At 41.4% G+C, this 72,089-nt stretch overlaps 1 protein-coding gene across 1 annotated transcript; it reads left to right on the top strand.

Annotated features, from left to right (window-relative positions):
* The first annotated feature begins 53,724 nt into the window (after positions 1 to 53,724).
* ZKSCAN2 (zinc finger with KRAB and SCAN domains 2) lies at positions 53,725 to 66,962 on the top strand. The gene is made up of 7 exons (XM_060033086.1): positions 53,725 to 54,129; positions 55,159 to 55,345; positions 57,023 to 57,114; positions 57,446 to 57,572; positions 60,480 to 61,163; positions 63,080 to 63,571; positions 65,857 to 66,962. The coding sequence occupies exons 1-7, from the start codon at positions 53,725 to 53,727 to the stop codon at positions 66,777 to 66,779; spliced, it is 2,910 nt and encodes a 969-aa protein (XP_059889069.1). The 3' UTR covers positions 66,780 to 66,962.
* The last annotated feature ends 5,127 nt before the right edge of the window (positions 66,963 to 72,089 follow it).

Below are 72,089 nucleotides of genomic sequence, written 5' to 3'. Positions count from 1 at the left end.
CCTTTGCCTTTTTATAACCACCTTCACCTCCCTCCCACCCTCTACCACCCTACCCCCATCCTATTCCTAACCCATGCTAATCCCTAATCTGTCTGTAAAGGGAATGATACTGTATTTTAACCTTTTAGGATTGGCTCTTTTCATGCAACATAATTCCCTAGTTTCATCCAAGATGTAGTGTGTACCAACAGTCTATTCTTTTGTACTGCTGAGGTGTGTTCTGTGGTTTGGAATGCAAAGCAAACCATAGTTTGCTTAACCATTCACCTGTTGAAGGACATCTAGGCTGTTTTTTATCTAGCAATTCAAGATGTGGAAATGTAATCCTCAAAGGCAAAGTGTGCACAATAGAAAAGAAATGGAAGAAACCCAAAGTTCATCAGCGAAGACCTGATTAAGCAAACTGCATTAGTTCACGTAATGTACATGTGCCTTTATAGAGAGAGTCCATATATAACTGAGTTATAGAAGAGCAAAACTAGTATTTCCTTATGTGCTTTTTTAAGTGTTACTAACAGCAAGGAAAGTGGAGAGAACAGTGTTTTCATGTTTCCATTAATACCATTCTGTAAATTCTATATTCCTAATATTTATCTTTGTCATATTGCATTGGCCAGGTTCTCACTAGAATGTAATTATAAGTAGCGAAAGCAGGCATCCATGTGTTGCTTCTTACTTAATGACAATGTTTCTAAAGGTTCACCATTAAGTATAACATTAAAGAGTATAGATGCTCCTTACCTCTATTGCTAGTGTTTTTTGATCATGAAAAAAACAGTTGCATTTAGCAAATGTCTTCCCAGTATCCAATGAATGATTTTCTCCTTTAATCAGTAAATACAGTAAGTTACATTGATAGTTACATTGATCCCCAAACTTGAATTTCTCAGATAAATCTTACTTGATCAAGATGTACCTTTTTAATACACCACTAGACTCAATTACCTAGTTTTTTTTTTTTAGAGTTTTTGCCTCTACATTTATAAGTGATATTAGCCTGTAATTATATTTTCTTGTCTTGATATCAGGAAAAATCTAGCCTTATAAAATAAGATTGGTGGGTCTCATATTTTTTCTATGTTCTGAAATGTAAGATGGCAGTGAGCTCTTCCCTGACACTCAGTAGAACTTGCCTATATAACTACAAAGGACTTGTGTCCGGGGTGACAGGGCAGGAGAGCAGGTTGGTAGGTGGGCCTCTAACTACTATTTCTATTTTTGTGGGTGTTTCTGTTGGTTTTCTCGGGCCAATTTTTGAGAATTTATATTTTTCTCTGAGATTTTTAGTCCATTCATCTAGGTTTTGAAGTGGATTGATATAAAGTTATATAGTTGAATCATATCATCCACACATTTAGTATATGTGAATTCAACTACACGTGCTCCATTCAAATTTTTAAAAATTTTTTAAAGAAAAGAAAAAAGAAAAGAGGGAGGCTGACAGTTTAAATTATGTGGACAATTCCTCCGGTTATTCCGATTACAGAGGCTATGCCTCACCTGAGCAAGATGTGAATCTGCTGTTCATGCAGCCAGTCTGTTTCTACATTTGAGCACCTCCCCAATCCCAGCGTGATTCTACAGTTTAAAGGTATTTTTCATATAAGTTGGCCACTAATGGAAGAAGTAGCAATGGGATTCAAAACTGAAGAAAAACATTAGATTTTTACAAAAGCTTATCTGTCTCCAACATGAGCACAACTTACAAAAGAATGGCAATGGCAATTTTCGTTATATGCAGTTTTTGCCTCACCTTCTGACTTCGGCAAAGCTGCTATACAAAGTAGTCTCCCAATTTGAAAAATCTCCTCTGTATCCATCCTATATCTCCTTCATCTTTCCCAACACCATGTGTGTCCTCTTCCTTTGCCTTGATTGTACTTACAGAAAATTGGTGTGTTTTCATCAGCCTTTTAAAAAATTTGCTTTGGGTTTTATGGATCATCTCAACTTGTTGTTGTTTTTTTTTCCTGTTTCCTTTGTTTCTGCTTTTATTTTTATTAATTTGATCCATCTGTTTTATTTGGGTTTATTTTAGTTTTGTTTTCTTGCCCACTGCTGCTGGAATGTAGTTTGAGATTTCAAAGGGAAATTTAGCAGTACTTTAAAACAAAAACAAAAACAGTACATATAAGGGCTTCCCTGGTGGCACAGTGGTTGAGAGTCTGCCCGCCGATGCAGGGGACACAGGTTCGTGCCCTGGTCCGGGAAGATCCCACATGCTGTGGAGCGGCTGGGCCCGTGAGCCATGGCCACTGAGCCTGCGCGTCCGGAGCCTGTACTCTGCAACGGGAGAGGCCACAACAGTGAGAGGCCCGCGTACCGCAAAAAACAAACAAACAAAACAAAAAAACAGTACATACTTTCTGACCCAGCAGTTTCACATCTTGGAATCCATCCTAGAGAAGGATTCACACATTTGTCCAAAGAGAAAATATAAAAATTTTCTTTTCATGCTATTGTTTAAAACAAAAAAAGAATAAAAACCTAAAAGTACATCAATATGAATATAACTTACTAAACTATGCTATACTGAAACTATGGAATAGTATATAGCAGATAAAAAGAGAAATAGAGCTTTGCAAATGCTGCTTTATTTTTTTTTCTCTAAATAGCTATCCAGTTGTCTTTAAACCTTTCTCCACCACTTGGATATTCTACCCTTGTAATATATACTAAAATCTCATCTGTTCTTGGATCTATATTTCTATACTTATTCAATGCCATGGAGCTGTTAGTCTCTCTGTCTATATTCTGCTGTTATGAATTTTGTTGCTTTATAATGTACTTTTTAAATAAATTTATTTATTTTTATTTTTGACTATGTTGGGTATTTGCTGCTGCACGTGGGCTTTCTCCAGTTGCAGCAAGCAGGGGCTACTCTTCATTGTGGTGCGTGGGCTTCTCATTGCAGTAGCTTCTCTTGTTGTGAAGCATAGGCTCTAAGAGAGTGGGCTTCAGTAGTTGTGGCACACAGGCTGAGTTGCTCTGTGGCATGTGGGATCTTCCCGGACCAGGGCTCGAACCCACGTCCCCTGCATTGGCAGGCGGATTCTTAACCACTGTGCCACCAGGGAAGCCCCTATAAAATTTTAATACAAGATGGAACAGGTTATTTCTCATTACACTTCTTTTAGAGAATGTTCCTGGTAATTGCTCATCTTCCAAGAAAAAACACTATTGAAATTTTGATTGAAGGTGCATTGAATTTCTAGATTTCTTTAGTGAAAACTGACATGTTTACAATTTTGAGTCTTCCTATCCAAGTGCAAGGTTTGACACTCCATTGATTCAAATCTCCTTTTATGGCCCTCAATAGAGGTTTATAATTTTATTTATTCATATGGATCCTTCAAATTGCTTGTTAAGTTTATCTGTAGATATTTTATGAGTATCATCTCACAAGTATATGGAATCCAGTATATCCAAAACTAAACTTTTAATCTACCTCCTGAAATCTATTCCGTCACCAGGTCCTCTCCAGCACAATTTGGGCATGTGTATTCATTCACCTGGTGCAATTGTCAGGCATCTGAGTCTGACCTGAGTCCCCCCTCAACCTCACATCCAACTCACAACCAAGTCTAACTATTCTATTTCTAAAATATATCTCAAACCCACTCACTTCTCTTTACACTATCACTCTCCTTGTCCAAGCCAAGCCACCATCTTAACTTGTTTCAATAGCTTCACAACTGCTCTCTTTATGTCCTCTCCTTTCTTCTTCCAATCCCTTCTTTACATGGTAGCATTTTTTTAAGGTAAACTGATCATATCACTCTCATGCTTAAAAATCTCCAATGGCTTTGCATTGCACTTACATGCAATTCAATGTCTTTAGCAAGGGCAACAAGGTCCTAAATGATCTGGCCCCTAACTAGCTCTTCAGCCAGATATCCCACCACTATGCTTCTGATTCAGTGGACTAATTCCAGTTCTTCAAACTATTGACTGTGGTTGATTACATTCTTGCTTCTAATTCTTCACTTCATCCATGTAATAGAATTATATATCTTTGTCTCATTGACATTGGACTTGCCATGTGATTCACTTTGGCCAATGGAATGTAAGTAAATGATGCAAACAGAGGCTTTAAATGTGCTGACATGGTTTGGCTTGTCCTCCTGTCACTTGCAGGAGAAAAGTACACTATGATTAGCTACTGGTTCCAGATTGAGAGACAAGTGCAGCAGACCTGAGCCCACCCCTTACACTAAAATTGTTTTGCCCTAAGCAACCAGAACACTCTTGAGCAGAACAATTTGTTGTTTTAATCCACTAAGATTTGGGGATTGTTTGTTACACAGCATTCATCACAGCAATGACTCACTAATGCACTAAGTTCCTTCCTATCTCAGAGTCTTTGCTTAATGTATGTACTTCTCTAGACTAGAAAAGTCTCATGATGGTTATATCTGTGTCTATTCTATGTACCTCTGTATAGACAGGGCCTAACATAATACTTGTTATGTGGTAGTAACTAAATAAATATTCATGAAATAAATTATTAGTGGTATTGTAAATACTATTTTTGATTCCATTAAACTTTGTAACATTGTTATAGGTATATAATTGGCTTTATCTGTCCTGCTATCAATAATCTGACTGAACTCTTTTATTGTTTCTAATCACTTTCCAGTTGAGTCTTTGGGTGGTCTATAACTAAAATCATGTCATGTAGTTGTAGTCTGTTAAATTGTGGTCCCAATAAACCACACCTCCCAGCATTCACACCCTTGTGTAGTCCATTGCCATTGATTCTGGGCAGCGCCTGTGACCTGCTTTTTTTAATCAATAGACTATGGCGGAAGTGACACTGTGTCTAAGCTTTAAGGAAGCCTAGAAGATTCTACTTTTGTGCTTTTGGGAGCCCACACCTACCTTGTAAGAAGTCTGGTTCCCCCACTGGAGAGATCACATCGAAAGGCCACATAGAGAGAGAGAGAAAAGGGGAGGAGCTACCCCAGTTGGCAGAATCATAAGCAAATGAAATGGTTGTGGTCTTAGGCCATTGAGTCTTGGGGTAGTATGTTACACATTAATAAATCATTGAAACATCTGTAAATAACAACTCTGTGTCCTCAGTTAAAATTGCTGTGCTACTTTACAAGCCTATCTAAATGTATTAGCTAGGTTTTGATCCCATTTTGTGATTCATCAAAAAAACCATAATAAATCATAGTACTTGCTTAGGAAAGTAAAATTGAAGAAAACAGGCATCAAAACTACTCATACTGGTTATTTCAAGAGTGTGGAATTATGGAGGGAGAGGCTTTCAATTTTCATTGTATTTTTCTGTAATGTTTAAATTTTATATCACAATATGCATTACTTGCCTCATTTTATTCCTCACTTTAGTGGAAATTCTTTAACATTTCACTATTAAGTGAACACTGGCTTTTTTTTTACAATAGGTGTAAATGTGTGTCAATTTTACATATTTTGTCATGTTAAGCACATGTCCCCTTATTGTTATGTAACCAAATGTTTAAAAATCAGCATTGGATTTTGAAATATACTGAATATCCATTTTTGCATTTATCTAAATTAAATAATTTTTCTCCTTTTATCTGTCAATATGGTCATTTATATAACCTAATATTAAATCATCCGTGCATTACTGATTTTCCTGGTGAAAGAAAAATCTTCCTAATACAGTAGGGGATCTGCCACAGGAGAATTTCATGAGGAAGGATTGGGGCTTGAGAGAGAAGCAAGTAAGTGTCCCCAAGTCTCTTCAAATTGGCCCAATAGACAAGGAGTCCACATGTCCAGAATGTAAGCACTTTCTGAATTCCTTAAAGAAAAACTCACCCCACACCAAATGCCCTTTAATCACAATCCACATTCACTGCCTGAGCCACAGTGATTTTCAGCTGTGCTAAAGGAACCACACTAATCAATCTAGACAACCAAATAGTTCAAGCAAACACCATGAAAGAGAGGTATGAGGCTGAATAAGCAGAGGAACTAACCCCAAATGAAATAGAGTTAATATAAGAATCAGAAGAGAACTCTAAAATAAGTATAGTTAATACACTAAGAGACAGTTGAGTACATATCACATTCTTAAATCAAAATTAGACTGCCAACAATAAAAACAAGCAGAATTCATGAAATTTAAATCATGGATGCTAAATTAAAAACCCAGAATAAAAGCTGAGTAGCAGGACAAACACATGAAGACCAATTTGGGGACCTGGAAAATTAAAGTAGTTTTTTCTCTAGAACACAGTGCTAAAGTAAAAATAAGAATTTTTCTACCCTGACACTCTCTCCATCCTTCCTACATAGCTCTGGAAAATTTAGAGTCATCTTGTTGAGCACGCCCTAAGAGCAGGAAGACAAAAGCTGTCACTTTACTTTCAAAAATCTTTAAATACAATCTTTAAATTTAAATTTTAATAAAATAAATAATAAAATTAAAATAAGATTAAAAATAAAATCTTTCAATGGAATTTGAAATATTACATGGGATACATTTTCTAAAATAGACTTTTCCATGGCTTGAGGTGAGCTGAGTGACTAATAGTGACCAGGAAAATCCTGGAGCTTCCCTGGGATCTCTCCCATGGCTCCAGAATGGGTTTGAACAGACAGTGGAAAACAAAAATAAAACTGTTGAATCATTATGCCTACAGTCCTGCTGGTTCCACCTAAAGACTCCATTTGGTTTTCAAACTATAGAGTACATCAGAAACTCCAAGAGAGCTTGTTAAAAATAGATCCGGGGGCTTCCCTGGTGGCACAGTGGTTGGGAGTCCCCCTGCCAATGCAGGGGACACGGGTTCGAGCCCTGGTCTGGGAAGATCCCACATGCCACGGAGCAACTGAGCCTGTGTGCCACAACTACTGAGCCTGTGCTCTAGAGCCTGCAAGCCACAACTACTGAGCACACATGCTGCAACTACTGAAGCCTACACGTCGAGAGCCCGTGCTCCACAACAAGAGAAGCCACTGCAATGAGAAGCCTGCGCACTGCAACGAAGAGTAGCCCCCACTCACTGCAACTAAAGAAAGCCCGTGCGCAGCAACAAAGACCCAACGCAGCCATTAATTAATTAATTAATTAAAGAAAGAAAGAAAGAAATAGAAAAAAAAAGATCCAGAGGCCCCAAGCCCCAGAGAGTAGAGTCATAGTCAGAAAGTCTGTAGGGGGTCCAGCAATCAGTATTTTAAACAAGCCCCACCAAATAATTTTGATCAAGTTAACCTGCTCACCACACCTTAAATAATACTCTTCAAACTCACAGCCCAATCTACAATTGCTTTCCTCTGTGCCTCAATGCAAGCTTTTCATTTCCCTTAAAAATCCCTACCTCCATTTCAACAGCCTGAAATACCATTTCTTTAGCAAAGCTCTCCTGGATCCCCTTCTGGGTTCCCATTTTCTTCCCTTACTTGGGGCATTTGTAACCTTCCCCAAATTTTAGCACTCTGGTTAAAGGCACAGGCTTTGGATTAAAACAGACCGGGGTTCAGGTCCCAGCTTTGCCACTTATTAGCTGTGTGACCTTGACCAAATCGTTTAAATGTCACGTGTCAAATCAGCAGTTGGGAAGGGGAGAGTAAAGGCCCAAGAGCTGGAAAGAGAACATCACATACAACAAATCCAAAGGACCAGAGGTAAGAAATGAGGTTGGAGCTGCAGAACAGTTTAAGAGTTCAAACCAGGGACAAGAAAGAGAGAAGAAAGAGGTAAAGAAATCAGCAAAACAAAAAGAAAGAAAAGAAATCAGCAGCGGGGTAGAGATTTGGGTGTCGAACATTTGCAGCTGGCTCACATGACTCATGATTCTTGAGGGCCATTGTACACACTTCTCTCCTGATCCACCTTCAGTGACATTACATTATGCTTGAAATCAGCCACTACAGTATTTATACCAGGGAAATCGGCAGACCCTGCAAATCAGAGTTTTATTTTTTTAGCAAGTTGATTGTCCAAACTTTCCCAGAACACCACTGAGTCTATCTGAGGAGATCAGTTGATCTTAAACATCAAAATTTGTGAGTCGTCTTTTTTGGCAGGCAGGTTCATGGTGCATGGGCAGAACAGGCTCACCCAAATGGCCATGAGGGGAAAGAAAGGAATGAACGAACGAACGAATGCATGCATGAATATATGAATGAATTTTCCTGAAGGAGTTCCTAATATGAACTCCTAAAGCAAAGGCATTATAAGCAATTTTACTAATTGCAGCTTTTCAGGTGGCAAATGAGAGAGGCATCCTCTACAGACTGCAGTCAAGAACTCAAGCATCATTATTCAATCACAGACATCACTTCATGAAGCCCAGTAAATAGACATTTCCAGGGAATCTGGCAAAGCCAGTTTTTGCAACCTCCTTCCCCTTTCAGCAAGGAGAGTGGGAAAGTTCATGATGGGAGCTTCTCAGCTGAATGAAACTCCTGAACAAACATGGATTGGACTCCCCCAACAGGTGAAGACTCTCTGATTGCTCCAGGATCAAATATACAGTTAGGAAGCTGACACATTTCAGACCTCAGCAGTCTCTCCGCGCTAGGTCTCTCCACCAAAACCATCTCGGCTGGCTAGATCAAGGAATGTGTTACTGATTTTTTAACATCTGGACAGGAAATGATAGTTGGCATACAGTTAACTTAAGCCAAGGTTGGATTACAAATTAGCTGTGAGAGCTATAACATACTTTCTGCCTCTTTACCTGATGTACAACCATGTAGTCAGTCAGAAGTGTTGAAAAAAATGTAGACTGAACAAGTTTTGGTATATGCTTTAAAAAAAAAAGCCAAGGATGGACCTAGAGATTATCACACTAAGCGAAGTAGTCAAAAAGAGAAAGACAAATACCATATGATATTACTTATATGTGGAATCTAAAATATGACACAAATGAACCTATCTATGAAACAGAAACAGACTCACGGACATAGAGAACAGACTTGTGGTTGCCAAGGCGGGTGGGGAGGGGAGGGAAGGAATAGGAGTTTGGGATTAGCAGATGCACACTATTATACATAGGATGGATAAACAACAAGGTCCTACTGTATAGCACAAGGAACTATATTCAATATCCTGTGACAAACCATAATGGAAAAGAATATGAAAAAGAATATATATATATACATGTATGTTTAACTGAGTCACTTTGCTGTACAGAAGAAATTAACACAACATTGTAAATCAACTATACTTCGATTAAATTTTTTTTTAATGAAAACATAAAGAAGCCAAGGGACCTGTGCAGATTCCTCAACTCATTTTGAACTTTCCAGATCTTTATTTGGAGAAATCATTGTATAACCTGCTAAATATTTTTAGTGCATGCTTTAGAAGCCCAGAAAATGTGAATGTGTCCTTTAAGTATATTTATTATCAGAGCAACAAGATAATAAAACAGCTGCAGCAGAGCCTGATTAAGTTGTGATGCCTTCACCTATAGGTGCTCAATAAATACTTGGTGTTGAACAAATGCAGTGGAGTTAGAGAAGAAGAAAGCTTATAAGAAGGTGTCTCTTATCCTTTTCCAGCTTAGACGAAGCTGCTCAAAAGGAAAACTTGATTAGTAAGGAATCAGACATTCTCCCTCCTGGGAAGAAGGCTCAGAGGAGGCAAAATGAGCAGGATGCTGTAGACAGTAATACTGATTAGGAAATTAGGAAGCAAAATAATCTCTTCTCACCAATAAATGAAAGCAGGTCACTAGAGGCTTCTTATGAAATTCGAGCACAGTCTCCTGTAAGGACTACCGACTTTAGAGATGCTCTAAGGCTAAAACCGCAGAAGTTGAGTCCCATTTGGGTATGAATTCAGGTTTTGAAACCTACCCTTCTCCTGGTCCTAGTAGTACAATTAGAATTAAATTAAATTGGATCATGAACAGTTGAACTGTTCATGAAAAATGCTAAATCACATTTAGGCATTCATTTTTCTTAAAATTTTGCTCTAACCCTTCGATATTTTTTTTAATTTTTTATTGAAGTATAGTTGAATTACAATATTCTATTAGTTTCAGGTGTACAACATAGTAACTTGATATTTTTATAGATTATCTATTGGCTATATTCCCTGTGCTGTACATTATATCCTTGTAACGTATCTGTGTTATACCTAATAGTTTGTACCTCTTAATCCCCCTCACCCTTTTTGCCCCCCCTCCCACCCCCTTCCTTCTTGCAACCACCCATCTGTTCTCTGTATCTGTGAGTCTGTTTCTATTTTGTTGTATTTGTTCACTTGTATTATTCTTTAGATTTTACATATAAGTGAAAACATGCAGTATTTCTTTTGATATTTTTAAGTGTTTATAGTCAGTTAATTATGATTTATCTTATTTATTTAGAGTTTTTTTTATTTCAGTGTAATTGACTGGCTAAGGTTTACAGTAGAGACCTAAGGGGACGTCTGTGAGCCCCTGACCCACCCCCTTCTCTAAGAACTGCCTTTGCCCTTCTGGACCTTAGCCACAGTGACTTTCCTACATGGCCCTGCTTCCCAGCATAGCTGACTGGGTCAGCATGGACACAGGCTCAGGCTGAGACAAATTCTCTCTCTCTCTCTCTCTCTCTGTGGAGAATTTGGACTTGGGATGCAAGGAATAGATTCTAGGTAGTGTGGGAGGATATTTGAATGCTGGACATGTAACTTGGGAGTTTGGGGTTAATTAAGGGCTTTAAAAGCAGACAGACCCAGTTTAGAAAAGAAGTACAAAGCACGTATGCTGACCAAAAAATAAGAGGCGGAAATATGAGACCTGAGAACAAGAAATAGCTTCCTGTGTTCCCAATGGCTTGACAGATTCTGCTTCCAGCCTCCCCAAGTTCTAATTGTTCTTATGTGAAAATTTCCAGCGTCCCTTCTAGTAGATATAAATTAAGGCCAGGATGCAGGAGTAGTTATGACACATTCTAGGGAACAAGTAGCTCATTTTAAAACATAAAGTCAGAGCATATCGTTCTTAGGATCGGAACAATCAATGGTTTTCCATCTCACTCAGTTTTGACAAAAGCCAAAGTAGTCACAATGAACAGTCTACAAGACTCTTGATGATGTGCCTCAGCCTACTCTCTCTCTCCCCTGCTCTCCTACAACCCACGAGCTTTCTCACAGACCCTTGAAATCACCCCAGGGCCCTTGCACTTACAATCTCCTCCTCCAGATACCCGCTTGGCTTGCTCTCTCAGCGCCTTCAAGTCTGGATTCAACAATCGCCCCCTTGATGAGCTATTCCATGAACACCCTTTTTTAAATTGTACCACCTTCCTCTCACTCCCTACTCCTTTCTTGCTTTATGTCTCTCCACTGAACTTACTGCCTTCTGATAGGCTCCATCTGTCTCCCCAGTTAGAATGAAGCTCCGCGGGGTCTGGGATTTTGTTTCTGTTCACTGCTATATTACCAGTGCCAAGAAAGGACAGTGCCTGGTGCTTGATAAATGTTTATTGAATGAATGAATGTGGTTGGTCACAAAATGGCTAAAACAAAAGAGAAGTTATAAGAGCCAGAGCACATGGAGGCCTGTATGCTAAGACAAGGAGACAGACCCTAAGCCTAAATCCTGTGAGGAGCCATGAAGGGTGACAACAGGGTGTGGTCTGATCAGAGTCATGCTGTAGAACAATCTCTCTAGCTGAAGTGTGGAGTTGAGACTTGGGGAGGGAGTGCAGGGCAGGCAGCAAGACCACTTTTCAGAGACTAAGGCTGTGATCCTGATGAGAAGTCAAGAAGGCCTTAATGGAGACTATGAATGACCACAGGGATGGAGGAGAAGGGACAGAGTGCCAGACATCTAAAGAGAGAATCTGTAGGACATGGTGACCGGTTGACAATAGCAAATATCTAAGAGGGGATGTGATGTCTTAAATGACTCCTTCGTTTCTATTACAGAATATGAGCGGCAGTTTGAAGAAGGAGTGAGTTCAATTTTGCATATATGGAATTTTACGTGCCAATGAAGATGCCCATAACTAAATATAGAGATTTGATGTTCAGTGAAGATCTGAGTTAGACCAAGGAATCTCATTGCATAAATGGTAGTTGCAGGGGACCCAGTTGAAACTGTAGGTTCTGGAATTTTAATGGAAGCCTTACTGTGGCATCCTGCAGTTGCGGATGAGAGATGGTAGGGAGTATTCCCATTGATAGGAATCAGATGGGAACAGATTTTACTCTCTCTCCAGGTGGAATTTGGAATGTGTTATTCCAATATAATCCCCTATGGTAACTGACCCTGGAGAATAATTAGGTATAGCACTATTGTTCACCTACATTAGGGGTGAATTTGGTCTTGTGGGCTAGCCTAGGGACCTAACCACCTCCTGCATAATGCTGTTTCCCTGGTAAAATGTGTAGCCCATTCACAAGCTGAGGACTGCTGATATTATAAGACGAGAAATCTCCAAACCAGCCCACATTCTGAAGAATTCTAGTTGTACCTTGTGAATTCTTCCATCTAAAGGACAACTGTTTCATAAAATGTGAGTAAAGTATGTTTCTGACTCCCAAGTGGGTTGCTGATGCTGAGGAACATAGATCATCTACACAGTATCGTAGCTGAAGCTCTGAGATGGAAGAAATCCTTAAAGGGAAGAGTATACAGAAAAGAGAGGTAAGATCCCAAGACATGATAACTGAATTTTGGGGACACAAATATCTGAGAATACATTATAAAACTTGGTAAATATGTTACACACAGAGTCCGTGGAATTCAGAGTGCAGGATTTGGATAAAATAAGTAGCTATACTAGCTAGGATTCTTTGGGTTGCAATTAAAAGAAACTCAAGAGTAAAAGAGAGAGAGAGAGAGAGGGAAGGACAGAGGGAGGAAGGAAAAGGAGGGGGTGCCATTGGCTCACATATCTGTAAAGTCAAGGGGTAACTACAGCTTCAGGTGCTACTGGATCCAGGGACCCAAATGATGCTTTCTGGTCAGTTTGGTTTTCTACTATCTCTTGACTCTGGTTTCTTATATGTTGGCTGCTTAACAATCAAGTTGACCCTTCATAGAAGCAAGATGGCTGCCATCAGTTTCAGGTTTGTTTTTATTTTCCCAACACCTTAACAGAAAGAGGATGCCTCTTTTCCAATCTGTCCAACAAAAAGAGTGAACACAAGTGATTGGACGAGCTTGGGTCATGTGCCATCCCTAAACTAACACTACACCCAGAGGGAACAGAACCCCTATTAGCCACACCTGGGTCACATGCAACCTAAAATGCAATCAGGCTTGAAGTAGGAGAAATAAGTGATTCCCCAAGGAAACTATGGATTCTATTACCAGAAGGAGGATTAGATGCCAGGCAGCAAGAATACCAGATGTCTCAGGGGAACCAGGCTGGAGAAAACCCTCCTTAGGGGCTTCTCTTCCCCAGAAGGCCTCTTTGAGGGCGGATCCAAAGGTGTTGATGGCCTTAGTGAGCTTAAGGAGTCAAAAAAAGATTTCACATAAAGTGTGGAGAGGATGGATATTGACTGAGGATATAACTCCCTCCGATGAATGCATTTAGCTCAAACCTCTCTGTTCCACCACCCTTCTGCTACAACACCCAAGTTGATTTTAACACCCAGCCTTCCCCAGCGTCCAGTGTCACTTTGATCTCTGCTGTTATTTGGCAGAATGATTGAGAAGAAAAAAAGGAAATTAAGTTCAGCAATTCTTGAGATTGAGGTGAGTATGGAAACAAAGCACACTTCTGAAGCTTGTAGGTGTGCTTCTACATAGGGTGTCCCCCCACTTCCCCTCACTTTAGAGTTTCATAATGGGTATGGCCCACCCTTAGGCCATATTTCTAAAAAAAGAGAAATTATTATACTACTTGTAGGGAGATTGAATCATAGGACCTGCCAGATCCCCTATTTTAAGTGGCAGGGGAAGAGGCGATGGGTTGGAGCAAAGAAGGACTGGGGTGGACTCAGTTCAGGCACCAGCCAATGGACCAGTGTCAGTAACTGGTTTAGTAAAGCAGTCTGCACAGGTCACAGGATGGGTCTAAGATGAGAGAGGTAAAGTCCTAACTAATGATCAGGATACCAAGAAAAGGCAAATAGGGAGCCTGAAGACATGGCGTGAAACAACGTGGGCTCCAGGGTCCACAATCCAGTTGTTTTAACAGTAGTGCTACAGCCAAGTGGGGAGAGTGTGAGAGTCAGTCCCCAGAAGAAATTCAAGCTCAAAGACAACAGGAATTAACAAGGAGAGAATGCACAACAAAAGCCAAGTTAGTACATAGTTGTCTGAATGGATTCACTTAGCTAATACATGGGACTCCGGAGTAGGTCCAAGGTCATGATGCTTGGACACTGCTCCATAAATCTTAAGATGTAGCCTTTTAAGTTCAACATCTGATATCAACCAATAATATGTCCAAAAAACTTCCTAAGTCCTACTCTACTGGGGCCAACTTTATAGCCTGGTGTTAAAATAGTGTTTTTCCATGAATTCTTTATTAAACTTGTTTCTTGACTTATGATCTGTCAGCAAAGCGCGTTGCTGTCTCCTAAAATATGGATCCAGCTTTTCTAAGGCCCACACTTTGGCTGGGCACTCCTTTAGGAAAGCTTCCTCTTTTGATGGATATTTTTCTGCTGAAACAGATCATCAGTTCTTTCAGTCTGTGTTCTTGTCATGCTTGAAGCATTTATGCCTTACTTAAGCCTTCCATTATAATCAGCTGCCCTTAGCTTGCTATTGCCTGCAAGGGCTTTGCCTCAATCACATAAGCATTACAACAACTGCTCTTTTAGCTGTGGATCAAGTTTTATTTAGGGTGCCCTATGTAAGTGAGAACACTTCAAAATGCTAATTTCTAATGAGCCAAAAGTTGACTGACAGAGTAATAATAATAATACTATGAGTGGACTATTGAGAGGCCAAAGGAATGGACCGAGAAAGAACATGGCTGGGAAAAAGAGGTAAGCTGACCAAAAGCAAGGACAGAAAAGAAAAGGAAGAAAGGGAAACATGGGCAAGCAGTGACTGCCAGTGGGGGAATGGGGATGGTATTAGGCTGGAAGTGAAAGGGAAAAAGACAAATTTTTTTGTTACTGTCATGACAGCTGTGTAACAGAAAACACTATGACTTGGAAGTCTCCAGGAAAAATAAGTAAATTTGATAGAGTAATCGATAGGATTGAAGCACTTAAAAAAAAAAACTATGTATATGAGAAAGGCAAGTAGTACAAATAAAAACAAACAAAAAAAGGAAGGGCACTAGGAAATTTTCAAGAAAAGAAATATAATCATTTTATACCTTTTGGCTCTTTGGTGAATGTTATCTGTTATTGTTCACCAATATTGATATGATTACAGTTTACCCTTGAACAGCACAGTCTGAACCACCTGGGTCCACTTATACACTGATTTTTTTCAATAAATATGTACTACAGTACTACATGACCCACGGTTGATTGAATTCACGGATGCGGAACCAGGGATACACAAGGCCAACTGTAAAGTGATACAAGGATTCTTGACTGTGCACGGGTCGGCACCCCTAACCCCCTCCTGTTCAAGGTTCAACTATATAAACAGTGATATCACTACATTAGAAGGATGGGAAATAGGGAGTATAAGAGAGCTAAATCCTCAACCATTATTTCAGGATGTAAATAGATAATACCTGAAGTTGAAACATCAAGAAATAGGTAAAGGAGCTTATCATTTGGAAGACAGCTAAAAGAGTTTAAAATGGTTGTCTCTAGAGAACAGGAAAGGAGGGTAGAAGAGAGATTGTTGCTTCTCATCACAAGCTCTTTGTGCTATCCAACTATTTTTAGTTAGCATGGGACTTAGTGTCAGGAAAAGTTTTACTGAGCACCTGCACTGTGCTAAGTATTACACACACATTATTTCACTTAAACCTCACAAAAACAAATACTTCTCTAGTGCTTACTGCCAGATACTAAGCACTTTACATTTTCAACTCATTCAATCTCTGCAACAACTTGATGAAGTGGTTAATCTTATTTTGCCCATTTAACAGAAGAGGAAATTGAGGCACAGAGGATGAAAGCCTTGCCTGAGGTCACACAGTTGGAGTGGTGATGCTGGAACCTGAGCCCAGGAAACTCAGCTCATAGCCTCTGCACTTTGCCTGCTCTCTAACAAAGCCAAAGCATAGATATTATTATCTCAACTTTGGAGATGAGGAAACTTGGGGAAAGACAAAGCCATTTTCTGAGATCACATAGATAGTGTGTGGGACTTGTTTGACTATGGGTTAAATTAACTTTAACACTCACGCTCTGTCTCTCCATGGCATCATGCAAATCTGTGTTTAAAAAGGTGAGACAGTTGTGAGCAAGGCAAGGACATCCATTCTTGTCACTGCTGTTTAACATAGTGCTGAAAGTTCTAGCCAGTGCAATAAGGTAAGAAAAGAAAAAAAGAAAAGGAAAGAAAAGAAAAAGCAAACTGATCAAAAAAGGAAGAAATAAAGTGGTCCATATTTATAGATGACATGATATTCTACATAGAAAATTCCAAGGAATCTACAAAACACAACTAGAATAAATGAGCTCAGCAAGGTGACAGGATATAAGATAAACATACAAAAATCAATTGTATTTCTATACACTAGCAATAAACATGTGGAAACCAAAATTAGAAATACAATACTATTTACAATTGCTCAAAAAAATGAAATAGGTATAAGTCTAACAAAATACATACAAGAATTATATGCCAAAAATTACGAGATCAAAGATCTAAATGAACAGAGAGATGTACCATGTTCATGAATTAGAAGACTCAACATAGTAAAGATGTCAGTTCTCTCCAAACATAATATAATTCCTGTTTCGTCTTTTGTCTGTTTTGCTAAGTTTGGCAACACAACCATGGCCCCTGCCCTCATGGAGTTTATAATCTAATCAGTTGAAGGAGAAAACAAAAAGGCATCAAGGAACAAAATAATAAATAAAATAAAGGAACAATGGTTCTATAATAAAGAATATGGGGAGGCTTCCCTGGTGGCACAGTGGTTAAGAATCTGCCTGCCAATGCAGGGGACAAGGGTTTGAGCCCTGGTCTGGGAAGATCCCACTGCCGTGGAGCAACTAAGCCCGTGCACCACAACTACTGAGCCTGCGCTCTAGAGCCCACAAGCCACAACTGCTGAGCCCACATGCCACAACTACTGAAGCCCACGCGCCTAGAGCCTGTGCTCTGCATAAGTGAAGCCACTGCAATGAGAAGCCCACACACTGCAATGAAGAGTAGCCCCCAGTTGCCACAACTAGAGAAAACCCACATGCAGCAACAAAGACCCAACACAGCCGAAAATTAATTAATTAATTAATTATTTTTTTAAAAAGAGAATATGGGAGAGGAGTAGTCAGAGAATGCCTCTCTGGCAAGGTGATATTTGATGTGCTGAAACATGAAGAGTAAGGACTCTATAAAGACTGAAGCAAGAATGATCAAAGTAAAAAAGTAGCAAGAGCTCTGATGTAGGGGAATGAGTTTGAAATTGTTCCAAGAACTAGAAAAAGTCCAGTGCAGCTGGAGCAAAATGAGCAAGATGGGAGAATGGATGGAAGGGAGTTTGGAGAGAGAAGCAGGAGCCAAATCCCACGGCACCCTGAAAAGGCATAACGAGGCATTTTATCTTTGGAAAACAATTGAGGGGAAATGAAATGATCTGATTTCATTTCAGATTGAATGATCACTCTGGCCACTCTGTAGAAAATGCTTTGGAGAGGAGTAAGGATGAAAGCAAGAGAAGTGGGTGGGAGCATTGCAGTAAATAATCCAGGAAAGAGATAACGGTGGTGACTTCAGCTAAGGCAGTGGCAAGAAAACAGGGAGATATGGAGGAAGTTTGGGGGGTAGAGTCAGCAGCATCTACTATTGGATTGAAAAAAAGAGGACAAGGAAAAGGGAGGGGATCAAAGACAACTCCCAGGTCTTTGGCTTGAATATCTGGAAGAACAATGATGCTATTTGCTAAGATGATGATGATCATGGGAGAAATGAGTAAGCAGAGGAGTGGAGTTGAGAAATCAAGGTTTCAGTGCTGGACGTAGTAAGACTGAAATTCCTAAGGAACAACCAAGTGAACATGCCAAGTAGACTCTCTGGAGACAAAAGAGAGGTCTGGGATAGAGGTTGAAAGGGGACATCTGCAGCATATAGATGGGTGGTTCTTGACTGTGGCTGCTCAATAAATTACCTAGAGGACTTCTTAAATGTGTTGCTGCCCACACCCTACCACTAAATCAATTAAATCAGAAGCTGTGGGGGTGGAACCCAGGCATCAGACCTTGGAAGGAACACTTATGTTTAGAGATTGGGGGAAGGAGAGGGAACCAGCAAAAGAAGACTGAGAAGTGGCTAGTGACGTAGGAAGTCACCCAGGATATGTTGGCTCATGGAAGCTGAGTGGGGTCTGTTTCAAAAAGGAGATAATATACTGCTACACAGGGATGTTATGAGAATTCAATGAGAAATACATGCAAAAGCACTTTATAAATTGTTAACTGATGAACAAATACTAGATGAGGTATTAGCATCATCTAAGGGGAAAAATTATTCTCCTCCTGGTAAAACAGTCCTACCTGTGCCACAGAGGAAGTATATTTGCAACAAACCTGACCCTTGGAGAAATGCTGGGGAGGGAGGTCCACCCCTAGCACTTCTTACATTTGTGAGAAGTAAGCAAAAATCCTACAATTATGAAGATTAAATAAATTAATGCCCATTATCCTTAGCTCAATGCTTAGTACATCATCATCATCATAGTAATAATAATAATTATTATTAGTGAAGCTAACACATAGTGCTTTCTATTTGCTAGGCAAAGTTCTAAATGCTTTACATATATTTATTCAGTTAGCATTCAAAAAGTAGCTATTGATTTGTTGTTGTTAATTTCAAATGATTTGGTTTCCTGAGTGGGCACTAAGGGAAGTTATAGAGATGAGTTCAGCATTCCAGAACCATTATTCTGATGTGAAGGTTAATAATGGCCTCATGATACTTCTCTGGAAATGGCAGAGAAGATGGGATCTGTCCCAAGGGCAGGCTATGGGCCTCCAGAGCCATGAGTCAGTTCCTAGGACTACCTGAAGAACAGCAGGACTGTCCTATGGGAGGACCATATCCCACAGTGATATCTGAATTCCTTCATGGAGGCTGTGTCATAGGCAGGTTCACAGCTACATTTGAACGTTTCTGGGCATAGAGACAACTTCATCTGGGTTCTTCAACTCAACTACTGATCACTCATAGATATCAGGTATTTAAGCCTCACCTCGGCTTTGTGAAGTAGGGATGGTTATCCCCATTCTACAAGAAAGGAGGCAGAGACTTAGAGAGGTTAAAAACTTGCCCAAATTCACACAGCCAGTTAGCATCAGAGCCAGGATGCAAATTGCATACCCTAAATCCAAGTTCAGACTTTCTCTTCTACCATGATAGTCTTTTTTTATTTTTTACCAAATTTTGAGGAGTTAGAGCTATGGCCACACTAAAAGAAACCCATGACAAGAGCCAGAAAGACTTCATATTCAATACAGTAAGGGGAAAATGGGCAAAAAATATGAACAGGTAATTTGCAGAAGAGGCACACAAATGTCAAAAACAAGTAAAAAGATGCAAATAAAATACAAATTTTAAAATACATATTATTACTTTATACCCATCAGATTCATTTAAAAAATGTAGAAATCAGAAAATAACAAGCACTGGAAAGGATATGGGGGTACAACCTTCAGACATTGCTGGTGGGAGCTGTAAATTAGTGCGTTGAATCCAGAAAACAAGGCGATGGTATCTAGAAAACTGAAAAGCCCATAACCCCACAATTCTACTTCCAGGTATAGTTCATAGATAAACTTCCCTCATTTCTGTACATACAAGGATATTTCCTATTGCTAACATGAGAAAAAGTAAACTACTTAAACGTCTATTTATCAAGGAATGGATAAATAAAAGACAATGTATTCATTCTACAGAATATTGTCTAGCAGTTAAAATGAATAAGTTAAATCAATGTATGTCATAATGAATGGATCTCAAATATACAGACTTGACTGAAAATGGCAAATTAGTAGAATGATACATAAAGTACAATATCATTGACTGAAAGAATGACTTTTACAAGTATAGGTTCTAGGATTAGTGCAGAGTGAAGAGGAAATATATTTGGGACCAGAGCAATCTTTGGTTAAAACTCTTCAAAAAAACCAAAAAAATAAAGAAAACTCTTCAACAAATCTATTTCCAAAGTCTCCCCATTTCTTTCTGACACCATCTTTACCTCTGTCTTCCTTTTTTCCCTTCCAATTCCCTCTCTCTCTCCTAGAATCCCCTAATCTAAGTTCCATGAGTGGTTTAGAGAAATGGTAAATCCTCTGACATTATAAGTAAAATTCTGTATCTCTGAGTATTATTCCTGGGGAATGGGTTCACAGCTTCTGCAGATTATCAGAAAGGTCAGTGTCCCATAAGATTAAAATTCAAGGGAAAAAATTTTTCAAAGAAACATGTAGCTCTGATACAGTTTCCTTCGTCTATCATGCCCTGAGAGCAAGAGTTATTTCTCATCAGAAGAAAAAAATAAAAGAGAGAAAAAATGTAAAGTGATTTGTTCTGACCCTGTTTCCACTAGCCCCATGCCCTGGGAGAAAATGCCCTGCCTTTGGAAACATAAACATCTCCATCCTCCCCAGCCTGCCAGGCCTCACATCCATCATTTCAGGCAGGCTCTGGGCAACGACAGCCGGCCTCTTTCATTGCCACTCATGACCCTTTCCATCAGATGTCAGGGTCTAGCTCTGGCCAGCTTGTTGACAATTATGAAGATTTTTTCCAACCCAGCCAAACAGCCTCTGAGCCATCAGAGCTCTCCAGAGCTGGGGAAACTACAAGAGACTGCGAAAGCAGAACTTGTTTTGTAGAGGACACCCCAACAGAGGGCCCAAACCCACAGGTCCAGGTACAGCTACAAGGGCTCCCCAGGGCCTGGGATCTAAGTGGGCTCCTCTGTAACCTTGGGTTATGGGCCCCATAGTTCTCTGCTCTAAACTCATAGGTTATCTGGGGAGACCAGTGAGATGGAGACAATTATTACATATACCTGGGGTCAGTTGAGGGTCAGCCAGGTGGTTCTGCTGATCTTGGTTGGCTTGCTCACATGTTTAGGTGTCAGCTGGCTGTCAGCTGATCTGGACTGGCCTCTGCCAGGTGCCTGGGTTCTGCTTTGCTTCAAGTGTCTCTCATTCTCCAGCACACTAGCCTGGGCATGCTCTCGTGGTAAACAGAAAGGTATAAGAGACAGCAAGCACTGAGCCTATGTTAAGCCTCTGCTTGCATCACATCCACTAATACACATTGGCCAAAGCAAGTCACAGGGCCATGCCCAGAGTCAAGGACAGGGCTTGTCACCCCGCCCACAGTGAGCAGACACTGCAAGCCAGGTAAGAGGTTGCATTTTGGGATCAGGCTCTGCCTCTTACCAGGGATGTCTCTTAAGTTCTCTGAGCAAATAAGACACCACTTTTCACCTATCTGATTAGTGAAGAAAAATTTCTTTACTCTGGTAATACACAGTCCAGAACAGAGGTGGAGAAATAGGCACCTTAACATGCTATGGGTGGGATTTTATTATATTTTATGGGGCAACTGAATCATATTTATTGTGGAGGATTGCAAAATGGCCCAAAATTCTTCTCAGCCCTGTGCACATTTCCCCTTTTCAATGTAACCTTGCAGTTCCTCCCCCCATGAATATGAATTAGTCATGTGACTGTTTAGGCCAAAGGGGTGATAGCAAATGTGACACAGGCAGAGGTTTTAATAGCACTTGTACATTGGGAATTGCCTCTCTTTGCTGTACTTGGAAGCCTGAGATTGCTATGCAAATGAGCCCAAGCAAGCCTGCTATAGGATGAGAGGTCACGTGGGGGAAATTAAGCTGCCTCAGTGGACCTGAGTAGACAGAGTGGACAGATGCATGAGCAAACGCAGCCAAGATCAGCCATGCCTGGCCTACACCAGAAAAGCTTTCCAGCTAAGCCCAGGCCAAACTACCAAATCCCACAATCCCAGGATGAGCTCATAAAAGATGCCAATTCATTTCATCATATTCTCATGAGGGGCAGTGTCTTTCAGAAGTAGAGCTACCATGTAGCTTCACTCAATAAATATCTATTAAGCCCCTACTATTACATGCTAGGATTGTTCTAGGCACTGATGATATAACAATGGGGGAAAAAAGATGAAAAATGTCCCTGCCTCATAAAGCTTTCATAACGGGTAAGAGGCAGAAAAAAATTTTAATTACTATGTACAATACATTGAAAAATAGTGACAAGTGCTCTGGAGAAAAAAAATAATAATGTATAACACTATGTTCCAGGCACCATCTAAATGAAGATAGGGAGTGTTGAGAGGGGATGTCATATTATATGGGAAAGCCAGACAAGACCTCCATGAGAAGGAGGTGAAGTGAGTAAAGATCTGAAAAAGGTGAGCAAATGAGCCTCACTGAAATCTAGGAGAAGAGTCCTCCTGGAAGAGGAAACAGCAAAGGCAAAGATGGGCTTCCAAGGGTGGGCTAGAGCCAAGGGAGAGTGTAGGATTTGAAGGCAGAGAGATGAAAGGGGGGCCAGGCTGTGTAGGGCCACTATAAGGAGTGTTTTGTAAACTCTTGTACCATTCTAATTTTTTTTTAACCAAATGTGTGTGTTCCTTTCAAAACAATAATTTTAAAGAAATATATAGAGCAAAACCAAATAGCAATCCTGAGCTGTTCTCCCAGATTCCAATATTAGTGGACTCTACGTGCATTTTATCATAATCCCTGGCCACTGCATCCTTAGAGCTTTCTGGAGCCTGCAGAATAGCATCATTATTGAGCACAGGCTGCCCTCTGCTGTTCACTTTTGATGACGAACACCTACAAGTATCCCCTGAAGAAGCAGTCACTGTCCCAGGAGAAAGCAGATAAGCAGTTATCAGAATACCTCATCTTCCTTGCCAGCAGCTTGACATCTCAGGAAGCCCTTGAAGGACAGGATACAAGAAGAAGGCATCTCCCAAAGCTTCACACGTTCATCTTCCATCATATATTACGTTTGAAAGGACTCAGCTATTTGCCCACTTGCTCATTTGATCCTCCACAAACCCCTGCAGGGCAAGCCATGGGGGCCTTGGTAGCCTATGTTGCAGGTGAGAGGACTGAGGCTTTAGGAGGCTGAGAAAGTTGCGCTCAGTCTCATTAGCCAGTGCATGGTAAACCAGGGTAAGGGTCAAGATCTCCCTCCCTCACTCCAGCACAGCTGAAGGGCAACAAAGGGGAGACGACTTGTTCAAAGTCTCAAATGTGAAGCAGAAAATTCAGGATAAAAAGCCATGACTTGTCATCACTCCAACCAGGACTCCTTCTCATGGTCCCTTCCTGCCTTGCTCCGAGTTTCCATCACAGGCCCATGGTGATTCTCTGGTTTCTGATATGAAGGTTTTGAAGCTTTTGGCAGGAGGGTGGAGAGGTGGGGAGGAAGGCCAGGACAATTTGCTGTGGACCACGTCACTCTGTCCCTTTTGGGTAGCATTTTTTCAAATTTTAATCTGTGCTACTTTCCTCAGCATCTCCTGCTTCCCTATCCATCTTCCCCATCGAGGGAGTAGCAAAAGTTTCCTAGACCCATGCCCTCAGGGTAGAGTTGCAGAGATGCAAAGAGAAAGAAAAGCATGGATGCTCAGTGTTTCAGTTTTAAAATTAGGCTTTTGAAACTCACAGCAGAGGAAATCATTTGAGAGAAAGGGTTTCTGTTTCTCCAAAACCTAGGCTTGGGATATCAGTCACCAAGGCCCTGAAGTCACCAAGCATCAAGTTTAGGTCACAGACCACAAAGTTGGAGGGTGAGGGATCGTGTTTTCCTGCCCTCCGAGGTGGATGCCACAGGGGACAGACTAGCGTGAGTCTGGATTACCAATGCTGTGGAACTAGGTGAGCCCACCCCGAACACAGACAGAAGAGGGGAGAGAGAAAACAAGAAATTGATAGAGACTAATCTGAACTGACCAAGAAAAGCTTGAATTTAATGAAGTTAGCTCAAATTGACTAAGATTATGTTCCCACCTTCAGCACAGTGGGACTCAAAATAGAAATTAAACTGGGGTATAAAAATCAAAGGTAAAAATAGGCACATGAGAAGATGCTCAACATTGCTTATTATTAGAGAAATGCACATCATAACTACAATGAGGTATCACCTCACACCGGTCAGGGTAGCCATCATCAAAAAGTCTACAAATAATAAATGCTGGAGAGGGTGTGGAGAAAAGGGAACCCTTCTACACTGCTGGTGGGAATGTAAATTGGTGCAGCTACTATGGAGAACAGTATGGAGGTTCTTTAAAAAACTAAAAATAGAGCCACCATATGATCCAGCAACCCCACTCCTGGGCATATACCTGGAGAAAACTATAATTTGATAAGATACATGCACCTCAATGTTCATAGCAACACTATTTACAATAGCCAGGACATGGAAGCAACCTAAGTATCCATTGACAGATGAATGGATAAAGAAGACATGGTATATATATATATATATATATATATATATATATATATATATATACACACAATGGAACATTACTCAGCCATTAAAAAGAATGAAATAATGCCATTTGCAGCAACATGGATGCAACTAGAGATTATCATACTAAATGAAGTAAGTCAGGCAGAGAAAGACAAATATCATATGATATCACTTATACGTGGAATCTAAAAGAACAATACAAATGAACTTATTTACAAAACAGAAATAGACTCACAGACATAGAAAACAAACTTATGGTTACAAAAGAGGAAAGTGGGGGAGGGAAAATATACACACTACTATATATAAAATAGATAAACAACAAGGATCTACTGTATAGCACAGAGAACTATACTCAATATCTTGTAACAACCTATAATGGAAAAGAATCTAAAAAAGAATATATATATTTATATATATACATACACACACATATATGTATATAACTGAATCACTTTGCTGTACACCTGAAACTAACACAACATTGTAAATCAACTATATTTTAACAAAAATTTTTTAAAATCAAAGGTGATATGTTTGCACACTGGAGCATTGTAGCCTGAGAAATGTGTGCCCACTAAAAAGAGGAGAAACAGCACTGAAGTTGAACCTCAAAGATCTGTGTGCTTGTCCCGCCTTTCCCTCTAACATGGAGATGGTTTAAGGCAAATCCCTTAATCTTGCAGTTTCAGTCTCTTTGAGGTTCATGATACCTCGGGGGGGTTTGCTGAGGGTCCATGAACTAGGGAATGTGACCTCACTTGGAAACACCATACACTGTGACAAGCCACCAAAGGGACAAATGTGAACACCCTCAAAAGAAAATCATGTGACTCCCACTCAGAAGAAAGTGTAGTAAGTAAAGGACTTTTTTGTTTGCTAAGAGCAAACTATCTCTATCCTTCTATACCGGTCTCTAGCCAACATGAAGGCAGTATTGATAAATGGTAGTGGGTGGCACGTTTGGATATAAAAGCTGAGAGAGCTCTCACTTCTCCAATCTGAGACAGGGAAAGAGGACAATTCTCAGGAACACTGAGGGAGAGGGGGTGTGGCTGAAGCCTTGCACTCTGGAAGCTTCAGCCAAGGAGAAACAGGCTAGGAGACACTTTGCAGAAAGGTTTTTCTGAAGTCATGCGCTGTATGGAGTGTCATGTAAAACTCTCCATCGCTTCCCTACAAAATCTTCAGTAGGATCTGTACTGCCTGCTAATGCTTAGGGAAGTATGACTTCTTTTTCAGGTGATGTGAAGAAGTACCAAGTGCTGCATTAACTGTACCTCAAGGTGAAAACCGAAGTGATGCATAAAGGGAAGCCAATATACCAACTGCCATAACATCCTTGGCCTCGGGAAGTTCAAATCTCAGAGAATGAAACCTCTTTATCAAAGCAATCATTAAAATATAATCTGATAAATATGTTAAAGGCTATTCTAGAAATACAAAGTATTGTATGTACACACTGGTGGGAGTAGCTAGCTCTACCTGGGAAATTGAATAACATTTCACATTTCAAGGTGAAATGATAATTTGACAGATGGAGAAGTAAAGAGGAAATCATTCTGTTAGAACTAACAGAAACTGTCTCAAAATAGTCACGTTTCTCTTGACTGCTGTGGATAACAAAGTAAAAGAGGGCAGAATCTTAGGAAAACTGACTGGATGAAATAAACGAATAGGCAACGAATTAGAGCACTAAAAAATAAAATACAGATGAAAAAAGAAAGCATGAACTACATTCTAACTGTGAGATGTGATTTAAAGAAGAAAGTATTAAATAAGCAAAGAGGTTTATGTTAATGATGACAAAGGTACAACCCAGATGAAGATCTAACCATCATAAATGTTTATATACCAAATAACATGCCCTCAAAGAAACTATAAGGAGAATTAGACAAAAACACAATGGCAGTAAATATTCATTCAATTCTCTCAGTCCATGACAGATGAGGTAGATAAAATATAAAGATGTAGAGCTTACAAAAAATACAGTTAATGAAATTGACCTTATAAGTAGGGCATAAACATGAATATGGTATTCAGTCAAAAACTATTTGTTGAGCACCTACTATGTGCCCAACACTATTCTAGGTGTTCAAGGTACAGGAGTGAATAAAACAGAAATAAATCCCTGTACTTGGGGCCTTACATTACAGTGCAGAAAGAAAAACATATGATCATTGGGCTAAGGTGATGTCAGCCAGGTTTCTCCACTGTAAACTTACTATTTTTCCATTTGTAAACAATAGATTTCCTTTGGGGAGATACTCCAAGATTATGTAAATATCCTGTTTCTTATCATGCATTTACTTACCAGTTTTAACATCCACTGATGACTCTTACCTGAAAAAATTACTGCTGTGGTTACTGCCAAGTGGTGGTTTTCTAGTTCCCTCCATTGCTTCTGTATTTACTAGTTGCAATTCTACTGTAAGCAAAAGGTTTCCCTCCTCCCCATTTATTTATTTATCCATATAGTTACTTAAGTCTATATGGACTCATGGATTCTTATTTTATCCCACAGATCATCATCCATTACTATCATTATTTATTTTGTTGTTCAAACTGTCACAGATTTGGTCAGTGGGAGACCCTTAAAACTGGCTCCTGAGTCCTTTTCGCATGTCCCTATCATTTGAGTCCTTCCCTTGCTTGCTGGTATAAGATATTCCAAGTACATATTGTACTTTTCCTGCCCTTGCCTTGGAATCAGACATTTCTCCAAGACATCCTGACTCTTTTTACTGGAGAATGGGATTTAGACACCAAGATATCAGTAATAGGTATGCTCATTATAATTGGGGGTCATTGCTTCTAGGCCATCTCAGACATAGATAGATATACATACATAAATCTATTTCTGTATTTTTCTACCTATATTTAAAACTTTGAATTCACACTGATATGTTCAGTTCCAATCCTACACCACTGGGTTTATTCAAACCTTTCCTTTTCCCACATTTTCCACTTTTTCTGGTAGTGAGAAGCTTATCTCTCATTTTTCACAATATATTTCCTTATTGGGATATCATAAAACAGTTTCAGAATTGTTACTTTTTTAATAACAAACATTTTGAGGAGTTCAGTTTCTGAAACATTAAAAGACTATGGGTTGGTCTCTTTTTATTTAAAAAAGAGAGACAGAGGAGAGAAAAGTAGAGTCCAAAATATGCACTGAAAAAGGATACCACAGATATAAAAACAGATCTTTTCAACAAATCAGCAAGAAACCCCAAGTTCACAGATGAGAATCTCTCATTCCTTTTCCAGCAGGATGAGAACCTCATATGTAATGCTAGTTTAGCTGAATGTAAAAGTCTGAGTTCAAAATTGCTTTGCCTCACAAATTTGAAATCATTGATTAAATTGCCTTGCACGGGCTTTTAGATTTATCCTCCATATTTCTTAACTTTTCTCTCATAATTTCTTTTCTTTCCTTTTTGTCACCCTTTTATGCTACATGCTGGGACAAACCATCATAGATTTTATTTTCAATTGTGACTTTTCAATGATTTAGTCTATCTTGAGTTTTTTTTTTAATGTCAGTGTGCTCATTTCAAGATCTTTAATGGTTCTTTCTCATACCAGCCTATAAAATGTTTTATGAATGCTATTTCTTATGTAATGACTCTTCAAACATGAGGGACCTCCCTGGTGGTCCAGTGGGTAAGACTCCACGTTCCAAACGCAGGGGGCCAAGGTTCAATCTCTGGTTGGGGAAATAGATCCTGCATGCATGCTGCAACTAAGAATTTACATGCGGCGACTGAGAGTCTGCCTGCCGCAACTGAGAAGCCTGCATGCCGCAACTAAGTCCACGTGCCACACTAAGAAGTCTGCATGCTACAACTAAAATGATTCGGCATGCCACAAAGAAGATCCTGCGTGCCACAACTAAGACCTGACACAGCCAAAATAAATAAATAAATAAACATTTTTAAGAAACATGAGTTATATTTTAGTCTTTCTTTCCCATATTTCCTATTTCTTTGTGTGTTAGCTTTTCAGTTTACTCAACTTGTTACCTACTTTTTAATAATGTTATTTCCCAAACATTTTTGTGATTCCTAAAGTTATGCTTACCTTTCAACTGACAAAAAGAATAACCTAGGAGCTCCAAGAAGTTAAAAAAATGTAAAACCAGTTACCCATATAAGAAAAAAAAATCATGATATCATCAGACTTCTTAACAACACTGAATATCAGAAGACAGAGAAGCAATGTCCATGAAGTTTTGAGGGAAAATTATGTCTTGACTTCTAGTTCTAGTCCAACCTATGACGAAAACCAGTGCCATTAAAGAAGAGCCCCAAGCCCATGAAAAAGAAAATTAACCGCTAAAAAATTACAGTTAGTTGAGGAGGCAAAAGACAATGTTAAATTGTATATTAATAGTTTCAGAAATATTCAATAAGAAATCACGTACATTAAAAACTCCTGTTACCTAGCTCAACATAATAAAGGCCATATACGACAAACCCACAGCAAACATCATTCTCAATGGGGAAAAACTGAAAGCATTTCCTCTAAGATCAGGAACCAGACAAGGATGTGCACTCTCACCACTAGTATTCAACATAGTTCTGGAAGTCCTAGCCACGGCAATAATAAAGAAAAAGAAATAAAAGGAATCCAAATTGGAAAAGAAGAAGTAAAACTGTCACTGTTTGCAGATGACATGATACTATACATAGAGAATCCTAAAGATGCCACCAGAAAACTACTAGAGCTAATCAATGAATCTGGTAACGTTGCAGGATACAAAATTAATGCACAGAAATCCCTTGCATTCCTATACACTAATGATGAAAAATCTGAAGGAGAAATTATGGAAACACTCCCATTTACCATTGCAACAAAAAGAATAAAATACCTAGGAATAAACCTACCTAGGGAGACAAAAGACCTGTATGCAGAAAACTATAAGACACTGATCAAAGAAATTAAAGATGATACCAACAGATGGAGAGATATACTATGTTCTTGGATTGGAAGAATCAATATTGTGAAAATGACTATACTACCCAAAGCAATCTACAGATTCAATGCAATCCCTATCAAATTACCAATGGCATTTTTTATGAAACTAGAACAAATCATCTCAAAATTTGTATGGAGACACAAAAGACACTGAATAGCCAAAGCAGTCTTGAGGGAAAAAAACAGAGCTGGAGGAATCAGACTCCCTGACTTCAGACTATACTACAAAGCTACAGTAATTAAGACAATATGGTACTGGCACAAAAACAGAAACATAGATCAATGGAACAAGATAGAAAGCCCAGAGATAAACCCACGCACCTATGGTCAACTAATCTATGACAAAGGAGGCAAAGATATACAATGGAGAAAAGACAGTCTCTTCAATAAGTGGTGCTGGGAAAACTGGACAGCTACATCTAAAACGATGAAATTAGAACACTCCCTAACACCATACACAAAAATAAACTCAAAATGGATTAGAGACCTAAATGTAAGACCGGACACTATAAAACTCTTAGAGGAAAACATAGGAAGAACACTCTTTGACATAAATCACAGCAACATCTTTTTTCATCCACCTCCTAGAGAAATGGAAATAAAAACAAAAATAAACAAATGGGACCTAATAAAACTTAAAAGCTTTTGCACAGCAAAGGAAACCATAAACAAGATGAAAAGACAACCCTCAGAATGGGAGAAAATATTCACAAATGAATCAACGGACAAAGGATTAATCTCCCAAATATATAAACAGCTCATGCAGCTCAATATTAAAGAAACAAACAACCCAATCCAAAAATGGGCAGAAGACCTAAATAGACATTTCTCCAAAGAAGACATACAGATGGCCAAGAAGCACATGAAAAGCTGCTCAACATCACTAACTATTAGAGAAATGCAAATCAAAACTACAATGAGGTATCACTTCACACCAGTTAGAATCAGCATCATCAGAAAATCTACGAACAACAAATGCTGGAGAGGGTGTGGAGAAAAGGGAACCCTACTGCACTGTTGGTGGGAATGTAAATTGATACAGCCACTATGAAGAACAGTATGGATGTTCCTTAAAAAACTAAAAATAGAATTACCATATGATCCAGCAATCCCACTACTGGGCATATACCCAGAGAAAACCATAACTCAAAAAGACACATGCACCCCAATGTTCATTGCAGCACTATTTACAATAGCCAGGTCATGGAAGCAACCTAAGTGCCCATCAACAGACGAATGGATAAAGAAGATGTGGCACATATATACAATGGAATATTACTCAGCCATAAAAAGGAACGAAATTGAGTCATTTGTTGAGACGTTGATGGATCTAGAGACTGTCATCAGAGTGAAGTAAGTCAGAAAGAGAAAAACAAACATCGCATATTAACGCATGTATGTGGAACCTAGAAATATGGTACAGATGAACCTGTTTGCAGGGCAGAAGTTGAGACACAGATGTAGAGAACAAACGTATGGACACCAAAGGGGGGAAACCGCGGTGGGGTGGGGATGGTGGTGTGCTGAATTGGGTGATTGGGATTGACATGTATACACTGATGTGTATAAAATTGATGACTATTAAGAACCTGCAGTATAAAAAAACAAACAAACAAAAAACTGTTAAGAAAAATAAATAATTTAATTGTTAAAATTATTTAAATTTTAAATAATTAAAAATTGGAAATTTAAAAAACATGTTCACTATAATTTGACAATATATGGACAGTATAGACTCATGGAGTTAAAAGTCTGAATTTATGATCTTAATGATCAAGGTGAGAGACTCCCAGAATGAATCATAAAAGGACAAAAAGATTAAAAGTCTTAGGTAAATAAAGTTCAGAGATTTAGAGAATAAATACAGAATTTCTACCATTTGTCTATCAATAGCTCCAGAAAAAGGGAACACAGAAAATGGAGGGGATAAAATAATAAAAGAAATAATAAGGGAAAACTTTCCCCATGGTAAGGAAATAGAAATCTATAAATAGCCAAACTGTATAAAATGTAATAAAATAAAGTTATTTTTAAGACATTCAAGGATTCAGAAAATTGGCCTCTCATCCTTTAAAAAAAAAAAACAAGTCTTCATTCTTTAAAAAAATCAAAACAGAGGAAAACATAGAATCTAAGATACAATGGAGCTAACCTAGTAATACATGAAAGGGAGACACATGGACATTTGTGTAGCACGTCCAGAAAGCAACTAGTTTATATCCAGTCTGGAAGTCAGAGGGCTCTGGGTGAGATGTCTTTGTAAGAAAAACTACACTCAGCAGAGAGTGGAGTTAGACATCTGTTAGAAATATGGTTATGCTTAGGGAAATCATGAAGACATTCTTCTTGGGTTACGGAAAGAAAAAAAAGGGAAAGGCACTTAGAAGTTCCAGAACTCACCCCCTGCCCAAAAAAGCTATATAAGAAAGTTAGGGTCTAGGGCTTCCCTGGTGGCACAGTGGTTGAGAATCCGCCTGCCAATGCAGAGGACATGGGTTCGAGCCCTGGTCCAGGAAGGTTCCACATGCCGCGGAGCAACTAAGCCCGTATGCCACAACTACTGAGCCTGCGCTCTAGAGCCCTAGAGCCACAATTACTGAACCCTCATGCCACAACTACTGAAGCCCGTGCACCTAGAGCCTGTGCTCCGCAACAAGAGAAGCCACCACAATGAGAAGCCCACCACCACAAGGAAGAGTAGCCCCCGCTTGCTGCAACTAGAGAAAGCCTGCCCACAGCAACGAAGACCCAACGCAGCCAAAAATTAATTACGAATAAATAAATAAATGTTTTTAAAAAAGAAAAGAAAGTTAGGGTCTAAATATAAAGCCAACCTAAGTGTGAAGTGATTTTTGAGCAATTGATGGATTCTAAGATAATCCACCTCACTTTGAGGACCTGGAACACATACCTTCAAGCACAGAGGTTTAGCAACATAAGATCATCAAAGATATTTACATTATCATAATATTTATAATATCATAATAATAGGTAGTATTTATTCATTTTCGATTTCTGTACTAAATCAATTAGCAAAGTGTAAATATTATGAACTTGCAATGCACAGAAGTTGGGAGGCAGAGGAAAGTGAAAAATGTAGGAGTACTAATTTCTACATCTTTGATAATATCAAAAGATATTGTCTAAAGTTAATGGAACAATAAATTAAAGTTCATAGATCATATTTACTTTATAGGAATAATTGCAAGAACTACAAATAATAAAGTAGCTAGTTAAATTTGGAGGTGGGACTTTTAAGTAAGACTATTCCTTTTTTGTTTTGTTTGTTTTTGCAAAGATTTATTCTCTTTATTCCTTTGTCTAAAGAAATTTTCCATAGACTTGACAGTATTATCATCAGTTTCACAAAGACATTATGGCACTTTTTTTTTTTTTAATCTGGAACTATTTTACTTCTTTATTTTTTTTAATTTTTATTTTATATTGGACTACAGTTGATTTGCGATGTTGTGTTAGTTCAGGTATACAGCAAAGTGATTCAGTTATACATATATCTATTCTTTTTCAAATTATTTTCTCATTTAGGTTATTACAGAATACTGAGCAGAGTTCCCTGTGCTATACAGCAGGTCCTTCTTGGTTATCTTTTTAAAATATAGTAGTATGTGTACATGTCAATCCCAATCTCCCAGTTTATCCCTCCCCCCCACCACCTTTTCCCTCTGGTAACTGTAAGTTTGTTTTCTAGGTCTGTGAGTCTGTTTCTGTTTTGTAAATAAGTTCATTTGTATCATTTTTCTTAGATGCCACCTATAAGCGATAGCATATGATATTTGTCTTTCTCTGTCTGACTTACTTCACTTAGTACGATCATCTCCAGGTCCATTCATGTTGCTGCAAATGGCATTATTTCATTCTTTTTAATGACTGAGTAGTACTCCATTGTATATATGCAAGGTAAGACTATTCCTTAACTTTCAAAATAGAGCTTCAATAAATACAGTCTGTATATGATAAATTTGAAAAGTATAAAAATATTATTTGTTATGTAAGTATTATAATTCAAAAGGGAAATGGTTAAAAAGTAGATTACGCTGAGGAGTGGAATCAGGGGTAGGAAGTCTAGAAAAGTCTTGCTTTTCATGTTATGCCTTTCTGTATTGCTTAGCTTTTTTTTCATATTTGTGCTCTAATTTAGTAATGATTTTTTAATGTGTTAAAATATTAGGGGAACCACTGAAGAACAGAATACGATCTATAACTTCCGAAACCCAATATGGAAAAAATGAACCAAAGAAAGTCAATCAATGCAATAATATGCACAGGAATGGGCAGTGGGGGGAGGGACAAAGAACAAGGAAGTATCATAAACAGAAAACATAAAATATGACAGGGAAAAAAGATACAAAACTCTCGAAAGGCAAATGGGTCCAATGGTAAATCTATTGTATTAAAGGAGAACATATTAATTTAAGAAATAAATTGGCAAAGCGTTTGGATATATTATGTATGTCTTGTTAATAGCAATAAAATTCAAATTGTGAATGCAGGAAGGACCTTAGGGGGAAAAGACTTGAGAAGAAGAAGAGAGAACAGAGGTTGTATATTCTTAGGTCCCCAGGAGTGAGGTGAGCGAAAACCATAGCTGAGTCCAGCCAGGTTCAGCCAGGGGGTCCAGCTGTGAGTGAATGGGGGCCAAGGCCATGTCTGACCACTCAGAGAGTGTTATGGGCTGAATTGTGTGTCCCCCCGCAACAAATTCATACGTTCAAGTCCTACCCCTAGTACCTCGGAATGTGACTATACTTGGAGATAGGGTCCTTTAAGAGGTGATTAAGTTAAAATGATGTCATAATGGTGGACCCTAATCCAATATGACTGGTATCCTTCTAAGAAGTGGGATTAAGACACAGACACACACAAAGGGAAGACCATGTGAAGACAGAGGAAGAAGACAGGCATCTACAGTCTAGGAGAGAGGTCTCAGAAGAAACCAATCCTCCTGACACCTTGATCTCAGACTTCTGGCCTCCAGAACTGTGAGAAAATAAATTTCTTTTGTTCAAGCCACCCAGTGTGTGGTAGTTTGTTAAGGCAGCCCTGGCAAACTAATACAGAGGGTCTCCTTTTCTTGATAATATTATAATTAGAAAACTCACATGCCAAGAAACAGACAGAATAAACAGTAATTATAGGTAGAACAGCATGTGGTCTAGCCAGTTCCACTTTGGCAGAAGGTCTGGGGTGTAGTTTGGGAGGTTTATGAGCAGTTAGCAAGGGATAAGAGGGGGAGAGGGGCTTGGGATGTAAACTCAAGGAACTGGGATGAAGCTGGGAGCTCAGGAAATTCTTGGCTACTGCAGCCCTACTCTTTCACTGACATGGTCATAACCTAGGTAGAAAATGTTGGTACATCCATGTTGCTAATTTTTTTATCTGATGACCATTGATCAGTGGAAGGAAAAACCCACACGAGTAAAAGCAGGCTCATTCTCCTGATGGCTTTGTGAACCACCTTACTAGCAGTCGGACAGTCATCTGCCTTGTTTGCTTTTCTTATCCCTTGCTGTTGCCAAGAAAGATTGGACCTAATTAAAGAAATTAGGATATATAGAAGGGAGTCAACAAAGTACATCAATAATCTCCAATTAAAAGACAAAGAGTCAAAGTAAGGATAGGCAAATAGATGAATGGAACGGAACAGAGTCCAGGAAGACTCACACCTACTCAATCCATTTATTTTCAACAAAGGTGCCACGTCAATGCGGTGAAGAAAGAGAAGAATTTTTAACAAATGATGCTGGCACAATTAGAAAAAAAATAAAAGAACTTCCACCTCTGTCTCACTCCATACACAAACATGAATTTGAAATGAACCACAGACTGAACTGCAAAAGGCTCAAAGCCCCATTTTTTTAAGGGCAAAACACTTGAACAGAAACTTCATGTACCAATAAGCACAGGAAAAGGTGCTCAATGTCATTATTCATCAGGGAAATGCAAAAGACAGAGACACTTTGTTTCTTTGTCCTGCTACCCAGCTATGGACTGTACATTCCAAAAAAAAGGAAAAAAAGAAAACTCCCTTAAAAATTGTGGAATATGAAAGGGATGGAAAATCAACTCTCATTCTTCATTAAGAACATAATTGGCACAGCTTTTTAGAGAGCAATTCGGCAGAATTTAACATCATTTTATGCAATCATCTTTGACCCAGAGATATCAATTGCAGGGATAATCTAAAGAAAACTCACCCCTGTGCACACAGGTGCATAGACAAAATAGTTCACTGCAGATTTGTCTGGAGTGAAAATCTGGAAACTCTCTAAAATGCCCATTAGTATGGGGAAAGGTTAAGTAAGTTATGGTGCATCCATTACTCATATGATAGGTGCAATTGTTAAAATCACAGGGTAGATGTCTATTTACTGACATGGAGTGATCTCCAAAGTGTATAGACCTATTGCTAAGTAAAAAGAAAGAAGTCACTGAACAATGTAAATGGTTCTTTTTACATTATTGAAGACATGTCTTTAAGATGCACATTTCATAAATAAAGGCAAAGATAAATTTCTGGAAGGATACACATGGGAATGTAACAGTGTCCACCTCTGCACACAGGGAGTGAGGATACCTTTCATCACTTTTTACTCTTTCTATGTTATTTGAATTGTTTATAAGTAGGATGAATTTACTTGTTACCTATGTAATCAAAATAATATGAAAGCTTCTTATTAAAGTACTGAATATTAATTAATGGAACTAGCACAAGGTTATGTCCCACACTCTGTGATAAAAAGGCTTACATACATTATCTCATTTAACCTCACAAAATGGGCACTGGTACTCATTTTTTGTTACATGAGGAAGTTGAAGCTTAGAAAGTTTGTTAGTGGTGCAATGGCACCTTAAAATCATCTGAGGAGTGGTTCTAAAAAAGAAATTCTGATGACTGGACCTTATCTCAGATCTACAGAATTAGAACGTCTGTGAGTGGAGGGATCCAAGCATCTGTATTTTGTAGTTAAAGCTCCCGAAGGTGATTCTAATATGCAGTCAGGGTTGAGAACCAGTGATTGATATTGATTCTTACTGTGAGGTCACATTGCTTGCAAATGGAAAAGGCAGAGGCTGGGATTCAGGGCTACACTGCCACTTCATATGCAAAAAAGATGATAGATAGAGATAGAGATAGAGCTGATAGAGATAGAGATAGGGACAGAGACAGAGATAGAGAAAGAGATGGCATAGATGCAGGCAAAGATATACATATTGAATTTTTTTCAACTATTGAGGAAGAGCATCTCAAGCATAAAATGGACCATGCACTAGTTCCTCTTCTCCCTTTTTCTAGCAACCCATCCTCTGTATCTGTCTTCTGCAGAGGTCCCTAAAACTCCTGAGGGGTGATACTTCAAATAGTTAACAAGCAGATAGCACAGACCCTGACCAATCAGAATGGACCCTGGACTTAGCACTGGAGCAGGAGTCAGGCTTTCACATTTTGATCACTGGATCCTGAAGAGGTGAAGCATTCCCCAGGGAAAACAGCAGCGGGATGCCACTTAGTGAGCTCAAGACAGTAGCTGTTTACTAACTGGTATGGAAATAGTTCAATATTTTGACAACTAGCACAGTAGCACCAGTGTCTGTCTGCACCTAGACTGAGGTCTGAGGGGGGTTTTTATTAATATTTTTTGAGTATTTTTTAAAGGTTGTTCTAAGATGGTCTGCCTATCAGGCAACTATCTTATGTTTCTACCCAAAGACTGCTTGTGAAGTGTCAGGAAGAAAAGGAAGAGGCTGGCACACAATCTGTGATCCACACCGGCCTGCCCCACCAGCTGCTGTGTGCCTAGCAGCCCCTGCTCCCAGCCCGACTCATTCCCAACTCCTAGGGGCTTTGTCACTTTGCTGGTTATTGCTATGTTTCCATCCTGAAGTGGCAGCTCCAGTTGCGTTTCCCAGATAATTTCCAAGATGCTAATTGCCACCTGCTGATTTCCTGTAAACACTGTACTTTACACATGTGATTAATCAGACAGCTGTTGACTGTTCTGAGGGAGCCTGTGTATATGCATGTGTATGTGTGTGTGTGTGTGTGTGTGTGTGTGTGTGTGTGTGTTTCATTACTGTGGTGGATTTAAATCACAGGCAATGTTTGCTCACAAAGCTGCATAAGCAAAACGGCAGGGAAAACAAAATTACAAAATACCATAAACTGCAAGTTCACAGACTGTGTAAACAACAAATTGAGTCAGCTGACAATTCACTGACTAAATTCTAGAACCGAGCATAAGGAAGGTAGCCTCTCTAAAGGAGTCTTTGAATCATAGGTGCTTATGTTTCTGGGAGAAAACAAACCTGAAAACATTTTCGAAGGTTTTGGGGAAAGTGTATTCTCTTTAGATTCTAGATCAACCTTGTGCCAAACCCTAGCTCTCTCAGTGACTATCTGTAACCTTCATGCAAATTATCTGGACCTTGAAACCTCCATTTCCTCATCTGTAAAACGGACATGATAATTTCTAAGTCACCTGAGATAACATGTAAAATGCTTATTGCATACATTAGTCAGAACTGCATTGGTTGTAAGTGACAGAAATTTAATTCAAAGTGGCTTCGGCAAAAAAGAAATTTATTGGCTCAAAATATTAAAAAGACTAGGACCTCTGTTCAGGTCTATGAGCTTAAATGATGACTTTAGAACTCTATGACACCCTCTCCACTTTTTGGCTCTGCTTTCCTCTTTCTGGACCTCATTCTCAGGTAGACTTTACTTATGGCAAGCTAGTAGACTAACCAACGGCCCCACGCATATGTCTTATCCTCTCGGCAACCACAGAGAACTGGTGTAGATTGCACCCCACCTGGGAAATGACCCACTAGCCCATTCTCAGATCACATAGTTGGCTAGGGAAGTGTCTACTCACTTAGACCTACTCAAATCCCAGAGATATGCACATAACCAGCCTCATATATGAAGACTTCTGACGCCAAAACCAAATGAGAAGTTTGAATGGCAGCCAGCCCCACTTGACATTGTTCATAAGAGGGAAAATTGGGATTCCATCATCAGGATCTGAATCCCAGGACTGATACTCAACTTTCTGTATGAGCAGATATGGTGAGTCATGAGAGAGAGAGAAGTTTGCTCAACTCAGAGGAGCCGGTAAGCCCTTCCTGCACATGCTCACATGGGATGAGTTGACTTCAGTCCTAGGCCAACACTGGAAAGTGGGTAGTTTGCAGACTCAAACCCAGGCACATTTGGCCAACGTAACCATTTGCCATTTTCTGTTTCCAAGCCTCTCTGAAAGCTTACTGCATTTCCTACAAGAAATTCTCATAGTATTCCAGGCAGCAGTCCTGGTCTTGAAGGTATAGAACACATTTTCTACCTAATCACTTAGCCCCTTTATCCTGCCCTATCCCCACAAGTGGGGCAAGATGGGGTCCTCTGTCCCTTCATTTCCATTGTCCCTCCTCCTCCCTCCCCTGATGTGAAGAGGGTCTTTAGAGTGTGATAATGTATCAAAGTTATCCTGTGAGAGTTGATCAATACTAGCCATAAGATTTCATGTATCCTGCTCTAAAAAATGTGAGAATTAAGGGCAAATGGGTCTTATCAGGACAGATAAAAAGAGCAGGTGCACAAGAAGTCCAGAGCTCTTGTTAGAAAAGGATGGAGGGACAGATGCCAAGAAAAAGGGGACTTCCTGGTGTCTATGAAAGGCAAACAGCCTGACTGAAAAGTAATGCACATAAAACAGAAAGGAAATGTTGGTAGCAGCCTCTGGACTCTGACGCCCTTCCTGACCAGCTATGATGAACATTAAAGTCCTTTCTATAATGAGCTGGGTTTATTCGCCTTTCTGGTCACTGTGGGTTAAAGTAACAGATATAGCATAAAGTGATGGTAAAGAGCACAGCCTCTGATTCACACCACCTGGATTTGAACCCAGGATCCTCCACTCCATAGCTAGAACACCTTGGGAATGTTACTTAAGTTCTCTGCGCCTCAGTTTCCTGTTGGTAAATGAGGATAATGATAGCGTCTGCCTCCCAGTGTTGGCATGAGAAAGAAATTAATTAACATCTATATAGTAACAAATTAAAACTGAACCTGGCTCATAATAAAACTGAATATATTTAGCTATTCTACAAGCAGCAACCTGGACTCCCTTCCTTCAGGGAAGTAACCTCCTTGTCTACATGTACGTGGTTGATTGGGTGATACCCCAGGACAAGTGTTGGGTCTCTCTATGGACTCACAGAGGCAAAGTGGGGGTACCCATAGGGATGTGGCTTGCACCCATGGAGCTCTGATTTCCTTACAAACTGCTACTTGCTTTCGTGCACTTGATGTTCTGAGTAGGAGGGATTTTTCTTCTGTTTGGCAGTGCTGGAGCAAGCTCATCTGTTGGTTTAGTCTGAAAATGGGAGAAGGTCAGTAGCAAACTTTTCTTGCCCTCAGGCTGAAAAGACTTGGCACAGTCAACTACAAGAAGTGAGGTGACTTGGTCACAGGAGGGCATAAATGGACATCAGACTTTGTTAACACCTAGGTAGCAGCATCACAATGCAGTTAACAGGTGTTACCAGAACTCCAGAGGCAAAGGCTACAGAACCCAGAAGGGTTATTATCCAGGCATCAAGATGAGGGTAGAGATTATTCAATACGCTAGCTCAAGCAAATTTTGCCTGAAGGCTTGTTTGCAGCTGTTGTAGCTCAAGGTATCTTGTCAAGGTCATCTTTCCATTCTGGTATTTCCAACCTCCCTCTTTTAAGAAATTTATCCACTAGGGTCACTCTGGTCCATTGCCTGTACTCTATTCCCACTTACCTCTAGAACCTCTTTTCTTTATCAAGTCAATTCCTGCTCATTCCTCAAGCTTAACTAAATTTCAATCCCCTCCAGAAAGTTTACTTTGACCACTTCCAAATCCTCTGAACTGATAGCTCTCATTACCTGATACAATCAGGTGGAATTATACACTGTCTTATGACCCCTATTATGCTAGAGCCTTGTAGGAGAGCAAACATCACTAGTTTTACCTGTATAGCATCCTTTAGCCCTTCTTCTGGGAGCAATATCCACCCGATTTTTCTCTGGGGAAAGAAGCCCTTCCAAACTCTTGGTCCATATGGCTGTTGAAGGAGGTCATCAAAAGGATGTGATCACCAGATGACCCTTGAGCTGGACCAGGGCAACCAGAGGCTCCTCACCCCTCTCCCCTTCCCTCGAAATGTACATTCTGCCCACAGTCCCACAGTGGGAGCCCTTTCAAGGATGCGGCCTTGAGATAGTAATGTGTTGTTGAGACCATCTAGACTGAATACATGACTGAATCCAGTTAAGGTCTCTAGATAGACTTTTTTAGGATTCTGGCGAGTGCAGAGACCTACTCATCTTGTGGCCACCCAAGACAAGCCTTGTATGTAAGTTCCCTCATGTGCTACTAGGCCCTGTAGAGTGTGGAGATCCTCCAAATGCTCCTGCCCCTAATCCTGGGGAGGGGCCTGTGGCCTGTAGAGAGGGCAGTGGGGGAAATTCCCGTTGATGCCTGGTATACAGATGGGTCTAGTTGGGGCAACCCATCCACATGGACTGCAGGCACTATTCAGCCCAACACTGGAGGGAAACAGGAATGAACTGCAGCTGCCAGAGGGCTGAACTCAGCAGTTTGTTGATCACCCTTGAGTCCTGGCCGTTAACCTTTTGCACTTTCAGTTGGGCTGTTCTAAAGGGATTGACCCGACGGCTTAGAAAATGGGAAGCTGAGGGGCGGATGATCATGAATAAAACCTTGTGGGGTCAGGATACGTGGAAAGACATTTGGGTTTGCCTGCAAGAGCCTGGCTCAGTCCTCAATGTCCTCCACATTCCAGCTCAGAGGTGCTGACACCCCAGGCAACCAGCAAGCTGATGCTGTAACCCAGGTACAAGCCCTAGCAGCTGACCCTTCAGTAGATACAGCACATTGGGCGCACAGGAAAAGTGGCTACTGTGGTGCCTGAGTGGGGTGGTACACTGCCAAGGATGCCTGAACGCGCTTGAAATACAGTGACTTGGTTAACACAGTAAAAGCATGACCTGTGTGTTCTAAATAATACCCAAGACAACTGCCAAAGTCTAGGGTCATCCACTGGAGTTCCCCACTGGTGAGGGACTGGAAAATTGATTCTACTGGTCCCCCTCCCTGAGTGAGGGCTCTCAGTGTGCCTTGGTTTGTGTGGATACTGGGTCTGGCCTAACCCAAACTTCCCTCTGTCACCATGCAAACCAGGAAGCCACCACTAGGGGATTAGAGAAACTGACTACCCTGTGCAGACACCTTCGTCAAATAAACAGTGATCAATGGTTACATTTCAAAGGTCATGATAAGCAAGACTGGGAAAAGAACATGACATCGAATGGAGGTTCCATCTCCCCTGTAAGCCACAGGCAGCAGCAGTGGTAAAAAGAAAGACTGAAATATTAAAGCAGCAGATTAAATCACTCACAGGTAAAACCACCTTGGCCAGGTGGACTAAAGTACTGTCCCAGCCTTTAATACATTTGAATGATCAGCCAGTAGGGCCTGTCATCCCATTTGCCAGACTGGGGACCCCTGCCAAGACACTCAGTACCCTAAAGGTAGGCAGTCGCAGGAGACAGACATTGCCCTGACTCCCACTGAGGATCAACATGCTGTGCTGCTGAGAACACCAAGGCCCATCACACCTGGGGAAGGTGTTATCTACTGGAATTTGCAATGGGACGTCCCACTGGGATGGTAAATTACTTCACACCCCTGGGTAAGGGGGAACTACTCAGTCTCCACCAGGATCCTGTTGTCTTGCTGCAAGCCCGAACTGCTGAAACACACCTGGAATGGAACACGCACCATTGAAAGAGGGGAGAAGGTGGGGTCCTAGTCCGGCATATCCCACCCCCAGTCCATCTCCTCACGCCTGACAGTCTGCCTCCCCAGAAGCACGAGCAGGTCAAGTTCCTAAAGCTGCAACCACATTAACATCCAAGGGTCAGGCCACAGTGTAGTTCTTATAGAAAGGGAAGACCTCCCCATACAAGTTCCTACTACAGATCTGTCTTTTTGACCTTAGACTTCTGCTGCTCCTGTGGTGTCTGGTCATGGGATGGGCACCTGATGGAGATACCTTTCTACAGTGGGCCCACTTGTATGCCCAGCAAAGGAGTCACTCCACCTATGAGGTATGTGGGCAGCTGCCCCTCTCAGCTCGTCAGGACAAGCATGGTGGGTATCATCACTCCAGGGAGGGGACTGGAAGGCCCTAAAGCAGTACATTGAGAAAGGGCAAGCCAGTAGTGGGAAGCAGCCGCATAGCACAGGGAGATCAGCTCAGTGCTTTGTGACCGCCTGGAGGGGTGGGATAGGGAGGGTGGGAGGGAGGGAGACGCAAGAGGGAAGAGATATGGGAACATATGTATATGTATAACTGATTCACTTTGTTACAAAGCGGAAACTAACACACCATTGTAAAGCAATTATACTCCAATAAAGATGTTAAAAAAAAAAAAAAAAAGGGCAAGCCAGGACTAGTACTCTTAATTCATCTGATATCACGAATATTGATCCAGAACCCTGGCCTGTGGCACCCATGATCAATAACACTGGGTATGGGTACTCTTTTTCGGTCACTCAAACTACACAGGCAGCCCATCAAACTGGTGACAGGAAGGGCCCTAAAAATACTACCATCAGAGCCATGGGTGGCTGCAAGCAGATTTGGGATGGGTTCATGTGGGTCACCTCAGGTTGTGGACATTTAAGCACCTGGGCAACTCTATGTTGGTAACAGAAAAATCACTCTAAAAAGAACCAACCCAACTGCATCAGGAATAGGGGATGGATATCACTGGAACTGTGTGGTCACACCACCCAGATACTTATTGGGTGGCCCCAAATGGGACCCAATGGTTGTGTGGCTCAGATCTTTGGCCGTGGCTTCTACCTGTGGTTGGGCTGCTGCACCCTGGGTTTTCCTGAGCCCAGGGGAGAATCCAACCACAGTAAAAAAAACTGCCAACCTCTCTCTCCTCAAGGCCAGATGGGCACGTTCTGTTTTCCACTGGTACGATCATTTGGCCTCCACTTTGTCCCCTCCATTGGCCTGAAGGACATCATAGCACACATAGAAGCCCTTACTAAGTTCACCCAGCAAGCTTTCAATGACAGCCAGCAAAGCCTGTCCTTACTGAACACTGAAATGTGTCTAGTGAGAAAAGCCATCCTACCAAAGAGGATGGCCTTGGACGTTATTGCTGCCTCGCAAGGAGGCACCTGTGCCGTTATCCAAACAGGATGTTGTGTGTTCATACCTGATGAGTCAGCTAATGTATCATCTTTATTAAACCATGTGAGGACACAAGTGATTGCCCTGAGTGATCAGACCCCCAGCTTAGGGAGGTTAACAAATCAATGGTTCAGGTCATGGGACTCTCAGTGGAAAAAAATTATTACCTATTTTGGGAATCATTTTCCTGATCTGTTTTCTCCTGCATGTGCCTCTATGGCTGCTGTGGCATCTGCCTCCAGTGCAGCCAGACAGCTGCCCAATGAGCCACCTCCATGCTAGTGACACCCCCTTGCTGACCACTCAGGGCCCACTGTGGAAATAGGGGCCGGGTGGAGTGTTGTCGAAGGTCACCAAGAGAACGTGACCGCCAGTTGACCCACAAGCTGGTCCCAGGTAAGCACAGGCTCCTCACCCACTTCCCTGTCCTTGGATCCTTGGAATGTACATTCTGCCCACAGTGGGAGCCATTTCAAGGACACAGCCTTGAGAGAGTAATGTGTTGTGTTTTTTTAAATATATTTATTTATTTATTTTTGGCTGTGTTGGGTCTTTGTTGCTGTGCGTGGGCTTTCTCTAGTTGAGGTGAGCGGGGGCTACTCTTCATTGCGGTGCACGGGCTTCTCATTGTTGTGGCTTCTCTTGTTGTGGAGCATGGGCTCTAGGTGTGCAGGCTTCAGTAGTTGTGGCACACGGGCTTCAGCATTTGTGGCACATGGGCTCAGTAGTTGTGGCTTGCGGGCTCTAGAGCACAGGCTCAGTAGTTGCGGCACACAGGCTTAGCTGCTCCGCGGCATGTGGGATCTTCCCGGGCCAGGGCTCGAACCCATGTCCCTTGCATTGGCAGGCAGATTCTTAACCACTACGCCACCAGGGAAGCCCAGTAATGTGTTACTGAGACCATCTTGACAGTATTCATGGCTGAACCCTGTTAAAGCCTCCATATAAACTTTTAAGATTCTGGGGGGTGACTTCAGAGATCTACTCATCTTGTGGCCACCCAAGATATGCCTCATATATAAGTTCCCTTGCTTGTTATCCCTGCCATCTACCAATCTGGAGTGACTGCCTCTTTTCAGTCTCCTTGTACAGGGACCAGTTTATGAACTAGAAGTGGCTCAGAGAGCTCAGCTCCAGGAATGGACACGAGGCCCAGGCCTGACCAATCAGGTTCTCCATCCCCCCAGTCACAATGATTGGTTCAGGAATTGACACATGACCCAAATCAACCAACCCCATGAACGTCAGCCCCAAAGTTTTTGCTGGAACTATTGAAAAAAAAAAAAGGAAGGGGTACTCTCTTTCAAAAGACCAGCAGCTACCCATATGGTGACAAGAACCTTCATGAAAATAAAGCCAATTCAGAAGAAATGAGAGCTGAATAAAGGGAAGAATCAGATGCCTGAGGGCATGATCTGGATCTGTGGATACAGCTATGCCTGAACTTAAACTTTCCTTGGACATTTCAGTTATATGAGAAAACAAATTCCCTTCACTCAACAAGTACTTATTGAAGGCCTACTGTTCTGGACACTAAAACACATCAGTTAACATTTTTTTAACTTAATATGGTATAAACCTAGATTTCTTCATTTGTAACTGAAATAGCTCTTGTCAAAAAAGACTTCATGTTGCTTAATTCTTGCACTGTCATTTAACATCCTTCATGTGGATGCCTCTTTTTCCCAAGTAGATCATGAATTCATGAATAGAGACCCTGTATTATATTTCTCTGTATCACCAACTGTGATATGTACATAGTACATAATTAACAAATTATTTGTTAAATAAATAAAAGGCTATATTTATTTGGCATTACCCCTGGTGTTGTTGCCTCAAATAGTATAACTCAGAAGAAATGTCCAAGGAGACTTGCCAGTGAGTTCTGATTAGACCCTGGTGATTAGGAGGTATCTGTGCTCCCTGAGCACAAACATGGCATAATGATGGAATCGACACTGATCCACAAAAAAATAATGTATCAGAGGACTGATTCAAGATGTCAGAACATACGCATGTGCCTACCTCTGCTCTCAGTCCAAATTCCTAGAAATGACCCAAGAAAAGATCTTGGTAAATGATAAATACATAACATTAATAAAAATCAAGAAAAAGTACAGCAAAGGACCATAAATCCTGAACAGAAGGAAAAGAGCTAAAAAATGGGCAGAAAGGGGGCTTCCCTGGTGGCGCAGTGGTTGAGAGTCCGCCTGCCGATGCAGGGGACACGGGTTCGTGCCCCGGTCCGGGAAGATCCCACATGCAGCGGAGCGGCTGGGCCCGTGAGCCATGGCCGCTGAGCCTGCGTGTCCGGAGCCTGTGCTCCGCAAAGGGAGAGGCCACAACAGTGAGAGGCCCGCGTACCACAGAAAAAAAAAAAGGGTAGAAAGGGATTAGCTGTGAAGATGGGAGTGGTTTCAGGGATGGTCCACATTCAAAACAGGAAGCAGTGGGTAGCGAATGGTGAATGGAGTAATTGGAGACCTGAGTTCAGAGCAGTTGAGTGGTCAACTCATTCACTGAGATTCTTATGCCACTGGGGAGTAGGTAGCAACCACCTTTTCCTACAGAATAAAGCAGTGACTCTGAACACAAAGGAGGAAGACACAGGACATTGCCAAAAGTATCTTGCAACTCCCAGGAGAGACAAGAAACATTCAAACCAGAAGAAAACTACCAGCTCACTCTACCTGGCAGCACACCAAGTGTATCTTCTAACACTGAAGATAAGCTGATAAATCAAAGTCATCATCAATAGGTGAATATCAAATGTCAATCTCAAACATGGAGGGGGGACAAGAACCCCCCAAAATATTACAAAATCTAGTCCATTCTAGTTAACTATCCTCCTCTTATTTAATCTCTCAACAGCCTTTAATAAAAACGGCCACTCCCTTCCTGAAACCCCTATTTTCCTTGGCTTCCATGACATCACACTCAAGTGGTTTTCCTTCTACTTCTCTGGTGACTTCTATTTAGTCTTCTATGCTAGATTCTTCTATTAGTTAGCTAGCTGCTGTAACAAAATACCACAAACTGAGTGGCACAACAAGGTGTCAGCAGAGCCACATTCCCTCTGAAGGCTCTGTTCCAGGCCTCTCTCCTAGCTTCCAGCAGTTCTTCGACTGTGGTAGCATAACTCCAATCTTCATGTGGACTTCTTGCAGTGTGTGTGTCTGTTTTCAAATTTCCCCTTTTTATGAGGACACCAGTCATAATGGACTAGGGGCCTACCCTAGTCCAGTATGATGTCATCTTAACCTAACTAATTACATCTTCAATGACCCTATTTCCAAATAAGGTCACATTCTGAGGTACTGGGGGTTATGACTTCAACATATGAATTTTGGGGGGACATAATTCAACCCATGAAAATTCTCCTCCTCCACGGTCTGCTAAATGATGGCATGCTCTAGGGCATGGGCCTACCTTCTCTTCCCTTCTGTACTTATACTCTTTTCCTATATGTTCTCATCAAGTCTGATGGCTTTTAATATATGATAATGACCTCCAGGTTTATAGCTCCACCCATGGCCTCCCCCTTGAGGTATACCCACCTGTCTACTTGACACATATCTAATAGAGATCTCAAAATTATCGCATCCAAATCAGAAATAATCTTTTTCCCACCACCACTCCACTCCAAAAAACAGGTCACTACCAGTTCTCCCCACATCAAAAACTGTAGTGCCATCAACCCAAATACTCTCAAACAAAAAATCTAGGAGCCATCCTCAATTCCTCTCTTTCTCTTATGCTCCATAACCAAGCTATTCCAAGTCCTGACAGTTCTACATTCAAAACATATGGAACACATCCATTTCTCTCCACCTGTGTTGTCACTCCCAAGTCCAAGTCACCATTACCTTTTGCCAGAACTAAATCCAGAGGCCCATATCTGGCCACACTTCCTTCATTCTTGCCTCGCTCCAATTCACTCTCAACATCATCCAGGGTGATTTTGTTAAAGTGTACATCAGATCTTGTCACTCACTTGTTTAAAATCCTTAAATGTCCACTTTGAGAATCAATTACCGTGGCCTGCTAGGCTCTCGCGACATGGTCTGGCCCCTGCCCGGCACTGCATTTCACTCTGGTCCCATCCCTTCCCTTGCTCACTATGCTCCAGCCACACTGGTCTCCTTTCAGTTTTTAGAACACTCCACACTTTCCCGCCTTCAATGGCAAGGTCTTCATTCTCTTGCTATTTCCCCTTCCAGAAATGCTCTTCTACAAGCTGCACATCTATGGTTCCATCTCACCCTTCAGACTCCAGCTCAAAAATCAAACCTTAGAGAAACCTTTCATTGATCAGCCTTTCTAAAGTAACCTCTGCCTAGTTACAGTCTGTCCCATCATCCTATTTATTTTCTTCTTAGTATTTATAACAACTTGATATTATCTTGTTTACTTATATGTTTCCTTGTATGTTATTTTTCTCCTTCTCCAATCTCCATCTAGAATGTAAGCTCCTTAAGGGCAAGACTCATGTATGTCTTTCACCACTGTGTCCAGTATTCAACACTTTACCTGAAACATAATTAGCTTCTATATGTGCATAATGGATGGGTGGATGAATAGAAAAATTAATAGACCCTAGAAATCATCTTACTCAAGTTGCTGTATGCTGAGTACTCTCTCAGCATCCTCTTTCCATAGTGGATCTAGCCCAGGAGTCTATAAGGGAGAGAACTCTCCCAAAGATACAGAGATGCCCTCACCTTCCTACAGAAATGGGCACACTTTCTATTGCCTTCATCATAACGTCCAAATTCTCTCCAGCCTGCATGCACAACTTCATCTTCCACCACTGCCTTCCCCCGTGCTAAGTTCATGGCACGCTCAACTTCATACCATTACGTGAAAATACCAGTCATGCTCATGACCTTGCCTCTCTTTGGAATACCTCTCTATCCCCCTCCTGCTAAACATCACTCAGCTTCCCTCTATAAAGCTTTGTCTGGTAGCCAAAGAGGTTATACTCTGTACTATCACAGGCCTTCATGCATCCCTCCACCACCACATTTATTCTAATATATGATAATTCTATGACTAATTTCCCCCATTATACTGTTAATACTTTGAGTAAAGCGTTATGTCTTATGTCTCTGTCTATCCCACTAGTGCCTAGCATGGTGCCTTAGAGAGAGATACAGAAAAAAAATGTTGACTATTATATATGCATATTAAGAAATAATTTTTTAAGAGAATTTTTCATTATTATATTGCTCAATGGGGTGAAAAGAACTGGAACATATTAATGGTTGTTATTCTGTCAACTATCTGACCACCATTAGTGAACCAGTGGGAGAGGCAATTTTTAATTTATGAAATGGAAATTTATTTCAATTAGTTATAATGTGGTTAAGAAATCACATTTGAAAATATTTATACTATGTCTGAAATAGACACACTAATACACACATACTCAACCTTTTCCCTTTTCACTCTCAGCTTGGATTTTTTTTAACTGAGCATAAGCACTGACAGCACTTCTTGCAACTGTTTAATGTATATTTAATGTTCACTTTTATGGTAACCCTACATTAAATCCTATTGGCCAAAAGCAAGTTATAGCTCTTCTGGTTGCTGGCCAAAGGCTGGTGGGTCAGCACCATGGACAGAGGGAAATGGTGCCAAAGGTCAACCTAAGGCTACTTGTAAAATAACAGCTGTGACAGCAGATGTACTACCAACGAGAGACTGGTGTGAATGTCCCCCTGCGGATCATGGGAAGAGCGTGACATCAGGGTTGGGGTGAACTCAGAGGATGGGGTCTTAAGAAAACAACCACTCCTCCAAGATGTCTCTGAGTAGCATGATCTGCTTCATTTATTGACCCATATCGATTTCAACAATTTTTCAACCATTTGCTCTTCTGTTCCCAAGGTACCAACATTTCCAAGCTGAAGTAAACATAAATACCTAACTAGAAAATATGAAGGACATTTGTTCTTTTTACCTGTCCAGCATCTATGACCCTTTTTTTCCTTTGCAAACCACCTTTCAAACAAATAAGCTGTTCTTAAAAGATGACACTAAGGAATTGTTCATGCTATGGGGAAGCGTTTGTGATTATATTGAAGTTATGTTTAAGATGGGAGCCCCTGTCTTTTAGCAGTACATTCTGACAGCTACAAATGAAATAATATGATGTCTGGGATTTGTTTCAAAATAATCCAGGATCAGGGGAGTAGATAGAGATAAAGGGAAGACAAGTTTGGCCATGAATTGCTAATTGTTAAAGCTGGAGCATGAGAACATGAGCATGAGTTAATTCTCTCTACTCTTTTATATGTTTGAAATTTTCCATTAAACATATACATATACATGTGTGTGCATATAACACTGAGAGGCCACAAAAAAATAAAAATAAAAATGATTCCTGAAGAATGTATAATCCTGCACCTAAGAGATAATGCAGAGCAAGCTTTAATACCCTCTACTCCAAGAGGAGCTTTAAGGAGACTAAGCTATAACTGTCCCCTGCAGACTTGAGATTTCTGTCTCGCTCAAGATCATATGATGGACTAGGGAGTTCAGATGTCTAGGGATGTTCACTTTATTCTGGAGCAAGATGTCTCAGGAGAGTAGTTTCTAAGAAATGAAACCTTTCATGCACCTCCCCTGACAAGAGGCAGCTGGGGGCAGCTTGCAGTTGCAGGGGCTGAGGCTGAGTGTAGGGAACAGGTCCCTGGTTGTGATGATGGGCCCACGGTCAACACCTAAAGTTTGGGGTCAGAACTAAAACAACGACAAAGCATTCTTTAAACATAAAATGGGTTGATAAGTAGAGGGAGTCGAGATATGATGCCAAGTACATAGGGAGAGGAGCTAAAGCATGAAGAGGGTGGACAGGTACAAAAGTAAGACATACCCAAATATTTCCTGGATTGGGGGAGGGGGCTGGGGGGCTTTTCATGTAGTACCCACATCAGAAGCAAATAAGGAGCCAACACAGAGGCTGGTGGATAAAATAAGAAAGCGAATGTAAATTTGCTTCAAAATCTGTGGAACTGTGCACATATGGCAAGAATTACTCAGAGCTTATGGACAGCAGATGAGGTTGAGTGCCTACTATGTGCAAGGCATTGCTCAAAGCACCTGGCACACAACAGTTAAGTAAATAAATAAAGTGCTGCTTCATTGAGCTAACAGAGAGATAGATAAATGTATTTGCCAATTATTTAAAAGTGTGATAATTTCACCTGGCTTTTTCCTTTAGAGAGAAAAGATGGCCTCCAGCTAGAAAAGATGGCCTCCAGCTCACTGCAATCCCCACTATTCCCCATTCCCTACTGTCTTTTTTTTAAAAATATATCCATTTATTTATTTTTGTCTGTATTGGGTCTTCGTTGATGCGCGAGGGCTTTCTCTAGTTGTGGCAAGTGGGGGGGCTACTCTTCGTTGTGGTGCGTGGGCTTCTCATTGCCTCTAGAGCTCAGGCTCAGTAGTTGCGGCGCACGGGCTTAGTTGCTCCGTGGCATGTGGGATCTTCCCGGACCAGGGCTCGAACCCGTGTCCCCTGCATTGGCAGGTGGATTCTTAACCCCTGCACCACCAGGGAAGCCCTCCCTACTGTCTTATACTCTACTTCACTCAATTATGTTGTTTGCCTGAGCCCTGCAGCCTTTCGAGTGTGTGACCCCTGCCCGTCCCTGAGGTGCTTGTGACACTTGCCTCTCCTAAAAACACCAAATGGCTCAAGGAGCATATAAAAGACCCTGTTCTTAGCCGACTCAGAATCGTGGGTTGCCACTTAGTCTAAAGTAACCTTGGGCGGATACATCACCTCACTGAGCTGTCGATGTCCTTAACTCTAAAACGGATGTAATCTTACCTGTTTTATAGGATTTCTGTGAGGATTGGACCTTGCCTAGTCAGCTCTTACTCCTCCTTTGGATATCATCCCTAGCTTTACCTCTTCAAAGAAACTTTCCCAGACCTCCTAAGTCAACTCCCTCTAATATACACAGATTCTAAGCATCATGTACTCGTCGGCAGTACCTGCCGCAGTTACAACTGTACATTAGTTTGTAGATTATTTGATTAACACGTGCCTCTCTCACCAGACTGAAAGCTCAAAAGTGGCAAAGGATGCTGTGTTTTTTGTTTGTTTTGTTTTTCTCACCACCTATCACCATGTCTAGAAAAAAAAAAAGTGACCAAAGAAATGAAATAAAGGAAAGTAAGCTTGTAGACAGCTGTGTAAAGACAACCTCTGGCATGTACTAGCTGCCCAACAGATTCTCAACTAATGCCTCTTGGCTGCTAGAATTTGCATGTCAAGTTTTAACTAAGACTTTCTCTAAGAAAAAAAAGTCACTAAGTTTTATTTTTTAATAGTCTATCTACCCGCCAACCCCAGAACTGGGATTTTTGCTTTGCCCACTGATATAAGCCAAATGCCTAAAACTGCCTGGCACCTAATCAGTAAAGGGCTGGAGGGAAGAAGGGAGGGATGGGCGGGCACAGTTCTGGGGTTTCACAGAAGTTGAGAGACTGGACAGCTCCTCCTGCCACCACCAGGAGGAAGCTGGGGCCTGGTCGGAGGAACTCTGAGCCAGAGATGACATCCTCTCCCAACAGTTTTAGCTACACCGACTTCCCCGGTCCCCGGGGCAGTAAGAGCCCCCGAGGCGAAGAGCAGCCCCCGCTGCTCCGCAGGCAACGGACGGGGGCATTCATTGATTGGGACATTCACAGATGCGAACATTCACATATGCTCCCCCAGAGGAGGGCGGGGGGCGGCACCGTGTCCCTCCGCGAGGGCCGCTGTCCCGCCGAGGGTCGCCGCCTATAGCAGCGTCAGCACGCGACCGTTCGCAGCGCGTGACAGAAACCTCCGCCAGGCAAACGAGTCCTCACACCCCGCGTCAGAAAGGACTTCGCGCCACCTCCTCATTAGCGCTCCTCAACCTCACAGTCTCTCCCCGCCTCCCAGATTCTCCGGCTGACGGAGAACGCCCACTCCCCTTTCTCACACTGTTCCACAGTCTCTTGCAAAGTGCCTGCGGTGTGTCCGTCCGCCCCGGGGAAGAGCCGCCGCAACCCTTCTCATTCCTAAAGTGTCTCGGCAGCGCGTCGCTGCTCTGCGCGCTCTCGCGAGAGTCCACCGCGCCGCCCCCTCCCCCCAGCCCCTCGCCGACGAGGAAGCTTCTGCTGAGCCCCGCGGCGCGCGGGCGCGAGTGGCGCATGCGTGGCTGCTGCTCCCAGCGCCCCCCGCGCAGTCCGGGAACAGAGCAGACGAGGCTGCGAGCGAGGTTCCTGCAGCCGCCACCCTACGAATCGTTGTTTGGTCCCCGCCGCTTCTCTCCCCTTAGGGACAGGACCTATTCGCGGCTTTCCTCAGCGTGTGGAGGTTTCCTGAGGACGGCCCGGGCCACCCTGGCCTAGAAGAGCCGGGCGCTGGCCTCGGATAACGTCGGCCCCCACCAGCAACCCGCAGCGGCCTGGGCGCGCTGCCGTGCCCCGAGCCTCGAACCCGGGGCCGGGCGGGGCCTACGCATCCGGCCCCACCCACTCGGGGGCCTCCCCTCCCCCGGGCCCTTACCCGGGTGTCTGACACACCCCCTCCCGGCCCGGCTGTCCGCCCCCGTCCTCCTGTCCGCGGTCCCCTTGATTTTCTCCCAGTCCTCTAGCGTTGCTCTTTCCGACATTGCACTAAAAGATGCACCCTGGAAAACCACAACGCGGGGACACATCTTGTTGGGAGAAGAGGCTGAGTTCTTGGACCTTAGGGTACATGTTCACCTTTTCAAGGGCCTAGGATAGATTTGATTAATCAGCCTGGGGTACCCTGTTCCTGCTGACACTGCCGTTTTCACTTCCCTGCCTTCCCACACTTCCAAAACCATTAGCAGGGAGCTCTCGAAGGTTTGGTTTCGAGTCTCCTTTGAGCTAGACGTGAGGTTGACCCCCGGGTTAGAGCATGGCTGCATCCCTGGACCCTCAGATCGACGCGCCCCTGGAGGTTGAGGGATGCCTAATAATGAAGGTGGAAAAGGAGCCCGAGTGGGCATCGCAGCCCATTCTGGAAGGATCGGACAGCTCTGAGTCCGAGACTTTTCGCAAGTGCTTCAGGCAATTCTGTTATGAGGATGTGACCGGACCCCATGAAGCTTTCAGTAAACTCTGGGAACTTTGCTGCCGGTGGCTGAAGCCAGAAATGCGTTCCAAGGAACAGATCCTGGAGCTGCTGGTGATTGAGCAGTTTCTCACCATTTTACCCGAGAAGATTCAGGCGTGGGCACAGAAGCAGTGTCCGGAAAGTGGAGAGGAGGCGGTGGCCCTGGTAATACATTTGGAGAAAGAGACTGGAAGACTAAGACAGCAGGTGAGAGAGGGTTTTCCAAATTTTTGTATTTAGCAAGAAGGGGGTGGAAAGGAAGATGGGCAAGGGATGCATTGCAGGAAATGCAAATTATGGAAGGATAAATGGTAATAATGAAAGACCTTTAAAGGGAATCTACTTAAAAGGGATCAGAATTTCATATTAAATAGAAAAAAAGCTTTGGTTGAACTGTTATCTTGCAAATGACACTAAACATTATGCAGCTAAGTATTTGTTTTAAATCTTTGCGTAATGTTTCCCCCAAAAATTATATGAGAGAACAGTACATTATGCTTCACAGGATTTTACTTTTGTAGCTTGATCCTGAAGAGGGCTATTTTGCCCTGCTCCCCACCCAAAAAGAAAAGGAAAGAAAGGACTTTATCAGTTACCCCAGGGCCTCTTGTAATCCTTTAATATTCCAATCCGTGTCTTCTGAAGTGCCCTCAATGTCATCATCCTTGTCACTCTTCTCCATTTGAATTGCTGATCCTTATTTGTCAGTGGCTTTGCATGCTCTTCTAATTGTTTTTCAACAGCCCTTTCAGTAACCTCATGAAATCCTGCAAGATTTGCACTTTCACCTTGCACAGGATTTGTGTAAAGATCTGACTATTAGCAAGTTGCTGTGTTGGTCAGAAATAGACACTAGATGTCGAGATTAATTTTCTAAGTTTTCAGTGCACTAGTGAATTAATTAGTGTTCTGAGAACTTTTATTTCTCTGTGAACCTAATAGATATGAGGACTCAAATAATGTCTAGTCTGATAACAGGGAGGCTCTGTATTTCACTCCTAAGAGATTTTGCCCCTCTGTATACTAATAAAGAGCACTCTCCTATGCCCTTATGCCCAGACTTCTGGACAATACTATTATCCTGATGCCCTCAGAGGTCCCATAGGGAATGGAGTGAAATTTTCATTCCTTCTCACATCTTCTATCCTTCTTTGATATCTTTCTTGGGGGAATTTGGCCCTGATCTAGCCCTCTTTAACTCCCTTTTCCCACTATGGCACTGACTTTATTTCCCAGGTTAGCAGTCCTGTGTACTCAGAGAAGCAAGCCCCACTTGGAGCAGCATGGGAGGTGGCAGACTTTCAGCCACAGCAGGTGGAGACCCAACCCAGAGTGATGTCTCTGGAAGGAGCTGAAAGCCTCCACTCAGGACACCAGGAGCAGCTGAACCAAAAGAGAGAGCTTCGGCCCTTACCCAAGAATGGTAAGAAGAACTCAGAGCATGCCCAGTGCAGAGACCATGGCAGATGTTTTGTAGCCCTAACACTGTGACTTGTTCAGCGTAGCGTCCCCTCAATCCATATTTGAAAGTAAATTGAATATTGGGGAGAAAGACTTCATTAGCTTCAAGACTTGGGAATATGTGTGACATAAGTAAAAGGGATCTTAAAGATGGAATCTGAGAAAACATAGATTGCCCAGACTGGCCTTAGGGTCTCATAGTGTTATTTAAGAACCTCCACCCTGCAATCAGCTTGTGGTTTTTAGTCCTGCCGCATGTGTAAGTGTGTGTGTTCTTGGCTGACTATATGCAACTTGGAAAAACTGGAAGAGGAAATGAGATTTTTTTTCAAAAAGTGACTGACAGTAAGGCATCACATTCCTAAAGTTAGGTGGTTTCTTCTGTTGAGGTCCTTACTGGGGGTAAGGAGGACAGAAAATTTGAGGGATAGATATCTCAGAAAGGTGAATTCTTTCTAAAAGAAGAGATAGGATTTCAGCCATGTGTGCCTAAGGGAATAATGTATTTCTAAGGAAGTGATTCAGTTTGATTCCATAGAAAGTGGTAGATCAAGCTTTTGAGTTCTTGGTCACAGTAATATTTATTCTTAACGTTTTCCTAGATAGTGAATTCTAGAGGAGAAGTTAGACCACAGACTGCCTTATACTATATAAGCTTATATATCTTCCTTCCACCTTTCTGGGGGTATATTTCCCTGTAGTGTTCAGTACTATGTATCTGTATACGCTAACATTTTTTAGGACAGTATTCACTCATAGGGAATTAATTTGTGCTAGAGATAGCAAACTGGTAACTCACGTGCCAAATCAGATTGTTTTGTTTCACCTACAAGGAGTTTTTGGTTTGGGGGTTTTGTTTGTTTGTTTTTAGTTCTCAAGGTTTAAGACTTGAGATTGTACATAAAAGTCCCGCTTTCTGGCTTCTCTTGAAAAAGTTAGAAGCTCTGGGGCTTCCCTGGTGGTTCAGTGGTTAAGAATCTGCCTGCCAATGCAGGGCACATGGGTTCTAGCCCTGGCCCAGGAAGATCCCACATGCCGCGGAGCAACTAAGCCCGTGCGCCACAGCTACTGAGCCTGCGTTCTAGAGCCCGAGAGCCACAACTACTGAGCCCACGCGCCACAACTACTGAAGTCTGCATGCCTAGAGCCCGTGCTCCACAAGAGAAGCCACCACAGTGAAGAAGCCCACGCACTGCAAAGAAGAGTAGCCCCCGCTCGCTGCACCTGGCGAAAGCCCACTCACAGCAACGAAGACCCAACACAGCCAAAGATAAAATAAATAAAATTTAAAAAAAAAAAAGTTAGAAGCTCTGTGCCAGGGCAATAATCTCACAATGAAGCATCAGCTGGAGCTGAACACTGGGTGTACCCTTTCAGTGGGACATGTGCTCTCCAGTTCCCCACAGTCCTTACCTCTCCCCTTTCATGATGTCCTTTACCTGCTTACTCCCTAAGAGCATTTGTGTTTGTGAGCCCTGCATTAGGGTACCGTGGTTTGGGGCATTGTTCTGAATTCATTGAGAAAATGACCAATTTATGTTTGTCAGGTTTTTTATACATGCTCATTTCATAAAAGGAGAAGCAGCATGAATAAGATGGCAGAGCCAACAACACTAATTGTTTCTTTCTCTTCTTACAGCTCGGCCTTCTCCCTGGGTTCCTGCTCCTGCTGATGAATGGAACACCATAGATCAGGAAGTAACAGCCACACGAGTTCCTGTTGGGTCCCAGGTAAATTGTAATTGTTCTCTCTAGCCTAACTTCCTAGGATATTCAGTCACAGTGATTTCCTCAAACTTTTATACTCCCTCCAAGAGACTTTTTCCCCCTTGCTCCTTTTCCAGAAGAGACTGCACCCAGCCATCTGAGTAATGGGATTCCTTGCTGGATCATCTCTCTTATGATGCTTTATAGTACCTTCTGCTTCATTTGGCACATAATATACACTTGGTTCTTTGATTTTAATTTTTATTTAGGGCCTTTCTGTGCTTCATCCATGATCATTCATCCTTCAGAAACCCATGTGGTTATCTTGGTAGTCATTACTGTTAGTGTGTTACAGGGACCACTGAAAGATGTCCACATGGCAAGAGGTTTTTCCTACAAAAAGAGTGTGCGTCAGATTCCTGCTCACAGAGACCTCTACCGGGATATTAGAAAGGAGAGTATTGGGAACATGGTCTCCCTGGGTAAGGATTCTATCCCTTTTCAAATAAAAGATTTGGGGATTTCTAATATATTCACTTCTACCGATGATAAAATAGTTATAAATGTTATCACTTTAAGGACCTCCATGGGTTGTCTAGTCATTTCTGGTCTCTAGCATACCATGTTCTCATACCTCACTCATTCCTTTCTTCCAATTTATATTATAGATTTTTATACATTCTTATAATTTAGTGATTAAAACATTGGGGAGATTTATATATGATTGTCATATTATTGAAATATAAACTTACCTACATCCACTAGACTAAAAATTCCGTAAAGTCATAAGGTCTTTTTAGGATTTGTTTTTGTTTAACCCATAGTAACCCCAACACTGTGCACAGAGCCTGACATATGGGTGGCGCCCAGCAAATATTCACTGAGTGGATGGAAATCTTATAAACAGAAGGAAAAAAGTAATTTCAATACAACCACCTTGATAGCGTGTTGTGAATTTTTTAAATAGCACGAATTTTTACAGGCACACATAACCACTGAAATGTAATTTTACAAGCAAACTTTTGAAGAGCTATATCATCTGCTTTAACAATAGGGCTAAATATGGTTCATTCATATGTAAGCTACAAGTCAGAGATTACTTATGAATAAAATTATAGGCCTAAAATGTGCACCAATACACACTATAGATACTATAAACCTTTGTTGTCTAATAGAGTAGCCACTAGCTACACGTGGCTGTTTAAATTTAAATTTATAAAATTAATTAAAACTAAATAAAGTTTAAAATTCAGTTCCTCAGTGACAGTAGCTACATTTAAGGTATTCATGGGGCTTCCCTGGTGGCGCAATGGTTGAGAGTCCGCCTGCCAATGCAGGGGACACGGGTTCATGCCCCGGTCCGGGAAGATCCCACATGCTGCGGAGTGGCTGGGCCCGTGAGCCATGGCCGCTGAGCCTCCGGAGCCTGTGCTCCGCAACGGGAGAGGTCACAACAGTAAGACGCCCACATACCGAAAAAAAAAAAAGGTATTCAATAGCTGTATTGGACAGCACAGTTACAGAACATCATCATCAAAGAAAGTTCTGTTGGACAACAATACATATAGATCCTGAAGTACAGAGTTTACAAAATAGGCCATGTCAAACTGAATGAATAAAGATAAACTGACAATTGTTTATAATCAGAAAGTAATTAAAGCAGTTTAAAAAAATGATCAACTTAAGATGACACACCAGTAACAAAGCACTCTTCCCAAAACAGCAGGACCCTTGATTTTATTTTATTTTTATTATTATTATTTTTTTTAATTTTTTGGTCACACCCACAGCATGTGGGATCTTAGTTCCCTGAACAGGGATCAAACTTGCTCCCCCTGCAGTGGAAATGCAGAGTCTTAACCACTGAACTGCCAGGGAGGTCCCAGGACCCTTGATTTTAACTTTTACTTAGGGTCTCTGCACTTCATCACTGATCATTCATCCTTCAAAGACCTGTGTGGTTATCTCGGTAGTCATTGCTGTTAGTGTTGTTACAGGAGCCAGTGAAAGATGGCCACATGGCAAGTTGCCTACACAATAGCTGTTTCCTAGTGTTGCCTCGGATCACACAGCATCCAGACCTAGTAAAATGATGAATTATAGGTCTTAGTAAAATCTGCCATGAGTGGGTTAGAGACCATACTATGGACATTCAGATTTAGCCCAGTGCCTCCATGTATAATAATTATGTATGGAAAGGCCCAGGCCCACAGACACCTGGCTCGGTCTTTTATCATAGATTGTAAACTAAAGGCTTATGAGTCTAGCCTACAAACATATTTGGGCCTTGCACAGAGTTTTAATATAAAATTAGTTTATAAATCTGGATTTCCAGTATCTCTTAAAAAAATCAAACGTCAGGCACAACGGGCCCACCTTCTCTCACAGCAGCCATTGACCACAGCTGAGTGGAGGAGCTCGTGCTAAAATGCCAGGGCTCTCACTCCAGCCACCTCACTCCTTTACTTTGCCTGCCTGGTCCTGGTAGATGTTTGAACTTTCATTGTCCCTACACTTACTTCTCTCATGTGAAACTGAAGAGCAAATCTCCATCCCCAGGGTCCTTTCAGCAAGGATTTGATTTGATGCTGCCTCCCTAGGAGAATTCTGTGAAACTCCTATGTGTGTTTTCTATAGAAGGAAACTAAATGTTATTACATACTTATTAGGCATTGGACTCTTTACAGATGATCCTTTATTTAATATTCCCAGCACCTTGTTGAATAGATTATATTATTTCCTAGGAAACTGAGGCTCAGAGAGATTAAGAAACGTCCCCTGGTCAGAAAGTAAAGTAAGTGGTGGAGCTCGGATTCCAATTTAAGACATGTTGATCTCCACCATATTGTAAAGTAAAAAATTAAGTTACTTTCCTATTCTTACGTCTCTTTCCCATTAACTTCGCCAGAATGTCTCCAAAAGTTCTTGACTTCTCATCTCCCATAGCCCTAGTGTGTGTATGTGTGTGTTGAGTGGGAGAGTGAGGGGATGTGGGGAGCAGGTGTAAGCACACTTTATAAGTAACGAATACTGGTTCATAGGAGCACGCTCTGAACCTAACACAATGTTAGATACTGAGAGGGAATTGAAGGTAATGTAATACGTGTTTCTTACCCTTAAAAGTTTTCCTTTAAGAACTAGCTGGGGAAGGAAGTGGTACATATATGAGAAGTGAAACGGTAGTTTTAAGTTAGTAGATGATTGTGCCAAATAACTCGTGTAAGAAACTAGTGTGCATGATCGTGATTGAGGAAGACTTTAGAGAAGGAACTGAACAAGACCTTTAAAGGATAGGTGTGAACAAGTGTTCCAGGAGAGCATACTACAGCAGGAGATTGGGGCATGCAGTGCTGATCTCTCTAGCATGAAATATGTTTCTCTTACTCTAGGAAACACAGTGTCTACAGCTAACAAGATGGCACAGTTGGTGCAAAGAAAGGAGCCATGGACAATAGGTCTACAATCCCCTAATAAGAGGAATGTCCTACAAAGCAACTATATCAAGGAAAAATCAGTTCATGCTATTCAGACCCCTGCAAGGAATGCAGGGAAAACACGGAGAGAGCAGCAGCAGTGGGGTTTGGAAGATGAAAAAATAGCAGGCGTGCATTGGAGTTACGAGGAAACTAAGACTTTTCTTACAATTCTCAAAGAGTCTCGCTTTTATGAAACACTTCAGGCCTGTCCCCGAAACAGCCAAGTATATGGTGCTGTAGCTGAATGGTTGCGAGAATGTGGCTTCCTCCGAACACCAGAGCAGTGTCGGACCAAGTTCAAAAGTCTACAGAAGAGTTATCGAAAAGTGAGAAATGGCCATGTGCTAGAACCCTGTGCCTTCTTTGAGGACATGGATGTTTTGTTGAACCCTGCAGCTCATACTTCATCCACGGATAAGCCAAAGGAGATTCTGTCTCTCCCCAGACTAAAGAGAATTGGTATCAATGCTAAAGAACAGATCAATTTGGTGGAGGAGGAAGAAGCCGCAGAAGAATCTGATGGTGATGAAATGGGTGTTGAGTTTATCCAGAAGTCTGAGCTTCGTGGTGCTCCTGTCTTATTTCAAAACCTGAGTGGTAAGAATGGTACTTTTTTTTTTCTTTCTGGTTTGAAAATGGATGATGTGGTCTTGTGGAAAAAGGAGTAGACCAGAAGTGACCAAACCCAGGGAATTCTGTCACGCACACCTTGCCACTCATCACTGTAATTGGCCATGTAACTGAAAGTACTCCCAGGTGTTTTTTTACCCCCAGTGCAGTCTGAGTAACAGCCATGAAGGGTTCTTTTTTGGGTTAGAGCATGCATTTTGAGTATTTGGGGTCTGTGGAAGGAAGACAAATGGAGTCCAGGGTTCTAAGGATCTAACATTATCTGAGAATTGTTACAATGCAGTCAATTGTATTAGATTGTAACAGTCAAGGATACATTATTATACTATCAAGGATAGTCCATAAAGGAATATGTAACTAACAACAACAAAAAAAAAAGAATTTAAAAAAAAAGAAATTCAAAGAGAAGACAAGAAAGGAAAAGAAGAATCACAAAGTAGATGCATTAAATGGAAAAAAATCAGTAAGATGATAGATGTAAATCCAAATATATCATTAATTACAAATTTAAAAGTCTAAGATTATCAGATATATTTTTAAAAACTATATTGCTTACAAGAGATACATCTTTTTCTTTTTTTTTTTTGGAGCAGAGAAAGGCTTATTGCAGGGCCAAAGCAAGGAGAATGGGTGGCTTATGCTCAAAAAACCCAGAACCACAAGAGATACATCTTAAACAATATTCAGAAATATTGAAATTAAAAGGATAAAAAAAAGATACTATACAAAAGAAAGATGGTGTTGAAATTTGGGGCCTGGGACATGCAGAACTAAACCACCACTTAGTAGCTATGTGACAGCTGACATATCATATAACTACTTTGAGCTTCAGTTTTCTGTCTAAAATATAGCTAAGAATATGAGGGTAGTTGTTAGCGTTAAATGAGATAATGTAGATGAAGGCATTCTGCAGATGCTAAAATGCAATAAAACACTGCCTGGTGTCACAGTTATTAGTAATGTTCCTGTAATCTACTTTATGAAAAGATGATAATTTCTTAGGTAGAATGGAAAAATAAACCAGGCTGGGAGATCTGAGACTGTACTCATGACTGTACCTATTCAAAACAAACAGATCTCAGGAAAAAGATGGGAAAATGCATTATACAGGTATTCATCATTCTGGAAATCCATAGACATGAGGGTAGGTGGTTTCAAATATGGAATCCAATGATATGACTGAAAGAGCCACCCAGTAAGATGGAGGACAGAAAAGACTTTCCTACTACAGATTATAAAACACCCAAAAAGCATGTTTAACAAACTGTCTTCAGACATATCCTGAAAAGCTTAATTCTGCTATAAAAGCAGGACATCTGCCTGTCTTACAGATGGTTTCATCTCTCAAAGTAGAGGACTCAGTAACATCAAAAACTACTCTGGACATAGTTCTGCTGTTCAAAGAAGATGGGCTAAAGAAATGATAGGGAATTTGGGGGAAAAGTTCCTGCTGGGTGTCCTAGCCCATTATTCCTAACAATTTTTAAAAGACAGACAGCTAAATCCTTAAGAACCATAGCAATGACAGATTTGGGGGGCTACATTTTTATTCTACCAAGTAAACTTTGAGATCAGTTCATCAATTTTAATTTTAAAATCCTATTGGGATTTTGACTTTATAGATTCATTTGACAGTTGATATCTGTACAACTTGAATCTTCCTATCCAGAAACATAGTGTCTCTCCATTCTTTCTAGTTCTTTTATGTCTTTCAATATAATATTATAGTTATTTTATATAGACCTTCTCATTTCTTGCAAAGCTTATTCCCAGGCATATAATAGTTCCAGGGAATGGGATTTGTTTTCTTGTACTTCTTATATTTTGTAATGTATAGAGGCTTCAGAGACCTTGTATCTTTGAACTTTATCCTTGAATGGCAGGTGTGCACTGGGGCTACGAGGAAACCAAGACTTTCCTTGACATCCTCCGTGAGACTCGGTTTTATGAAGCACTGCAAGCCTGTCATCGGAAGAGCAAGTTGTACGGGGCCGTGGCTGAACAGCTGCAAGAGTGTGGCTTCCTCCGGACACCGGAACAGTGCCGGACCAAGTTCAAAAGCCTTCAGAAGAGTTACCGCAAAGTGAAAAACGGTCACGTGCTAGAGTCCTGTGCATTCTACAAGGAGATGGATGCCCTGATTAACTCTCGGGCATCTGCCCCTCCCACTAGCACCCCAGAGGAAGCCCCGTCACCCTCAATTCAAGAAAGAGAGGACATTGAGATTGAACCCCAGGAACCTACGGGCTGGGAACCTGAGGAGGACTCACAGGAGGCAATAGTTGAAGATTCCAGCAGTGAGAGACTGAGTGAGGAGGAAATTGTGCCAGAGCCAGAATTCCAGGGACCTCCAGGTTTACTGCAAAGCCCGAGTGGTAAGGATCATGAGGGGCTGTGGTCTAAAGAAGAAGGAAGTGGGATCTACTGACAGATCAGAAGAGCTGGCACATCGCTCATGAAGGTCTATTCATTAAGCAGATATTCGTGTGTCCTGTGCCATTTGAGGAAAAGGGGGAGGTATTGATGAATAAAACAGAGTCCCTGTTCTTATGGTGCTTCTGTTCAAGGGAGGAACTTGGATTCTCGTGATTTGGTTTTTGGGATCTCAGCCTCGGTTTTGGTGTGTATGGGGCAGATAATGTTTAATATCTCCTAGAAATATTGTGGGGAAGAAGAATTTGGAATTAAACGTGAGAAAAACTCAGATCAAGGAGGTGTGTCAGTAAGCTCAAAACAGAAATGTCTCAGTTATGTGTGATGTGCATGAGAAAAAGGATAGGCAGAGAGAAAAAGACTTTATTCTGGTACTGAGCTCCACCTGCGGGTTTCCCGCTGACCACTGGATGCTCACAGGCGTCTCACCAGCAGTCCAGGCTTAAATTTTTCAAAATTAAAATCAGCATCTTCCTTCCCACACTATGGCTCTTCCCTGTGTCCTCCCACAGGTCATCGAGACTTAAAAGATAGAGATTTTTTTGATGCCTTCTCTCTCCTTGTTTACATCCAGGCAGATGATATGTTTTTTCAGCTGTTGTAGAACTCCCATCTGCCCCGCTCTTTAGTTACCATAATCATTACCCTAGTTTGGCGTTTCTCTGTCTCTTGCCTGAACTATTGTAAAAGTCTCCAAACCAGTTTTCTCCATTAGACTTGTATTAAGATTCCACAACCATCCTTAATCTGAGTTTGTCTTTCTAACCTTACCTGTTATTATTTTCCTTCCTGTACTCTATGCTTATTCAAAACAAACATTAGAAAAGGAAGTTCACACATATGCTCTCTGGTAGTATTTATACAGGAATTTGTTTTTGTATGGGAATGAAAGCTGAAATTATTAACTCTGTAACTGGAACTGTTAAAGTTGATAACTTTGGAAACAAAGTCCTTCTCTTGTGAATCTTGTTTTTTAAGGTGAGCTCCAGATCTGTCATCAAATTATCAGGCTCTGTCTGAGGCAACTACTAGGCTATAACTTCCTCCAAATCCCAGAACAATGTTGGACCCAATCAGAGTACTTCAGAAGATGACATTGTTAGGGCTTTTGACCTAAGTCAGTGGATTCACTGATGGCTGCCCTCCTCTTCCAGCCCAGGACACAGCCACCCCACTTAGGACTGAGGGATGTTGGCAGTTTCAGCTCAATATGTGGAAGGAAAGTAACGTTGAAATTAGCAAGTAGAAAAAAGACAGTAGAGCAAAATGCATAAGAAGGGTTTGAGAATCAAGCAAACCTGGATTGGGCCTAACTTACACAGTTTGTGAACTATTTATGGATCAAATAATATGATGTCTGAATTTACTTCAAAATAATCCGGGTAGAGGGAGCAGAGAATGTGTGGGAATAGAGATGAAACAAGATTGGCCAGGAGTATATCATTGGTTAAGTGGTTCATGGAAGTTCAGTTTATGTACTGTTCTCTACTTTTCTGTGTTTAAATTTTCCATAATAAAAAGTTAATACAAAAACCACACAGTTAATAAGTGACCAGGATGGAATCATAACCAGAGCTGTCTGATTCCAAAGCCTGTGTCTTCACCACATCATGCTCTCTGTTCAGAAAACTTCTCGGCAAAGCTGGATCCAAGATGTACTGTGGGATGCAGATGAAAGAGTGAGGAGAAGATAATTCTGGTTGTCGAGCAGTGAGAATTAAGATTTGAGTTAGTGTGGTCTGTGTGTGAGACTGCCAGAAAAACAAAGTGACAGCAACATTTGAGAAGAAAGAAATACCCTTGGATAGAGTATGACTAGAGGTTGATGAGCTTAGAAGTCCATTGAGGAATTTGGACTTGATCATTAGAATCTAAGCACTAATGAAGTGTAGTGTACTTTCATTATAGATGAGAAATTTTGAAAGCAGAATGAATTGTAGTGGAATTTCAGGGAGATAAACTAAGTTGCTCCCACGTTAATCAGGATACAGATTGGGGATAATGGCTTGGATTATAATTAAATTCTGAAAACATTTCCAGAGGCCTACTTTGTGCTGGGTATTATTGGCTATTCGTGGAACTGAAAGAAAATAAGGCCCAGTGAATCAGAAAGAGTCCCCACGCCTGAGGCCAGTGAAGCACACAGGGATCCTAACAGACAAGGCCTGTAGGCCATGTTGTTTATGTTGATACATGACTGGTCTGAAATGTTTGTCTTTTTTTTCAGATTTTGAAATTGGAAGTAGTATCAAGGAGGATGCAACACAGGTAATATATAAGGACATGGAGCAGCATAGGGCACTAATAGAAAAGTCTAAAAGGGTTGTTTCTCAGAATGCTGACCCAGGTAAATATTGTAAAAGGGAATGCATCTCAGGAAGACAATGGGACAACCTTCAAGGAGTCAGACAGGGAAAACTGATGTCTCAGCCTAGAGATTTAGGGAAAGCTGTCGTGCATCAGAGGCCTTTCATGGGGAAAAGGCCCTACCGACTCCTCAAATATGGAGAAAGCTTTGGAAGGAGTGCTCGCCTCATGTGCCGGATGACCCGCCAGAAGGAAAATCCTTACAAGTGTAGTGTCTGTGGGAAGTGCTTTGGTAGAAGCAGGAGTCTAATTAGACACCAAAGAATCCACACAGGAGAAAAACCTTTTAAATGTCTTGACTGCGGGAAAAGCTTTAACGACTCCTCAAACTTCGGTGCCCACCAGAGAATCCACACAGGAGAGAAGCCCTACAGATGTGAAGAGTGTGGAAAATGCTTCAGTCAGAGCTCGAGTCTCATAATACATCAGAGAACCCACACTGGAGAGAAGCCCTACCAGTGTGGAGAGTGTGGGAAAAGCTTTACCAACAGTTCTCATTTCAGTGCCCACAGGAGAGTCCACACTGGTGAGAATCCCTACAAATGTGTGGATTGTGAGAAGAGTTTCAATAACCGTACGAGATTTCGAGAACATCGGCGAGTACACACTGGAGAGAAGCCCTACGGGTGCGTGCAGTGTGGCAAACGTTTCAGTAAGAGTTCTGTTCTCACTAAACATCGGGAGGTTCATGTGAGAGAAAAGCTTCTGCCATACCCTCCAGCGCTCTATGCCCCAGAGAACCCACACAAGGGAAAGACTGATGAATTCAGGCAAACTGTTTGATGACGATCTCTTCTCTTCCTAAATGACCCCTTAGCCATTTTACCCTAATCTCACTCTTGGAAGCAATCTTTTCTTAGCTATAAAGTGTAATTCCCAAGATAGGGTTGAGAATATCAATAAAGACTTGGATCCTGTCCTCACCTCTGCCTCTAACTTGATCAGTCTGTTCCTCTCCTTCTATGTGTCTCAACTTTTCCTTTAATAAAGTGAAGAAGATACAGTGTCTGAGTGCAGAATGGAATTCTCTTCAGTATGTCAAGGCCACTGCCATGGGATCGCTAAACCCAGCAACATCCAAGATCCTTCAGTGTATGGGAGAGTTGTTATCAAGGAGATAAAAAATGCTCAAAGTTTTTTTCATTCTCTACCACATGCGATCCCGGATGCAACTTGATCACAGAGTTTCCTGTTTGGGTAGAACTTTCAGGAGCCTGATGAGAACCACATCAGATCCATCTTGGTTTTGAAGATATTCACAAAAGGAGATTGAAGATTTTATAGTTTCCATCAGAAGTCTGTTGCAGTGTACCTTTTTTGTGTCAAGAAGTTGATCTAAATAGCTAAGGTAGAATCCCTGTATTGTCACTGAAATAATGCCTTGCCCTCCATAGAGATGAGAAGCAACTGATCACCCATCGTCCTTTGTAGACTGACCGTTTCTGTACCTGAAGACTGAGAGCCTCTCGGCTGCTGTTTCTCCAGCCTATAAGTAATCCAGTTCCTGTTACTGTTTCTCCGAAGTCCTACACTTACCTCTTAATTGTTCTGGGTGCCCTTGTCTGACTCTTCTGCACTACCATGCCCTCCTCAGACTGAATAGCGTGCATGCTCATGGTGTGTCTCATTAAAGTAGAATTTCAGACACATTCTAGTTCTGAATGTGTGACTTCTCCGGTTTTTGTCTAGAATATGACTGATAATGTTGGCATATTTTATGCCTCCCAACCCCACACTTCAGTATAATATTGTATAATTTTAGATAGTTTTCTAAAACTCTAAGGAGATAGGGAAGGAAGTGAGGTAGAGACCTGAAACATTCAATATTTATAAGATCAGTTGGACTCCTTAGACCTGCTTTAGATCAGATAGCCACCTTGGTCCAGACCAGCACTCCAGAGCTGCTTGTTAAGTTTACCGTTCTCTTTTCTGAGGCTTCTTAGTCCCTCTTCATGTGGTCATAAACCTCTCTGTAGAACCCTGAGTAATTTATACAGCTCTATACCTCAATGAGTGAAGGTGGAAATATTTACTGAAACTTCCAGGCCAGAACACTTTTCGTTTTCCACATTTACCAGTTGGTCTGAAAGATGTCTTTGACAACCCCCAGCACTGCCCCGATAAATACTGAAGGAAGGGTTCAGATGGGGAGACAGTTCACTTATGGACGTCGCAAACCAGGGATTTGGTCATCCAAAGCTGTTAAACTCCAGGATGAGGCCAGTGGCATTTATACCCTTAAGATGAAGGTAACCTCGGGGGGCTTTGCTTTGGGGAGGGAGAAGTCATAAGTTTAGTGGAAAGATAACCGGAGTCAGGGCTGTAGGTCATTTTTTTGATCTTCTCTCTCCTTTGTCAGATGCTTTCTTATTTGAAGACATCTGAGTACGTTTGAATCTTTTGAAACTTGTTCAACAAAGTACCAAGGAGGGTAGGCAGTGTAGAAAGAAATCCAACTTACGGTGCCAGAATCAGGTGTGGCCTGTTGGAAGGCAGGTGACTCAGGTAAACATTGATAAATGTTTCGTACACTTGTTAGGAATGTTAGGATGTTGTTCAGTAGGTTGATTTCCTCTGTGTTGTCTGAATTATAGACTTCTAACGGTAAGTGCAGTTTCATGTTGGTAGTGTGCCTAGCACAGTGAGGTGTGTGTGGTGCCAGTGGGCGTGTGCTTGTATTGTGTCGATGTTCTGGAGTTCTAACTCTAAAGACGACGCACATTAATAGAAATCACCTCTTAGTAATAGGTACGCAGGATTGATCATTATATCGAAGCATGATTCAGGAAAGTAGATGATTTACTCATAAATATTTATTAAGCACTGTTGTGTGTAAGGCTGTGTTCTAGGCACGGTGAGGGATATGAAAATGAAAAAAGGCATGGTGTCTGTGCTCAAGGAACTTGCAATATGATGGAAGAAGTATTGCAGCAAAACGTAATGTCAATTATGTTCATGTCAATTATGGAACATAATTAGTTTATTAATGAAAAAATCACCTTCACTTGCAAAAGAGTTTTTTTAATTGCCTAAAATCATATTCTCTACCTCTGTCGCTTCAATTTCCCCAGTGGCAGGAAAGGCTCAAGAACCACTCCTTCTCCAGTGGAATACTCATTCTGTCTGTCATATGTCTGGGATCAAGCTAAGGTGAAATTTGGGTTCCCTTACCTTTTCCCAGTTGTAAGTGGACTATTTGAACTTGTATTAAATTAACTTACTGGACTTTGCTTCTGAAGAAATAGGAAGTCCTACCCACCATCTTAGACCAAGGCAGTTTGTATTTTATCCTTTTTAAGGTGGAGCATGAAAGTCAAAATGAACAGTCATACTCTGATTACTGTGTCTCATTTCACATAAATTGCCTTTATGAAGACCCGTAGGAGAAGGTTTCTTCCTAGGTCTCAGTACCAGAGAAAGCTCTGATTCTAAAGCAAAAAATAAAAATTTTACCTTACAAACACTGATTTTTTTTTTTTTTTTTTTTACAACTTACTACTTTTCTTCTGGCTGCTGGAACAAAGAAACTTACAAAAACAGAGCTTACAACTCACCTCAACCAACTACTTAAATCTATATTTATCTAATACTGTAGATTAGATAAATATAGATTTGGAACTTTGGAACCTGGTTGTATCCCTGCATAGGCTTATTTTGTTACTTCCACAAATGCCGTGATTCTTACTGGCATTTTTATTATACACATACAACCTACTTTATTCATCTGGAAGGAAACCTTAGTTTTTTTAAAGAGGAAAACGTCACAATATGCTTAAACAGTTCAGGGCAGCCTGCACGTAGAATGAGCGTTAGACCAGAAGCCAAAAGACAAGTTTCATTCTTGTCGCTACCACTTTCTGAGTGTTGCTGTACAAATCAGCCTCTCTCTGGGCCTGATATCCTTATCTGAAGAGAAGTTGAGCATGATTGCCAAGCCCACTCTGGCTCTGATGTTTTGTGAGGCTATGGGGCATCATGTAGAGAGGAAAAGATTATAAGACCAGGCCACTGCCCTGGCTCGCCACCACAGGTAGCATTTCGGGCTGCACTGAATCCACCCCATACTTTAGCAAGAGGATGCTGTGAGCAGTCCGGGAGCTTGCTCAGTGAGGAGAAAGGACAAATCACTCATGTTCAACCGCATGCAGCCCCTGAGTCACCTCGATAGGCAGTGGCAGGTAGCTGCAGTGGAGAAAGCCTATTTTGGGAGCTCTGGTGCCCAGTGACAGACACAATTCAACTCTGAGGGAGCTGGGGAAGCCCCAAATGCAAGGCGCGTCTGAGTGACTTGTGTAGTGATAAGCCTTTACCTCTGAATGCATTCCAAGTATAAATGTATGTCTACTCATTGTTTTGTATTAATGTTCACTTAGATGTCTTCTTGAAAACTTGTATGTGAAATAAATGTCTAAAATAAATGACTCCCGTTGGTTTTTGCCGTAATTTGAAGGCTGTCTTCTATCAAGGAAGAAGAGAACTTATCCAAGGGCTAATAAAAGCTGATCCTCGTAGATCAAGAGAATTTCAGTTTCTTTCCAGCCCCCTGTTCTCCCTGCAGCTAGCAGGGATCTCTTGGGAGTCCACAGCTATTCCTGTGCTGCAGTCCTCTGATAGCTGTCACTGCCATTGTCCCAGAAAACGTTTGGCTCTAATTCTAGAGGGGAGTTAGTCTTGGAGGCACACACTGCGTGTGTTCTTGGAGGGGCACTCAACCACAGCCTCTGCTGCTGGAACAAGTCTTGACATGATTTTCCCAGATACGGTGGTGCCTTTGGTTTACTATTTGATTTAAAGAGTCCCAGTGGCTTCCACTTAGCCCTTCTTCCCATAACAACTCCAACTCCATGGGTCATAGAGTCAGTGTAGAGATTTTGTCACCTGCCGAGGATGTATTTCCAACTATACTCTTAGAAACTGTAAGAAGAATCATAGGATGGATCTAGAGCCAGTTCACCTAGACATGAGGTAGATTCCAGACAAAGTGTATCTCTCACCTGGACTTTATAAGCAGCCAACTGCAATAGCACCCAAGGTTCTCAAGAATTATAACTGCTCAGGGTCAGTATCTGAGAGTCACTCTACATCTTCTATATTTTCCTTGAGTAAATGGCCACAACGTTTTTAGAGGAAACAGAGACAAAGGCTCAGAATAGGGACTTCCCTGATGGTCCAGTGGTTAAGAATCTGTCTTGCAATGCAGGGGATGCCGGTTTGATCCCTAGTCAGAGAACCAAGATCCCACATGCCACAGGGCTACTGAGCCCACGTGCCACAACTAGAGAGAAGCCCGCGCACTGCAATGAAAGATCTTGTGTGCCACAACTAAGACTGAATGCAGCCAAAAACTAAATAAATATTAAAAAGAAAAAAATGGCTCAATATTCATGTGCGTTGTTACATCATAATCGTTCCACAAGATTACCTGATCTTCCATTCCTTTATAGAGATTTAAGTCTGTTAACTGACCCACGTGTGGGAGTTAGATGAGAGACTTTAAATCTGTAAGGGGAAAAAAATCTCTAAGGCTACAAATTTTCAATTCCTATAAACCAGTTAAGGCAATTAGATTTCAAGGGAGGAGAATGAATGCTTTGTGTTTCAAACACCAAAAGGAACAAAGCTAGTCACAACCTCCAAACACCATGGTGGGTCCAGGGACTCAGAAGGGAAGCAATGGTTTTGGGTCCCAAGAGAGGCGAACGCCTGAACCCACTTTGAGGTGGTAGGACTCTGGAGGAAAATGGCAGTGTGGGGATAGAGGGGATGGGGGCAAGACCCGAAAGGCCCGGCCTTAAGAGTTGCTTGGATACATGAGCATGGAGCCCGTGGAGCACACAGGTGTGCTTGGTGTGGAAGTTGTGGAATTGTCAGTAAACAACCCCTCTTTCTAGAAACCACCCTGGCCGAGACAAGTGTGACTGACTCAGCTATAAAATGGCAGCTGCAGCGGGCATGAAGTAAAAAGTTAGAGCAGGAAGACCACGGGCAGAAGAATGGATAAGGGAGATGTGGTATATTACACAATGGTAAATTACACTCAGCCATAAAAATGAATAAAATAATGCCGTTTGCAGCACATGGATGGACCTAGAG

The sequence above is a fragment of the Delphinus delphis genome, chromosome 15 (assembly GCF_949987515.2).
Source record: "Delphinus delphis chromosome 15, mDelDel1.2, whole genome shotgun sequence".
NCBI lineage: Eukaryota > Metazoa > Chordata > Mammalia > Artiodactyla > Delphinidae > Delphinus > Delphinus delphis.
This window is presented reverse-complemented; position numbering and strand designations above follow the sequence as displayed.

What these genes read in the sequence shown, in the direction of transcription:
- ZKSCAN2 (XM_060033086.1), top strand. Translation starts at nt 53,725, where the DNA reads ATGGCTGCATCCCTGGACCCTCAGATCGACGCGCCCCTGGAGGTTGAG. An exon ending in CTTATTTCAAAACCTGAGTG is followed by an intron (nt 61,164 to 63,079) that starts GTAAGAATGGTA and finishes CTTGAATGGCAG; the next exon opens with GTGTGCACTGGGGCTACGAG. An exon ending in TTTACTGCAAAGCCCGAGTG is followed by an intron (nt 63,572 to 65,856) that starts GTAAGGATCATG and finishes CTTTTTTTTCAG; the next exon opens with ATTTTGAAATTGGAAGTAGT.